Genomic DNA, 72,089 nt, shown 5'->3' with positions numbered 1-72,089 from the left:
CTTGAGGGATGTCCATGTGGAAGCAACATTTGATTGAACCCCCGACCCAAAGGCCACACACCCGAGCCTCGGGTGATTCTACGTGACCCTAGGGAAGGGGGTGTGTGTGAAAGAATGAAGGGCAAGAGACACAGAGACGAAGCACCAGTCTAAACATCTGATCAAGAGCTTAAACTTTATTGTTCAGGCTGCCATTATAAAGACAAGCAGGAAGGAAAGTTATCTAAGAGTCAGTGTCCAGGGCTATCCCACCAACATCTCTAATTTCCTGGTACCTGTAACTGCAATGCTCCAACAAACATTCCTTAGCTCAAGCTGCTTATCTAGTCACTATTTTCTCACAGGCATGAGGGTATTGAGACATTGTTAACTCAGGTTGCGTATCTAGCTAATAATCCTCTCACAGGCAGGAGGGCAACAAAGTCTTTGCTCCTGGCAAGAAACTAAACAGAAATAATGAAACTAACTGAGGTCATGATTCAAATGTACCTAACAGATACCTAAATGTTATACCTGCTTACCCCAAAAGACCACCAAATTTGTAAAAATCTATATAAAATTGATGATTTTCTAGATAGATACCACTTAGCAAAGTTAAGTCAAGACCAGGAAAACTATCTAAATAGTCCTATAACCCCTAAGGAAATAGAAACATTCATTAAAAATCTCCCAACCAAAAAAAGTCCAGGACCAGATGGTTTTAGTGTAGAATTCTACCAGACTTTCAAAGAAGAGCTAATATTTCTCATACTATTCCACCAAATAGAAAGAGAATGAACATTGCCAAACTCTTTCTAAAAGGCCACAATCTCCCTGATACTTAAATCACACAAAGAGTCAACAAAGAAAGAGAATTTCAGACCAATCTTCCCTATGAACATTAATACTCAATAAAATACTTGCAAAGCAAATCCAAGAACACATCAAAAACATCATCCACCATGATCAAATAGGCATAATCTCATGGATGCAAGGATAGTTCAATATAGGAAAGACCATCAATGTAATCCACCATATAAACAAACTGAAAGGAAAAAAAATCACATAATCATCTCATTAGATGCTGAAAAAGCCTTTGACAAAATCCAACACTCCTTCATGTTAAAAGTCTTAGAGAGATCAGGGAAACAAGGCACATAACTAAAAATAATAAAAATAATATACAACAAGTCAATAGCCAACATCAAATTAAATGCAGAGAAAGTTAAAGCAATTCCACTAAAATTAAGACAAGGTTGACTACTTTGTATCTATTCAACACAGTACTAGAAGTTCTAGCTAGAGTAATAAGACAACTAAAGGATATAATAGTATACATAAGTGACCCCAAAAATTTTACCAGAGAACTCCTACAGCTGATAAACACCTTCAGCAAAGTAGCTGGATACAAAATTAACTTAAAAAAAATTAGTAACCTTTTTTTATACAAATGATAAACAGGCTGGGAAAGAAATTATGGAAACAACACTGTAGCATGTAGCTTTTGCTACCCTGCTCTAAGCTGTGGAACAAGCCACACTACCAGCCCCTGCCCCTAGAATATTGGATCCATGGATGAAAAACACTGACACACACACATTCTTTGGTTTCAACTTGCCTTATTGGCTCAATTTCTGGGCACCTCCAATCTACCACAGCTAGCATGCCCTTTTTGGTACTCTTAGCTCATCACCTCTCAGCCTGCCCTAGCTTCAGTTGCTCAGTTACCTATGGTCCCAGCTTGACATCCCAACCTCCCACCTGGAGAACTGGTCTATAGCTGCTGTGCCTGAGATCTCACATAGCTGGTTGGCTTTTCTCTTTCTGAAGCATGATGAAAAACTCCTTTCTCTCCTGTGTCTGCTAGCTTGCCTGTGGGGACCCAGATGTCTTGCCTATTCTGCCCAGCTCATTGACTGCTATCATCTTTATTGATAGATCAAGAAACAATTGGGAAACAGGACCTTAGTATCAGACCCATCCCCTATACAACACCCTTCACAATAGCCATAAATAATATAAAACATCTTGGTGTAGTTCTAACTAAGCAAGTAAAAGGCCTTTATGGCAAGAACTTCAAGTCTCTGAAGAAAGAAATTGAAGAAGACATCAGAACATGGAAAGACCTTTCAAGATCATGAATTATCAGGATTAACATAGTGAAAAGGGTCATCTTATCAAAAGCAATCTACAAATTCAATGAAATTCCCATCAAAATTCCAACACAATTCTTTATAGACCTTGAAAGAGCAATTGTCAACTTCATATGGAAAAACAAAAAGCATAGTATAGTTAAAATAGTCCTGTACAATAAAAAAAAATTCTGGAGGTATCACCACCTCTGATTTCTTTTCTTTTTCTTTGTTTGTTTGTTTGTTTGTTTGTTTTCTGAGACAGGGTTTCTCTGTGTAGTTCTGGCTGTCCTGGAACTCACTCTGTAGACCAGACTGGCCTTGAACTCAGAAATCCGCCTGCCTCTGCCTCCCAAGTGCTGGGATTACAGGCATGTGCCACCACTGCCCAGCCACCACCTCTGATTTCAAACTGTTCTACAGAGCAATAGTAACAAAAACTGCATGATATTGGCATAAAAAGAAAATTGAAGACCCCAAAATAAATCCACACACCTATGGACGCTTGATTTTTGACAAAGAAGTAAAAAATATACAATAAAAAAAAGCATCTTCAATAAATAGTGCTAGTCTAACTGAATGTCTGCATGTAGAAAAATGCAAATAGACACGTATCTATCACCCTGTACAAAACTCAAGCCCAAGTGGATTAAAGATCTCAACATAAAACTGGACACACTAAATCTACTAGAAGAGAAAGTAGGGAACTGTCTTGAACACATTGGTACAGGAGACAACTTCCTGAACAGAACACCAATAGCTCAGGCACTAAGATCAACAATTGATAAATGGGACCTCATGAAACTGAAAAGCCTTTGCAAGACTAAGGACACCATCAATAGGACAAAACAGCAGCCTACAGAACGGGAAAAGATCTTCACCAACCCTACATCCAACAGAGGACTAATATCCAAAATATGTAAAGAACTCAAGAAATTAGACACCAATAAACCAGATTACCCAATTAAAAAATGGGGTACAGAGGTAAACAGAGAATTCCCAACATATTTAGTCATCAGGGAAATGCAAATCAAAATGACCCTAAGATTCCACCTTCCACCAGTCAGAATGGCTAAGATCAGAAATAAGTGACCACACATGCTGGTGAGGAGGTGGAGCAGGAACACTCCTCCACTGCTGGTAGGAGTGCAAATTTGTACAACCATTCTGGAAATCAATTTGGCAGTTTCTCAGAAAATTGAAATAGTTCTACCCCAAGACCCAGCTATATCAGTCCTGGGAATATACTTAAAAGATTGCCCCACTATACTACAAGGACACTTGCTAAATTATGTCCATAGCAGCTTTATTTGTAATAGCCAGAAACTGAAAGCAACCTAGATGCCCCAAAACTGAAGAATGGATAAAGAAAATGTGGTACATTTATACAATGGAATACTATCCAGCTATTAAAAACAAAGATATCATAAAAATCTCAGGCAAATGGATAGAACTAGAAAATAACATCCCAAGTGAAGGAACCCAAACCCAGAAAGACACAGACAGTATGTACTCACTTATAAGTAGACATTAGCCATAAAGTACAGGCTAACCATGCTGCAATCCATAGACCCAAAGACACTGCATAATGAGGAGGGCCAAAGGGAGGATGTGTGAATTTCACTTAGAAGGGAAAACAAAATAGTCATTGGAGGTGGATGGAAAGAGGGAGCTGCGGAGGTGTGGGGAGAGGGGATGTGGAAGAGGGATGGAAAGGAACCAGCAATTGATGGGGGACGTCTCTGGGAATAGCTTAAGACCTGGGATGGGGGAGGCTACAGGGAGTCTATGGAGTGACCCTAGCTGAGACTCCTACCAGTGGGGGAAATGGAGACTGAACTGGCCACCTTCTGTAACCAGGCAGGACTTCCAGTGGAGGAAATGGGACATCAACCCACTCACAAAACCTTCAACCCAAAATTTTTCTGCCTACAAGATACATGGGGATAAAGATGGAACAGAGATTGAGGGAATGGCCAACAGTGATTGGCCCAACTTGAGATCCATCCCATGGGAAAGAGCCAACCGCTGCCACTATTGATACTCGGCTTTGCTTGCAGATAATGTGTCTCCTTAACAACAGCGTGGCTCCTTATGGTTTTATGAAACCAGTTAGCAATCTTCTGTTAAGGTCTCTGCTTCAGTTCCTGCCTCCAGGAACTGCCCTGCTTGTGTTTCTGCTCTGACTTCCCTCAGTGATGGAATGTTACCCTGACATGTAAGATAAAATAAATCCTTCCCACGTCAAGTTGCTTTTGGGCGTGGTGTTTTATCACAGCAGCAGAAACCTAAGTCTCCTTGAAGAGGCTCTAGCTAGCCTGAGCTAATTATCATGCCCAATTAAAATCAAACAGCTCATTCCAACTTAAGGTTTCCCCTTTTACCCTTATAAACTACCATTTGCCTGTGGGCCGTGTCTGTCTCCTCTATCCAGAGGCAGTTCCTTATTCCCTTGGGACAAATATCCCTCCTCTCTCCTTTGTTCCCTTCTCCTTCTCCCTCATCCTCCGCCTTCTGACTCTGTCTCTTATTCCTGCCCTCTGTCCCTCTGGGTTGTGCTGAGAATTTGGTCTTGGGGCATTTTGTGTCTATACCAGTCCTTTCACGTAATGTCCAGCCTCAGCACCCCTCCACAATAGTTACTGTTAGTATTCTGTCTAAACTCCACCTCCCCAGTTACCTGGCAACCGCCAAGTAGGCCTGATCCTGCCTCCTCCTCACTCTCTTACTCTCTTACTCCCTTACTCTCTCTCTTACCCTCTTGCCTCTCTGTCCCCTCCCCCACCTTCCTCTCTCTCCACGTGGTCATGGCCGGCCTCTACTTCTCTTCTCTCTTATCCTTCCACCTTCTTCTCCCCACCTTTGCCCTATCCCCTGAATAAACCTCCTCCCCCTTGGAACCGTGTAGTCTGGAGTGGTCTGTTCTGAACTGCGGTTGGACTTCTTAAAACAACTAACATTGGTGCTGAGACTCGGATACGAATACTTCAGGGACCGCTGTGCTTCCGGCTGCAGCAGCTGCTAGCTCCTGTGGCCAGGCGGGACTGACGCTGAGTGGCTTGCCTCTACCTCCACCACCATCCCCTCTATGCCACGTGGACTCCATCACTGCTACCTGCCATCACCAACTGCGTGAATTTCCACCACTGCTGCAGACTAATTATGCCTGTGACCCACCACGTGGTACTCTGCCACGTGGGTTAGGCAGCCACACAGGTCCACACAGACCTTGCGGTTCCACTTTCCTGATACCAGACTGCATAAGCCTGCAAACACACACCGGCATATTGATTGGTAAGGAGATTCCAATTGGCGGGAGGGACCCTAGACGCCCAGATAAGGCCTGGCATTCATCTACTTTCGCTCTAATCTCTCCATGTGTTCTGCCTGTTCCCCACCTCAGTTTTTTTAGCCATCCGCCACTGATCAGAGTAACCATCCACATGGTCCCAGGAAAGATTTCTTGAGCTCAGAGCTAACCCTTTCCTTCCCTGACCCTTGTTCTAGAACTGCCCTTGAGTGAGACACTTCCCTTCTCCTCTTGAGACAGTTTCTTTCTCACAGCTGAGTACCCCAGGCCGGGCCTGGATAGACTGTTCTCTCTCTCAGGAGCACTGGCTCCAAGCTCTAGTCCCTAGCGTGTCTCCCCCAGGGGTCAATCCTCCGCCTGCTGATGCAGACCTCTTCCCCACTTTGCCTTCTTCATTTGCAGCTGGCTGTGACCATTTGGCTCAGCCGGTTTGCCTGAAATGCAGGGGGTCCAGGACCCTGCTTGCTCCCTTCCCCTCTGTTCCTTAGCTCTGCTCTGGGTCTACTCCTTACATTCTGCCAGGGACCCTCTCTGGGACTTGTTTCCCCCGTGCACAGCCACCCGAGCAAAGGGCTTGGTTGCCAGCGCATTCGAGGGAGGCTCTCTCTCTCCCTCTCTGCCCGGGACCTGTAAAGTGAGTGCAGACTCTAGCCGCCAAAGGCACTGGGCAGTGACTTCTGCTGCTAATAGGAAGTCCCACCCTACCACCACAGCGGACCTGACCTGCAACAACTATGCCCTCAGCTGTGGGCCCATAGCCCCAACCTGCCAGCCATTTGATCGTATGCCACTATTGCCAGCTTTCTTATCCTGTTCCTAGCCAAATGTTTTCTTGCTAATACTAAAATGTGCTTTTCTCTACCTACAGAACCTGCCAAAGTTACTTAAGACTCTTTCCTATCCTGTCTTAATACATTTTTACTTCTGCTATTAAATTCTATTCAGTTACAATTAATCCTTATGGCTCTCAATCTTGTCAGAAGTCTGCTAATAATATATTTAAGTTTGTAGCCGATAGAATTCCCAAAGCCTGTCACAGTTGACCCAAGATGGTTTCAGAAGACTTGGACACCTAGTAGATACAGCCTGGATTGTATGCGATGATATTGTCACTAATGTAGTGGAGAAAACTGGATGCCCTGAGTCAAATGACTTGGCTAAACCAAGGTAAGTCATTTCTCATGTCACGCGTATCCATTCCACAGAGAAAAAGCCCTGCGTCTTCTGTGCTTGGAAGCCAAACTGACTTCACCCAAGAGACTATGGAGACCACGGGAACTGTTGGCTAGTGGACTCTGTCATTTTTTTAAAATAATATATAATTGGTAGATTATTGTTTACTCTTTCAGACTTCTGACTACATTGACAGCTAAGCTTTCACAGATATTATCTGTTACCTCATTAACTAAACTCAGTTGCCATCAATTAAATGCTTCTTATTTCCTCTTCTTGCTACGCCACTGTCCTAATATCTGAGTTCCTATAAACTTGCCTACCTCTAATAAAACATGCGACTATACGATCCAGCAAAGGTTCATCTTGAAGACTGCTTGTGTTGTTAACTCATGCTGTTATCTCTTTTGTAAACTTGCAAGCTACAGGAAACCCACTCAGATCTACCTCTCACGGACCAAATAGATGCCATCCAGATAAATATATCTGCCTAAAGTTCCCACTTACCTATTCCAAAGGGTGGGATCCCTCTGGGCTTCAAATGTACATCTTAGAAAAATTTTCTTTCCCCCAAATGTACTTAATCTTATTCCCTACATCTTGTCAAGTCCAGGCACATCCAGAACAACTCCAGGGAAGCAACCTCTAGATGCTCCATCTCCTGGCACATACACAGCTGCTTTTACTGGACCTGCTCCTTCTGACCTGTCCTGAGATGGCTCCATAGACCCTGGACAGCAGGAAACAGCCAACTCTCCTACGACCGGACAAACACCCCCATACCCATTCTTCTATGTTCCCTCTAGAGACACGTCGCCCCCAATGCCAGCAGGAAGTAGCCAGATATCACAATGTCCCTATTCCTGCTTCACCGTCACCTCTTTCTAATTTTTCTTTTTTTTTCTTTTTTTCTTTTTTTTTTTTGAGACAGGGTTTCTCTGTGTAGTCCTGGCTGTCCTGGAACTCACTCTGTAGACCAGGCTGGCCTCAAACTCAGAAATCCGCCTGCCTCTGCCTCCCAAGTGCTGGGATTAAAGGCGTGTGCCACCACCGCTCGGCTAATTTTTCTTTTTAATTAAACCAAAACGGGGGAATGTTAGTATTCTGTCTAAACTCCACCTCCACAGTTACCTGGCAACAGCCAGGTATGCTCCTCCCCACAATTACCTGGCAACTGTCAGGTAGGCTGATCCACTATAAAAGGGGCTGCTTGCCCCCTCCTCACTCTCTTATTCTCTTCCTCTTACTCTCTTACTCTCTCTCTTACCCTCTTGCCTCTCTGTCCCCTCCTCCACCTTCCTCTCTCTCCACGTGGTCATGGCCGGCCTCTACTTCTCTTCTCTCTTACCTTTCCACCTTCCTCTCCCCACCTTTGCCCTATCCCCTGAATAAACCTCCCCCCCCCACCCCCTTGGAACCGTGTGGTCTGGAGTGGTCTGTTCTGAACTGCGGTCGGACTTCTTAAAAGAACTAACAGTTACCACTGGCCAGAGGGTGACACTGTTGACTTCTAGATTCCAGAGGACCTTACATTAACACAGTGGAATGCAACCTGAGGCTCTTGCATTCAATCCTTTCTGTTTCCACTTCTATACTCTTCCGTTAGGTCACTTTGCATTTCAGGTTCCTGTTCTCCGTAAAACTCCTCCCCAAATTGTTCCCTACATCTGATCCCACTCCTGATTTGCTGTGGTCCTGTTCTTTCTCTCAACACACACACACACACACAAATGCTGTTTTCTTTCATAATTGTATACGCCCTTTTCACAACTAAAGATCAACTTCCGGGGGAGGGATATGGGAGGGGATCTCTTTCTGCCTGCACCAGGCTTTTCTTCTCAGCCAAACCTGCTAAGCAAACCCTATGCTCTTGTAGATCATGAGAGTCAGCTTTGCTTTCCACAGCGCAGCCTTTCTCCCACTCTGACATGCGCATAGCTTCAGGCTGCTGCTTTCCTTCCCTCCGAGCCCTTCCCTACCTCGTCCTGCCGCTCTTTCCTACTTCCCACTCTTTTTCTCATGGTGGGTGCTGTCAAGAAGCCATTCCCCTTCTCCTGGGCACCTGGTCCAGACCTGGCTCCGAGGATCTCTCAGGGAGAAACCACTGTACCTGCAGTTTCTCCCAGCTTGACTTGTAGATCGAAGCAAGTACTAAATTCTCAGCCCTTTGAAAACAGAAAGACTACTTCCACTCTGGCTGTCTTTACTGTTCTTAGTGCTGAGCTCAACACCATTACTTTATTCTTTTTTTTTTGGTGGGGGGTGGTGCGGTGAGATAGAATTTATCAGTACATTAAAGGCTATGCTCACAACCAAAAAATATAAGAAACAAACGTTCTCTGAGTAACCCTGGCTATCTAGAACTCGTTCTACAGACCAGGCCTTGGACTCAGAAATCCTCCTGCCTCTGCCTCCGAGTGCTGAGATTAAAGGTGTGCACCAGCACCACTTGGCCATATATATAATATATGTTACTTTTAAACCCTGAGTTCCAAACCGGGAAGACGTGCTCCCACAAAAACACTCACAGACAGGGGGTTTGATGCAAAAGCAACAGGTTTATTGATCCAGTGCACTGGGGTCCCCCACAGGAAGGCTAGAGGAACTCTGAGCTACAGCTAAGAGCAGTTTTTATACAGCTTTCACAGGGCTTATGAGGGCCGTCTTACAATCACCTCTTAGACAATACTAACCACGAAGGCTGACCTCAAACATCGGCTCCCACGCCCCGGTTTCTTGGCAACATTATCTTATGACAATGAGTGTAAGATAGCTAAGTCTATCTTACCTTAGCTCCTGTTTACCCAGGTTTATTGTGCTAAGGGCCCAGCTTCCTGATAACCTTTTAATTCTCTTATCTTGGACCCTTCGCCTAGAAGGTATATGTAAGTCTTTGGAATGTGCTTCTCCCGGAACGTGTCTCTGGAGAAGTTAAGTTTAGGTTGAGACCTGAGATTCCTTCATTACAGAGCTCTTCTATATTCAGTCCACAGAACCCCAAACGGCCGCTCTAGCTCACTGAGATGTCGTCTGTCACACTGCTTCTGCCCCACTCTTGCTTCCCCATGCCCTCCTGCAACACAGTTTTAGTTGCCATAAAAAGGTGTTCCAGAGAAAACTAAGCTAAACGGACCAAATTCACACACACACACACACACACACACACACACACACACACACACACCTCGACAGAGGAAGTTATGTCCAAATCCCACACTGTCTGCCCAGATACAAAGTTTCATACTTGGGGCGGTACTTAAACATAATGGTAATATTCCCCTGTTTTCGTTTAATTAAAAAAGAAAGAATTAGAAGGAGATGATGGTGAAACATGAATAGGGTCGTCGTGTTATCTGACTACTTTTTGCTGGCTTTGGGGCATCTCTAGGAAACCCAGAAGAATGGGTATGGGGGATGATGGTTCAGTCTTAGGAGTTGGCTGTTTCCTTGCTGTCCAGGCTCCGTGGAACCATCTCTGGATAGATCAGAAGGCACAAGTCCAGTAGAGGCGTCTGGTCTGTGAGAGAAGGTTGGAGCATCTGTACTCACTTCTCTGGAGCTGTCCTGGATATAGTACGTGCCTGGACTTGACAAGCTGCTGAAACACACACACGTATATTAAAGGTAGAGAATAAAATTAAATGTGTTTGGGAGAAAGAAGTTTTTTTTTTCTTAAAATGTACATTTGAAACCCAGAGGAATCCCACCCTCTGGAATAGGTAGTACAGTGGGAACGTTAGGCAGATGTACTTATCTGGGTGGAGTCTGTTTGGTCCATGAGAGGTAGATCTGAGTGGGTTTCCTGTAGCTTATAAGTTTACAAAGAGATAACAATATGAGTTAACAACATGTATAATCTTTAGGAACTCAGATAATGTTAGGACAGAGACATAGGAAGAAGAGGAAATATGAAGCATTTAATCAATGGAACCCGAGTTTAGATAAGGAATTAACTGATTGTATCTGTGAAAGTTTTTTCTAGATGTCAAGCTACAGTTAGCTTAGCTGTCAATGTAGTCAGAAATCTGAGAAAGAATACACTATAATCTAGCAGTTATATATCAATTAAAAAATGACAGAGTCCACTAGCCAACAGTTCCCTGTGGTCTCTGTGGTCTCCATGGCAACTTGGACAGAGTCAGTCTGGCTTTCAAGCCCAGAAGATGCAGGGCTTTTTCTCTGTGGAATAGATACATGTGACATGATAAATTACTTACCTTGATTTAAACAGTATAAGTCATTTGACTCAGAGTATCCAGTTTTGTTCACTGTTTCTCAGTGGTTATAACACAATCCAAGCAGCCTCTTGAAGCTGTGCGTTTCTCAGTGATTATCATAGGCAGTATCTTGAAGCTGTGTCCAGATCTTCTGAGACCTTGTGGAGTAAACTGTTAAAGGCTCTGGGAGATTCTGTCTGTCATAAACTTAAACATATAATAGTTAGCAGACTTCTGACAAGATTGGTTATATCTGACTAGAGTACACCATAATTCAATGGCAGTAGCAAAAATCATTTATCAAAACAAAATAGGAATGAAAATTGTGCCCTGCCCCCAGCCTTGAGCAGGCCTGAAAGACCTTGTTTACCACAATAGACCAAAAATATTAGATCCTAGGTGGAGTTACCCACCTTGGCTGCATGTACAGCCTGCTACAGGAACTTAGAAGAATAACTGCCCACTGAGCTTGCCTTGAGACACCACCGGCTGTGACTAAGGATGGGTTCCTTCACCCATCTCTGGCAGTGGCACATTGGAGAGAGGGGGAGAGGGGAAGGGATGGGGAGAGAGGATGGGAAGGCAAGAGAGGAGCAAGAGATCGAGAAGGGGGCAAGTAGCCCCTTTTATAGGCATACCTGGCTGTTGCCTAGTAACTGTGGGGCGGAGCTTAGACAGAATGAGAAAGTGGTTTACGTTAAAGTATCTCTATAAAAATTCATAAAGAATGGTTATAATATAGTTCTTAGTTATATAAACCCTAAGGTCAAGATTCCATTACATCCAGAGAAAGCTGAGTCCCGACTCTATTTACAACAAGATTTTGTAAGTATTGATTTCTGAGTGTTTACAAAATTTTAGTTGTGTATATAAAACTGGCTTGCAAAAACAGAGATTTTGTTTTGCTCTTTTACTAGAGATATTTAAAGCTTGTGATTTGATTTCTCCAAGTACTATTTCTGTTTTCTCATGGGTAAGAAAAAAGTCTGGATTTTACACCAGTTCTTGGACTGGTGGTTGATAGTCACTTTGTTTAACTTGAGCGCTCATCTCCCCAGCAGCAGCTCTTCCAGAACATTCCAGAACAAGCCCCTGTACCATGAAGCTATACCAGAAGACCCTGTCAGTACTTTCTCTTTTTTAACAAAGACATCCCAGATAGGTTACTTTTCTATCCCTGTGATTAAACTCCATAGCCAAAGCAACTTATAAAAGGAAAGGTTTGTTTAGCCTATGGTCCCAGACCAGTAAGTCCATCACCACATGACCAGGTGTACAGCAGGCAGGCATGGCAGCTGAAGCAGCTGAGGGCTGAGGGCTTACATCTCCAATCACAAATAGGAAGCTGACAGAGAAAACTGGGGTGACAAGAGGTCTTGAAACCTCAAAGCCTGTCCCAAGTAGTGATGTCTTTTCTATAGCAAGGCCACACCTCCTAAGCTTACCCAAACAGGATTGCCAGCCAAGGACCAGGCAGTCAATTGTCTATGAATATAGCGGTGGTGGGGGCAGAGAGGGGAAGACATCTCATTCAAACCCCTATACATCCTATACGTCATAAAGATAAATAGATTGGCAAGCCCTTTCTATGTCTTTCACTATGCTGTCCAGAATCAATTTATTAGCCTCTCTCGAGTCCTTATCTGTAGTTCTTAGGTCATGATGTCCATCACCTTCTTCCAGTGGACTTAATCTCCATTCATGGTCTGTAGTTTTTGGGCCTTGGAACACATTTTGTCCTCATAAGATCAATAACATGGAAGTTAATCAGTCCAGCTTTAACTGGAACATGCTCATTAATTAGCCTGACTTATTTCTTGTTTTCTCCTCTTCCTCCTCCTCTTCTTCTTTCTCCTCCTCTTCCTTTTCCTCCTCTTTCTCTTCCTCCTCCTTCTTCTTTTAGCTTTTTCAAAACAGGGTTTCTCTGTGTAGCCCTGGCTGTCCTGGAATTCTCTGTAGACCAGGCTGGCCTCAAACCCATAGAGATCCCCTGCCCTCTGCCTCCACCTCCCAAGTGCTGGGAGTAAAGGTGTGCACCATCACCCAGCACAACCAATCTTTCTTAGCAAATAGATCAACCAATTTCCTCTTGGCTACCTTTCATCAGCTATTTATTTTTGGTGACAACAATGGTGCAAATCACCCATAAACTAAATGCAATACTTCCATGTGACATTCATTAATACGTCATCCAATGAATTTCAACAGCAGGTGTGGAGAGTTAAAATGTTACAGGTCCAAAGCTAAAATTATCTAGGGCTATCTTAGCCTATTAATACCCAACCTACTATTTTCCTCTGTATATTAGTTAATATTTTTATGACCTTAACTGAGAAGCCATTCAATGGGATGAAAGTTAATAAAATCTTTATTAACTTTATTAACAACTCTATTAAAGGCTGCCTTTACTCTCCAATACTCTTTTTATAGGCACTTCTAGAAAGAAAGACTTGAAACCTCCTGGGGTGACTGTTCTCCCATGAACACTTTCTTTTTACCACCATCCCCACTTGGTCTGGTGCTAAGTTTTGTGATGCTAAGTGCGGCATGGCTTAGAAGTGAGACATATAAAAGACAGAGACAGACGGTAGAGAATAAGACTCTTTAGAAATACTCTTTTTTTTTTTATGTATTTATTTTTTATGTATGTGAGTAACTATCACTGTCTTCAGACACCAGAAGAGGGCATCCATTACAGATGGCTGTGAGCCACCATGTGGTTTCTGGGAATTGAACTCAGGACCTTTGGAAGAGCAGTCAGTGCTCTTAACCGCTGAGCCATCTCTCCAGCCCTAGAAATACTCTTTAGGAAGACTCTTTAGAGAGTACAGCTAGACTTGGGACTTGGACTAGGAAGAGAGACTGAAGAATAAACGGGATTGAACCACACTTTGTCTGGTCTCCATTCATCTAGTCCTCTCTCTCTCTCTCTCTCTCTCTGAACCCCGACCCGCAGACTTGAGCAGCAGCTTGGGCCAGGAAACAGTGGCCACCAAGCGCGGAGTGGAGAGGGCCTCAACATTTTTGGCGCCCGAACAGGGACTAGTGTGGGTCCCAACATTTTTTGGTGCCAAACGTGGGGCAGCCCGGGCCTCAACATTTTGCTCGGGCCTTGACACTTGCTGGATGGATTACATTCCTCAAGCCTCAGGCAGTAGGCCACCTATGGGTGGGAGAGGCCCAAGGTAGGAAGACACATTCCTGACCACAGATAAAGATGCAAGCCACCTAGGTGAGGCTATAGCTGGAAGAAGTGAAGATAGTTAATCTGAAATAGTTGGTAAATGTGACATGGTAAAACCACATTTTTGAGAAGAATGAGTGTACTGAGTAATTTCCATGGTTATTAACCATTCAGGGTGGGTTTCTCTGGAATGTTTCACTATTCTTATGTTATGTATCCTTGGCAACCCCTCACCCCCTCCCCACTCCCCTGGTTTTCCTCTTTAAAAGACCCTTAGCCTGCCACTCAAGGTCAAACTCTGCTCTTGAGAGAGCTCATGGTTTGACCTTGGCCGGCCAACTTCCCTAATAAAGCCTCTGCTGATTGCATCCAGGTATGGTTTCTTGTGATCTTTGGGTGGTCGTGATTTCCTGAGACTTGAGGAAGGGTCTCCCGAGTATGGGGGTCTTCAGCAGAACGTTCCGGGCTGACATGTGTCTCAATGTAGGAGACAGGGGCATTGACAACGAGGCTCCGGGATTTAGGGTTAATATAAGCTCGGGGTGGGGAAAAGGAGAAACTTTCGCATGGGTGCACACGATTGGTTGTTTTCCAATTTTTGAACATAAGCAGGCTGAACCAGTCTATGGGGGTGGGGTGCAGTTCCTGCAGGCGGATGTTTATCTCTCTTATCTTCATTCCTGGGATGACTCAGCAGCCTTTGTCCTGTAACTCTGCATTCTTTGTTAACTGATTAGCTGGGCCTCTGGTTGGCAGTTTAATCTTGAGTTTGAGATTTTTTTGATTTGCCCATGTTTATAGAAAAAAAGATACAGCATGTAGAATTAAATTAAAGGTTTTTTTAAAAAAAAAAAAAAAAAAAAAAAAAAAAAACCTTGCAGCACAGTACAGGCCTGGTCAGGCCTCAGAAAACAGGCCAAGATTAAGAACATTTACATTTAAATTAAGACAATGCAGACTGAGCTCAGCAGAAGCTTAGGTACCTAACATTCCTTTTGTCCTGGGTCTCCATGACCAGCTCCTAGAAAGGTGTTTTCTGGAATTTGTTTTTTGCCTTGCTTGTTTCTTGCAGGAGAGGAGGGGTCAATCTAAGACCCAAAGACATTCACAACAAAGAGTTTATGGGCCAGGAGTTATAACGGTGCCTGCTGACAAAAATATTGTTCAATTGTTTTTGTTCCTTTGCATCTGCTTCCTTCCAAATTTGTTAAGAATGAGATGGCTTTGCTTTCTCTAATGGATATTGGATTCAATCTATTACTAGCAAGAGACCTAATCTTAAGTTATATAACAATTATTAGAGGATGAAGTTGCCTTCAGCTTGGCTTTTATCTGATACTCTCACTCAGCTAAAAAGATTGGTTATTGACTTAATCCAAAACAAAGTTCAAATTTAAGATTTATGAAACTAATGGGACATTACAGCCTGACTTGCTTACTCCAGCTGCCATTCCAGTAAATGCTTATAAAATTATTATAGATCTAGAAGATTGTTTTTATACCATTTCTTTACAATTCTGGTAAAGATGGGAGGTTTGCATTCAGTAAATTTGCTTGTATTTTTGAGAACCCATGGAGCAATATTGTTAGAAAATTTTGCCTAACAAATGGTTAATTGCTTTACATTATATATGTATAAAATAATATTGTTGTTGCTTTAATACAAGAAATTAAGAGTTTGAATCTTTTAGTATATATTATTCATTGTGTGTTACTGTATTAGCTGATCTCTCTAAGGGAATTTTTCTGCAAGCCTTTGCTCCAATATAACAAGCTTTAAAATTTTTGGAGCACTTGTTGCTCCAAAAAAGATTCAAAGACAGTATCTTTTCAATATTTGAGACCTCAATTATTTCCTAAACAGATTGTGGCACAGAAAATTCCAATAAAAATAGATAGTTGGGGCTAGAGAGATGGCTCAGCCATTAAAGGCTAGACTCATATAAAAATATAAGAGTTGAATTCTCAGCAACCACATGGTGGCTCACAACCATTTATGGTGGGATCTAGTGCCCTCTTCTGGCTTGCAAGTACACATGCAAAAAAAATGGTTTGCTTTTAATTTGATTTGCATTTAATGATTTTCAAAAGTTGTCAAGAGATATTAATTGGCTAAAAAATTATCTTAAGCTTACCATAGAAAAATTTGAACCTCTGTTTGATATTCTCAAGGGGATGCAAGTCCTAATTCCCCTTGACAATTAACTAACAAAGGAGAGATAGTTTTGCTAAAAGTAGAATAAGCTGTTAGTTATCAACAGATAAATTATATAGACTATGATAAATTGTTGGCTGTTTGTGTTATTACTACTCATATGCCCCCAGCAGCCTTTTTGCAAAAGAAACCATTAATGTAGATTTATCTTTCTTCATCTACAAATAAAGTTTGAACATCCTATTATAAAATTATTATTGTGTTAATACAAGATTATAAGATAGAATCCTGAAAGCATTTTGGATAAAAGGTTTATTCTTTATTCCAAATAGCAATTAAATTGGTTTTTAAAAAATAATGATATCTGGCCTATTACATGGCAAACTTTTTAGACAAATTTGATGATCATTATCCCAAAGACAAGTTGTTACAGTTTTTCTCTATGCATGCTTTTATATTTCCTAAAATTTACTATGCATGCATCCCATAGAAAAGATGTTTGCTATACTTACTATATTTACAGATGCTTCATCTATTGAGAAGACAATATATGTAATTAGATCACATGTTTATTTTCTTGAGTTTCCCCTGCTTCAACACAAATAATTAAATTATGTGTTGTAGCCACTGTTTGAAATGCTAAAAAATCAAGCTTTCAATTTATATACTCATAGCCAGTATATGGCTCATGATTTATTTTATTTATTTATTTATTTATTTATTTATTGGTTTTTTGAGACAGGGTTTCTCTGTGTAGTCCTGGAACTCACTCTGTAGACCAGGCTGAAATCCACCTGCCTCTGCCTTCCAAGTGCTGGGATTAAAGGCGTGCACCACCACTGCCTAGCAGGCTCATGATTTATAATTGCTTAAAATTGTTCCTTTTTAAGTTGTAGCTAATTCTCAAATTTTATTTATAAAAATACAGCTTAATTTAAGAAACATGTACTGTTTCTTAACTTTATAAGACATTTAAAAGCTCATTGGATTGTCTGAACCCCAGGACAATGCCAGAGCAGATTTATATACTAGACATATTATAGGCCTTTCAGAAATAATTGGCCATATAGTCTTATTCTTTGCAGCATCAAAAGAGTAGTAACTTAAGACAACAATTTGGCATTTCTAAAAAGTGTGCAAGTTAAATTGCAAAAACTTGTTCTCAATATCTTCCATTTTTTTATAATGGTGTTAAGCCTTGAGGACTTATATGTAATCAAATTTGGCAAATAGATGTTACTCAGTTTTGATTTAAAAAATTAAAATACATACATGTGACTTGACACCCTTTAGACTTTCTAGTTGTAACTACTTTAACAAGAGAAGCAACTAAAAATATAATTAGTTATTTTCTATGTTATTTTCCTGTGCTTGGTGTTCCATATCAGACTAAGATAGGTAATGGAATTGGCAATTACGGTTATTTGACTACAGTCAAACATTTGAGATGTTTTGTTGACAATTTAATATTACTGATTTTCCTTATTATCCTCAAGGACGAGAAAGTGTGAAAGAGAGATTATGAAACTTTAAAATAATATCTTCATAACTCTCTAAATATGGGAAAAGCAGCTAATGGTGCTTCTTCCCTGGTTTTACAAGTAATTCTAAAAAATGTTTTTTAAACTAGAAAGGGGGAATTATACCCCCCCCAAGGTCACCAAAAGCACACCTTGCTTTTATCTTATTTGTTTTAAATCTTCTGCAAACTGAAGCTAAAGGTTAGTCTGCAGCAGATCGCCACTGGCATCCAGTTACTTCCAGCTCATTTGCCAGGGTCTTGCTGAGAGACCCCTTAACTAATACTTGGTGTGGCCCCGATCCTGTTTTAATTTGGGGTTGTGGGTCAGTTTACATTTTTTCAGGAAAAGAAAATGAAGCCTGATGGCTGCCTAAAAGACTGGTCCTCAAGTGGACACAGATCTTGAGAGCCTAATAATTATGATTCTAATGATAAAGATGGCTCAAAATCTTTATCAACCAGCTGATTGAACTTGGCATATAATCTCCACTCTTACTGGAGAGTGTTTTTTATCATTACTTAAAGCCACCCACTATATACCTGGTGGCTAGACTTGTGTCTGATCTCTGCTAATTAGCAGTTGGATTAGATACTGAAACATTTTCGCTCTCAACCTTATTTTCTACATTGCTTGGATAATCATGTTGCTTTTAACCTTTGAACCTTGTATTTTAAGCAGATTGGTTACCCTCACACAGGATCGCTCTCAGCAAGCTCAGCTATTCATCCTGGCAGTTACACATTGCTGTGAAAAATTGCATCTAGTGCATGCCCACAGGTCCTTTGGTTTGAATGTGGTCTTGGTCTAAAGAGTGTGCCAATGATGGCTGGTTAGTCAATGACAGGTAAGAGTGTTTTGAGCTCCTATAAACCTAAGACAGAGGCATACATCAATATGCTATGTATATTTTCTTCAAAGACGGGTAATATAGGAATAATATAAACACCAACCTAAGCCAGTCACGGTTGCCCAGCCACTCGAGACCCTAGATGGGATGAAATTTTGTGCCCTGTCCAAATATTGGCACTGCCATCTTAAAAAAATAAGGGAGGAACTTTGCCCTTCCCCCACAGCCTTGAGCAGGCCTGTGAGCCGTTTACAGTAGACCAAACCAATAGGACCTGGCAAGCATTGCACTGCCGGCCTTGGAGCCCTGCAGTCTGCTACTGGAGCTAGAAGAATGGACCGCCTGCTGAGCTTGCCTTGACACCTTCGGGCTGCTATCCCCTCACCCAGCTGCTGGAGAAGAGACTCTGGGGGTGTGTGGCTTCCCCTTTATATGTGAAAGCAAAATATTAAACTTGATCAGAATATGTTGTCTTGGCCCCATGCTTCTCTTGCCCTCCATTCTCCTTTCATTCCCAGCCTTCCTCTCAGGTGAACCCAATTACCAGTAGCTGCTGGTGGCTACAGATTTTAATAGCATAGAGGATAGATTTCTATCCAGCCTTAGTGCTAATAATGGCTTATTATAAATATAAAGGTCATTTGTATCTTGTTTCTGGGCACCGAATGGTGAAAGGTGGGGTAGAAGCTCTGGATTGAGATTAAATATTTCTACAACACCCCAGAGCTGTTCAGGTCATGCCCACCTACAGCTGTGTCTCTCCCTACCCCCACAGTCCCTTTTTCTCTCAGCAACCTTACAGTTCATTAGGGTTCTGGTGGGCTTTATAGGTTTCACCTTGTCGCTTTGGTTCTGATGTCCCTTTCTCTTTACTCAGCTCTCTGTCTCTGGACTCCTGTCCTTAGCACAACTTTTCTTGACCAGTGCCCTAACAAGTCACTGAGTTCTCCTAATCCTGTGCTCACTATTCACTGTGTTGATCTGTGAATCCACCCATTGCCCAAACTGTGTAAACTGAGGCTTACAAATATACTTGCCTACTCTCCCTTCCCAACTGGGCCTCCATTTTACACCTGGATTTTCCCTGCTGCCTTCCTAGACAAGCAACACTTTTTTCTCATAACATCTACTGCTCCGTTTTTCTTTTTACTAATCAAAGATTATTCCTGAAACTTACTGCAGTGATTTAAACGAGAGTATCTCCCATAGGCCCAGATGTTTGAATACTTGGTTCCCAGGTGGTACACTGTTTGAAAAAGTTTAGGAGGTTGGCCTTGCTGGAGGAAGTGTGTCACCAAGGGAAGGCTTTGCGGTTGAAAACACCTTACATCACTCTGTATGTTCCCTCTGTTTGATGTTCATGTTCACAATACGAGAGCCCCCAGCTTCCTGCTCTTGCCACTCTGCCTTTGCTTCACCATGATAGAGTCTACCCTCTGGAACAGTAAACTCAAATGAACTCTTTTTCTATGATTTGCCTTGGTCATGGTATACAGACCACATGCCACAGAGCACCCACAGAGCAGTAACTGACACATTTACCAAACTATGCCTTCAACCTTTTGATAATACAGGAATTTCACACTTAGTAGATGCAACCATTGAACACTGCTTTTAAATAATACTTATTTTATTTTTATTTGTATGGGTATTTTGTGTTCACATTGTAAGGGTCCAAGATTCACTGAAGAATGATACCCCAGACTCAAATATATGCAAATGCAAAGAATGTTTTATTCTGCATAAGTCCAGCATGCTGAAGTCTCCCATTACCAAGATAAAGAGACAACCAAGTGAGATCACCCGCCTGATTTAAAGCACATTAGGGGATTCCGGGGTAGGTGTCATCTATGTTAATCTGTTGGGTCCATCTTTATGGACATTCCATTTCTGGGGTGTGGGGGTCTAGAAACTTGCTGGGAAGGTCTGGAGACTGTTACTGAAAAAGTAGCTTAGGAAATAGCTCTGGAAACTGCTCCTGACCCAGTGTCCTTGCCTCAGGCCAGATGACAGGGCAGCTTCTGAGGCCTGTACTTACCTGGAATTTCCCAGTTCTTGGAAACAGAGATTTATGCCTAGTTTTCTTAACTACCAATTTGAAGCTTGTCATGGAATCAGCCTAGCTTTTTCAACATATGTCTGTATGCATGTATGTCTGTGCACTGTATGTGTGTGCAATGCCCATGAAGGCCAGAGGAGGGCTTAGGATGAGAGTTACATCTGCAACTAGAGTTACAGATGGTTGTGTGATTACTACAGTAAGCAGGCCCTCCCATACCAATCATCAATCAAGAAAATGTACTGTTGGACTTAAAGATCCAAAACCAGGGGACACACTCCCCCAGAGACACTCACGGACGGGACTCGCTGCAATAACATGAGGTTTATTGATAAATTGATAAATGTGCACTGGGGTTCTTAAGTACGCCAGCAAGAACAACCCCGAATTATAGCTGAGGGCAGCTTACATACTATTTTTACAGAATTTATGAGGGCAGTTATACAATTATCTCTTAAACATTAACCATAAAGGCCAAACTCCAACAGCTGTTCTCAGGCTCAGTTTCTATTCCCAGGCCTGGTTGCTTAGTAACTCAAATTTGCACCTTATCTTTTTACAACAAAGAAGGTCTGATTAAGAAGCTTCTGTTTACCCAGGTTTACTGTGTTAAGGGCTCATAAACTCCTATCTTGGGTATTTCTTCCTGGAATGTTTGTTTGAGCCTTTGAAATGTACTTCTTCCGGGATGTGTCCCTGGGGGAAGTTAATGTTTGAATCTAAAACTGGAGCTTTTTATTAATTTTAAGTTTCTACATTCCCCCCTTTTTCTTGTGGGTGATTCCAATCTTGAAATCACAAGCTGTCATCTTGGTGTACAGCGTGATATTGTTGTTTAAGTATCAAAGTATATCTTTGTCACTGAATCTTTAACTTTTTTTTTTACCCCCTGGATGGTCTCTAGTATATACTTATATCTTTAGGTAAAGTAGCTGTCTCTTTACACACACGCATTGATGGGCCTGTTGCTGGCTTTTCTCATATTGGGAGCGCACATGTATGGGGTTTCTCATAGGATACTTCTCAACTTTGGGTGTACTCACCCTGAGCCTCACTCTCTAAGGTGGTGTCTGAGACACAGTTTAGATTCAAAAGTCTCTTATCTCTGACATTTGTGTAATCTCCACCCCTGTGTCTCTTGGGTGGGGATATTTCAGGAGTCAAGGCCTGCTGCTCTTTGGCCTTGTAGAACAGCAGGTGATCTTGAGCTTGAGGGGGTTGCTCAGATGTCTGGCTGCTCTCCAGTTGGCATCAGGTGCAGGTGCTGGTCTGAGTTATATGAAGTCAAGCAGTTACTCCATCTACTTCAATGGAGGTTGGGATGGTTGACAGCATCAGGAACAGCCTCTTACTAGCCTGAAAAATCATTTCTGGGGTGGGGGGAGCAAGAAAAGAAGGAACAGAAGAGAGGAAGAGACAGAGAAAAGGGGAAGGAGAAAGGGAGAGAGGAAGAGTAGCAGGATAGAAGGAGAATGAGTATCCAGGGGGAGGGAAGCCTCTGAATTGAAGGGAGTTTAGAGTAGAGGTGAGATGCCAAGAGAAGGATACTAGCTAGCCTGGACTTTGAAATGCATAACAGGAACTTGGAATCCTGAGGGTGTCAGGAGGCCATTGTTAGCATTTTTTTGTCTAAGCTCCGCCCCACAGTCACCTGGCAACACTCACTATAAAAGGGGCTGCTTGCTCCCTCCTCTCTCTCTCTCTCTTGCTCTCTCTTGCTCTTGCCTTCCTCCTCCTGCTCTGTCCTCTCGTCCCTCCCCGGCAACCCTGCCCACATGCTCATGGCCGGCCTCTATTCCTCTACTTCTCTCCCTCTCCCCCCCATACCACATCCTCTTTCTATCTCTTTTGGCCTTTATCTGCCTTTACTACCTTCTTAACTCCCCTCCCCATGCCCTGAATAAACTCCCCCTCAAGGGGAAGGGATACCTCAGCTTGGGCCCCCGGGGGCTTGCCCTTTCCCATACCTCACCACACATGTGCTTTGATATACTGATAGGTGCCACATTGTCCCTTCTGCCAGAGGTAGGGGACATATCTTTTGGTAGGTGAAACTGGTTTCACAAGTTTCAGAGGAATACTGGCTTTTATCTAACCACCAGAAATCCTCCTACATCCAGGTTGATCTCATTTTTAGAGTTTTGGACTGCCTTTTTGGGTTTGGGGGATTGGAGTTTCATTTGTCCAGATATCTCTCAGTCTGGCAGCGCTTGCTACTGCTGTTTATATTTTTGTTCTTCCTGACACGTGACTTTGTGATCTTTTGTTTACCTGCTGACTCTGTGATCCAGCCCTTCCCTGCTGGAAGAAATGGTCTAGTTTAGATGAAAAAAGCCAAGAGCAAACCCCTGGTTCTGGGATCGGCATCATTCGCTCAAGGGATGCTACCTACCTTCAAAGTTTTTTCTTTTTTAATTGTTTTTTTTTGCTTAGCTTATAAAGAAGTGGATTTTCATGTAGGTTCTTTGTATAGCTTTTCTTTGGCTAACCTTAGTTCTGCAGTACATCTTTGTCCCACACCCATGTTTAAACCTAGTCATGTCCAGCATTCCCTCCATTTTTACATGTTTCTATCATTTATCTCCCATTTAAGGTCTCTGATCCCCCCATACCCCCTAGGGCCCCTTTTTTGCTTACGGGTCTCTATAGTTATTTGAATTTAAAATAAGCAGATGAATACATCTCTAAATATCGGAAGTTATGATTTCCCAAGAGAGAGAGAACATACATTAGATATTCTGGGTCCATGTTACTTCACTCAATAGACATTTTTCCAGATCCATCCATTTTACTATAAGTTTAATAATTTCATCTTCATGTGTGGCTGAATAAAATTCCATTGTATATATGTGTCATACTTTCCCAATCCATTCATTTATTAATGAGCATCCAGGTTGATTCTGTTTCCTAGCTATTGAGAATAGAGCATCAGTGAACAAGGATGTGTACATATCCCTGTGGTAGGATAGAGAGTCCTTTGGGAATATGCCCAGGGATGGTACCCCTGTGTCAATCGGTGGTTCTACTTCTAATTTTTGAGAGCCCTGTATACTGATTTCCAAAGTGGTTGTACCAATTTAAATTCCCACTAACTGTATATAAGGATTCCCCTCCCCCACATTCACACCAGAATGTAATATCATTTGTACTTCTGATGATGGACTGGGTGAAGTTGTGGGGGTGTTCAAATCAAAACCAAAGACCAAGACCAAAGACTTAGACTCAATTCAATTGTAGATTAAATGCATTTATTCTTGCTAGTAGCAGAACTTTGGCAGCCTTACAGCATGCCTGGAAAGGCACTAAAGGATGGTTTATAAAGGTGAATAAAGGTGACCTTTAAAGGTGTACATTACAAAATTGGGTGGAATCAACACCTTTGAAAGATAACTGTTTTACTCCTCTCAGTTTTCTCTCTTTCCCATTATATAGAAATAAAAAGACCTCTTCACTCCAATCCCACCAGAGATAGGTTTACAAAAGTGGAAGCTAATTGGTTAACTACCTCACAGCAGGAATACCATTATCCAGTTCTTACTGACCTCAGGCCTCTAGACCCTCACAAACATTCCCTGGCCAAGGTCAACAGCCCTTAAGGGATGCCTGGTTCCACATGACCATTTCCTTAGCCATTACAGGGGAGTTAAGTGTAAATTACTGCAGAGGTCTGAGCACTCTAGGTGAATTGTCACTGACTGGACAGAGCCGACAGTAACACAGTGCCTTCAGGCTAGGTCTGGCTGCCACGCCCCACAAAGTACAATCTTTAAGGACTTTAATCTCTATTTCTCTGCTGGCTAAGGATGGTAAACACATTTTAAGCATTTAATAGCCATTTTTCATTTCCTCTTTTTAAATTAATTTTTCTCATTTATGTGTGTGTGTGTAGCTTGGTGTATATCCATCACTCACAGAGGCCAGAAGCAGGTATTGGATCGCCTGAAGCTGGAGTTAACAGGCGGTTTTGACTCAGCTGACACAGTTACTGGAAACTGAACCCAGGTGATCTGGAAGTACAAGTGGTCTTCTAGGAAGCCACCTCTCCAGCTCCCTCCCTTTTGTGGTTTTGTTTGTTTGTTTTTTTTTTTTTTCCAAGGCAGGGATTCTCTGTGTAGCCCTGCCTGCCCTGGTACTTGCTCTGTAGATCAGGCTAGCCTTGAACTCACAGAGTTCCTCCTGCCCCTGCCTCCTGAGTGCTGGGATCAAAGGCGTGCATCATCACCACCTGGCTCTAGACCCACAGCCCTCTTTTTTTTTTTTTTTTTAAATGTAAAATACAGTTTTTTTTTTTTTGTTTGTTTTTTGTTTTTTTTTGTTTTTTTTTTTTTTTTTTTTTTTTTTTTTTTCCGAGACAGGGTTTCTCTGTGTAGTCCTGGCTGTCCTGGAACTCACTCTGTAGACCAGGCTGGCCTCGAACTCAAATCCTCCTCCCTCTGCCTCCCAAGTGCTGGGATTAAAGGCGTGCGCCACCACCGCCCGGCTAAAATACAGTTTTTATTGGCTGTTTTCTTTATTTATATTTCAAATGTTATACCCTTTCCTGGTTTCCCCCTCCCTCAAGCCTCCTATCCCATACCTTCTCCCCTTGCTTCTATGAGGGTGACCCCACCCTCCCACCCACTCCCACCTCCCTGCCCTCACGTTCCTCTACTGCCGGGTATCGAGCCTTCACAGGACCAAGGGCCTCTTCTCCCATTGATAAAATACATTTGAATTACAAACACCACACATGTACACACACACACACACACACACACACACACACACACACAGAGCACTGTGCAAAGGTCAGAGGATAGCTTGTGGGTCCTCTCCTTCCTGGAAATTGAACACTCTTACCAAATGTGTTAACTTGACTCAAGCTAGAGTGACCTGGGAAGAAAAAAAAAAACACATTTAGAAATTGTCTCTATCAGATTAACCTGTGGGCAGGTCTGTGGAGGGGGCATTTTCTTAATTTCTAATTAACATAGGAAGCCCAGCCCAATCAATGGAAGTGGTGTCATTCTTAGGCAGGTCATCCTGGGCTGTATTAAAAAAAAGTAGCTGAGCAGCCAAAAATTGCAAATCCCTAAGAAACACACTTCCATGGTTCCTGCTTCAGTTCCTGTCTCTAGGTTCCTGTCTGAATTAATACCTTGGCTTCCCTGAAAGATGGATTGTAACTGTTGGATTCTAGAGATACAAAACCAAGGGACGTGCTCCCTCAGAAATACACACGGACAAGACTGGTTGTAATAGCATGAGGTTTATTGATACTGGTGCAGCAGGGCTCCCTTGTATGTAGGCAAGAGAGCCCCCAAATGAGAGTTGGGGGCAGTTTTTTATTTTATTTTTTTGGTTTTTCGAGGCAGGGTTTCTCTGTGTAGCCCTTGGCTGTCCTGGAACTCACTCTGTAGACCAGGCTGGCCTCGAACTTAGAAATCTGCCTGCCTCTGCCTCCCAAGTGCTGGGATTAAAGGCGTGCGCCACCACCGCCCGGCAAGAAATAGGGAGTGCTGCTTCCGCCCGGTTTCGAACCGGGGGGGACCTCTCGAGTGTGAGGCGAGCGTGATAACCACTACACTACGGAAACATACGGGGGCAGTTTTTATATCATTTTCACAGGGCTCATAAGGGCGGTTTTACCTCTTAATCAATAACTATAAAGGCTGACTTCAACAGCTGTTCTAAGCTTGATTTCCGTTCCCAGGCCTGGTTGCTAAGTAACCCAAATTTGCACCTAACCAAGAAGGTCAGCTTAAGTAGCTTCTATTTACCCAGATTTTACTGTGTTAAGGGCTAGTAAACACTTATCTTGGACCCTTTCCTCTGGAATGTTTGTTGAGCCTTTGAAATAATGTGTTTCTCCCAGGATGTGTCCCTGGGGGAAGTTAATGTTTGAGTTTAAAACCAAAATCAGAGCTTTTTATTAATTTTAAGTTTCTACATAACCTGTGAGCCAAATGAAGTTTTCCTCCTCTCAAACTTAAACACCGTCTGAGCACCTTTCTGTACATTACAGATATCTTTAGAATTCACATATAGGCAAGAGTTGGTTTTACTTCCCACAGTTGTTTCTTTTCCATTGTATAGGAGTAAAAAGACCACTTCATTCCAGCCCTGATTCTCTGGCCCCCCTGTGATGTGTTTATAAAAAGATAAAGAGAGGGGGGTATGTTCTATGGAGGTGTAGTCAGGTATGGGGGAAGGAGGTGCCTTGGCGGGCCCATGCTGAGGCATCCCTTCCCTCTGAGGGACCAGCCACAGGATGGTATAGTATAGAATAGAGTTTATTAAGGGCATGGGGAGGGGAGTTAAGAGGGTAGTAGAGGCAGAGAGAGAGACAGAGAGATATAGAGAGAGACAGAGAGAAACAGACAGAAAGAGACAGAGAAGAAAAGTAGAGGCTGGTCATGAGCACATGGAGAGAGAAGTGGGAAGGAAATGGGGGCGGGGGGGGGGGGAAGGGAAAGCCAGAGCAAGAGAAAGCAAGAGAGTGAGGAGGGGGCAAGCAGCCCCTTTTATAGTGAGTCATGCCTACCTGACTGTTGCCAGGTAACTGGGGCAGAACTTAGACAGAATGCTAATGCCCTGTACTTCTCTTTTTGAGAATTCTCTGTTCACTTCCATAGCCCATTTTGAATTGGTTAGTTTTTTTATTTCTACATGTTGATATTGAGTTTTCCCATTACCTGTTAAAGAGGATGTCTTTTCTTCAATGTATGCTTTTGATACCTTTGTCAAAATTTAGGCGCTTGTAACTGCGTTTTTATTTATGGGTTTTCTCATCTATTCATTGGACTACAGGTCTGTTTTTTTCCGCCAGTAGTATCCTGGTTTTGTTACTATGACTCTACAATTTAATTGTTGTAAGTTGTTATGATAACACCCAGTATTCTTTTTTGTTCAACATTGTTTGGCTTTCCTTTATCTTTTGTGCATTCAAGTGCTTTTTTGCTTGTTTATTTTGTTTTTCAAGACAGGGTTTCTCTGTGTAGCTAGCTGTCTTGGAACGATCTCCATAGACAGGCTGGCCTCCAATTCTTAGAGATTTGCCTGCTTGTGCCTCCTGAATGCTGGATGAAAGGCATGCACCACCACAGCCTGGCTGCATTTGGGTTTTTGTTTGTTTATTTGGTTGGTTGGTTGGTTGGTTTTGTTTTTCCTTAATGCCTGCAAAAACGGTTTTGAGTTTTGATTGGGGTTGTATTGATTTTTAAATTGTTTTTGGTAGGAAGATTATTTTCACAATATTTATTTTTCCAGTCCATGAGCATGGTGCTACCATGTAGCACCCTTTTCTTCAACTTTTTGTTGTATAGGTCTTTTGTTTTCTTGGCTAGATTTATTTCCAGGATATTTATTAGTTTTGGAGTGGCTATGCAAGTGGGATTATTTTACTGATTTCTTTTCTACTAAGGTTGTCATTGGTATACAGGAAGACCGCTGATTTTTGTGTGTTATTTTTGTATCCTGCCATCTGGCTGAAAGTGTGAAAGTGTTTATCAGCTTATATATATATGGAGAGAGAGAGACTTTAAGATTTCCTATGTATCAAATAATATCCCCTTCAACGGGGATACTTTGGCTTCTTTTTCCTATAAACACCCCTTTTATTCATTTATACTGTCTTCTTGCTCTAGCGAAGACTCTAAGCAATGCACTTGTACTTACTGAGTTGGAGTGAAGAGAGTGGACACCCTGCCCTGCTCTGGATCTAGTGGGGACGCTTTGCGTTTTTATCTACTTAGCATCATGCTGACCACAGGTTTGTCATATAAAACCTTTATTTTGTTCATATATGATACCTTCACTTCTAGTCTCTCCATGACTTTTACCATGAAGGAATGTTTGGTTTTGTCAAAGGCCTTCCTGCACCTACTGAGATCATCATATGATTTCTGCTTTTGATTCCATTTATGTGATGCATTACATTTATTGATTTACTTTTTTGAGCCATCCTGTATCTCTGTAATGAAGACAACTTGGTCATTTAGATGTTTTCTTGAATTCAGTTTCCAAATATATGGAGAATTTTTGCATGTATGTTCTTGAGGGATATCAGCTTATAATGTGTGTGTGTGTGTGTGTGTGTGTGTGTGTGTGTGTGATCTGTTTTTGTTATCAGGACAATATTGACATTGTAAAAAACAGTTTGGAGTCATTCTTTACCTTTCTGTTTTATGGAATAATTTAATAACATTAGTGTTAGCTCTTTGATAGCTAGATATAATTCTGCAGAGGATCTATCTGGCCTTAGGCTCCTTTATTTGGGAGATTATTATTATTACTGCTTCGACCTCACTGCTGTATTTGTATGTATTATTTATTTCATCTTGGTTTAATTTTGATAGGTCATATGCATCTAGAAATTCAGCTATTTCTTTTAGGTTTTCCAGCTTAGCAGAATATAGGCTTTTAAATTATACCTGAATTCATTCTCTCTCTCTCTCTCTCTCTCTCTCTCTCTCTCTCTCTCTCTCTCTCTCTCTTTCTCCCTCGCTCTCCCTCGGTTAAGGGTTTGTCAGCAGTTGAGAGTGTTTGCTGTTCTTGCAGAGGACTACTGTTTGGTTCCCAGCACTGAGTGGCTCACAACTGCCTATAAGTCCAACCCTGGGAGACCTAATCCCCTCTGTCCTCCCTGGGGACCAGAACTCACAGCCACATACCTATACACAGAAGCACACGAATACACATCATTAAACATTTTTTTGAAAAATATCCAAGCCATGTATTATTTCACCAGTCTCTTTCTTGATATTATTTCCCCGTTTAGTGTTATTGGGTTTAATTTGTTCTTATTTTCCCAGTGCTTTGAGATGTATCATTCATTAAGCTAATGATAAGATGTATCATTTCCCTGATGATTTGTTTATTTGTTTATTTATTTATTTGCTGTCGGTACTTAGAGCTCTAAAGTTTCTTCTTAGGTCTGTCTTCATTTTAAGAATGCATATTTAGTGTTAGAGTGAAATGTTCTGTAGATTTCTGCTAGGTACATTTGGCTTATGATGTCATTTAACTTCAATGTCTCTCTGTTTAATTTTACTCAGATGACCTGTCCCTTGGTCAGAGAAATGTTGAAGTCACCCACTGTTACTGTATTGGCTTTAATGTATTGTGTTACATAACATACACAGTCTGTGACTTTGCATCAGGCTACATTTGCTTTAGGAAATCACTGAGTTTGGTTTGTATATGTTTACAACTGTGATAACCTCTTGAGGGATTGTTGCTTAGTGAGTATGAAGTGACCTTCTTCATCTCTTCTGACGAGTTTTGGTTTGAAATTAGAATAGCTGTCCCTGTTTCTTTCCTAGTCTCTTTTTCCTTTGGAATTCCAGTTCCCATTCTTTTATCTTAAGATGGTATTTATCTTTGCTGGTGAGGTAAGGAATGTCTTTCTGAAGCAGCAAGAAAAAATGGTCCCTGTTTTCTAATCCTATCCATGCTAGTGTGCATGGTTTTGCTGGAGAAGGCGATACTATCAATATTGAGTTACCATGGAGAAGTGTTAAGTCTTGGTCATTTTGTTGCTTTTGTGGTCTTCTCTGTATGGTGTGTGTCTCTGGGAGCCCTACCCTTGCCCAAGCCCTGTTCCTACCTCCATTGTGCATTATGGTCCCTGCAGACCTGGGTTCCTTCCCTACTCTGGGTGTGCATTTGGGTGCATTTTGTGAGTTCCCATTGGTTTTGGGCACCGTACTCTGGGTCAAGCGTGGCTCACTTCCCACTTGTGCTTCTCCATTGCCTTTTGTGAGCCCTTGAACATGCGGGAGCCCCACACTGGTAACAACACTCCTAATCTATGCTCTTGAGGCCTCCACTGGGTTTTGTTGATCCCTGTGCATCTGAGCACACTACCCTTATTAGGTTCTTCCCTTATCTTGTACATTTTCAATTATTTTAATATTTTACTTCTCCGTTTAGAATTTAAAGGTCTCTTACTTCCTTTTCTTGCTTAATTTCTCTGACTAGAACTTAGAGTATTAAGCTGGATATTATTGTCTTGTTCCTGAGCTTAAGGGAAAAGGTTTTTCTCTTATGTCATGATATATGACATATCTGTGAGTTTTTCATGTATAGTCTTTATCACACTGAAGAATGTCCTATCCCTGGTTTATTGTTTTTTTCCTTCTTTTTTTTTTTTAAAGATTTATTTTGTTTATATGAACACACTGTAGCTGTCTTCAGAGACACCCCAAGAGGGCATTGGATCCCACATTACAGATGGTTGTGAGCTACCATGTGGCTGCTGGAATTGAACTCAGGACCTCTGGAAGAGCAATGCCCTTTTCTCTCCTTTTTAACCTTGAAAACTATGCAGAAAATAAAACATTAAATTTTAGCCATTTCATTTTTAAGTATATGAGCTAGTCCTTTAACTACATTATGTTGTACAATCTTTACTGCTAACTATCTTTTCCATTGAAACTCCATATTCATTAAAAAATATTTCCCCTGCTTATCTTTCCCCAGGACAGTAGTTCTCAACCTGTGGATAGAGACCCCTTTGAGGGTCACATGTCAGATATCCTCCATATCAGATATTAACCTTATGATTCATAACAGTTGCAGAAATTACAATTATGAAGTAGCAATAAAATAATTTGGGGGGGTCACCTCCACTTGAGGAACTGTATTAAAGGTTTGCAACATGAGGAAGATTGAGAACCACCGTAGGGTCTGCTAACCATGCCTCTGCTTTCTATTTCCATGAAAAGAAAAAAAAAATTAGAGCTGAGATTGAAGCCAGGATCTTGTGCATGCTAAGTAAGCAAGAAGCCACTGGATACACTCCCAGGTTCTATTAATTTGGTTATGTTAGGTACATCATATAAATTAAATTCATTTAGAAAAATGGCTTTAAGGTTCATATACATTGTATCATATGCTGGAATTTCCTTCTTTTTATCATTCTGATTCCCTTTTCCCCTTGGTTCCACCTGGGACCAAAGTCCACATTCATTAACTCTCTCAAGTTCATCTCATAATTTAAAGTATATTTAATCTCTCTATATAAGTCACCAAAGTCTTAATAGTCTCCAAAGTACAGGCCCTGGGTGGTGGCACATGACTGTAATCTCAGCACTTGAGAGGTAGAAGCAGGATGATCAGGGCCTCATACTTCAGCTACACAGTGAGTTTGGCACCCACCCAGGCTACATAAGATCCTGTGTCTAAGCGGGGCAGTGGTGGCACACTCCTTCAGTCCCAGCACTTGGGAGGCAGAGGCAGGTGGATTTCTGAGTTCGAGGCCAGTCTGGTCTACAGAGTGAGTTCCGGGCAGCCAGAGCTACACAGAGAAACCCTGTTTCAAACAAACAAACAAACAAACAAACAGATCCTGTGTCTAAAACAACAACATGCCCAAAGTCCAAATCTCTACTAATATTCAAGGCACACTCTTAATTGTGAATCTCTGTAAAATAAAAAGTAACCAGAATAAGTTACATAGTTCTAATACACAATGAGATAATATAGAATTACACAGAGTAGATATTCTCATGAATGAAGCACAGCAAAGAAAGATCTGATCAGATCAAAACTAAAATATTCAGACCAAACACTATGCCCTGCAGCTCCACGTGTGACCTCTCAGTTTTGGGATGGACTCACCTGAGATCCTTGGACAGGCCCAGCCTTCCAACTATCCGGACTATAGCACATGTGATGCTTATTCTGGTTCAGTGCCCAGAGCTTTTCTTCTTGGATGTACCATGCTTGTGGCATCTGTAATATCTTGGGGTCTTTGTTGAAACTAAGGATTCACTTTGTCAGCTTCTTAATTTTTTTTTTTTTTTTTTTTTTTTGGTGCCTCCTTGCAGGAGATCTGATCCTGCCCCAAATTGCCTGGTCTCTGCAGTTTTAGCACAAGGCTCAGTGGCCCCTCATACTTACATCTCTCTTATTTGCAAGACCAGTACCCCAAGATCATGCTGTCAGCTCCAGATGTCATCTGGTCCCTTTGATCCAAAGTGGCAGATAGTTTTTGCGGCTCTTCAAGGCTGATCCTGGAGACTTTCTTAGGGGGCCATTTTGGATCAGGGAACCCCTTTTAAAAATGACTTTACATTGAAAATGTGAAACAAGTTTAGATTTTTTTTGGACAGGTAGTGTCTTCCTCCTAGAATACCTTTCCTATGAGGATTCTCTTTAATAATTGCAGATGTTTTGTGCGTTACTCCTCCTTTTCTGCAACTTTATACCCACCTCAGGCTTCTTTCTTCATCAAACTACATTTTAAAAATATCTTCTGCACTCTCATTGTAGATCTGAACAAGAGCAGTAAAAGCTAGGATTTCTAGGACGCAGCATTTTGTTTTATTTTTTCAAATAATTTAGTTTTAATTTTACTCTAGTCAGTATCAGTGGTACTCGGGGATCAAAACAGGGCAACTTCTCAACCCCCTCCAAAAACAAAGCACTCTCGACTGCTTCTTGAAGACAGATACTTCTTATTCGGTGTGTTTAATAGTGGGTTGTAAGCAACTATTTATGGAATAATGAAGTTTGAATCCCTGACGCTGGAAGCCTAGGGGTTTCATCGAATGTCCATTATAATTTCTCTCGGATTAGCATAGCTGACATTTGCAGAGGTTTTCTGTTGCCAGTATCCATTTTCAGGCTCTGATTCTGGGGCGGATAGGGGCGTGCCCTGCACCAAGGCTCGGCCCACCCGTGCGTTTGGTTGGTGGGGTCTCGTCGGAGCCACGCCCCCGAGTGGTCCACCGCCTTAGAGGGCGTGGCGATGGGACTTCCCTGGAAGGGCCGCGGCGCCCCCCCCCCTCCGACCCGCACGCAGCCCCGCGCACGCGCACGCGCGCCTCCACGGCCGGGTCGCGGCTGGAGTGAGGACGCGCTGTGTGGAGCAGCGGAGCTACGGCGCTGCTTCCACAGCTGCTCAGGAGGGGAGCATGTCTGCAACTCGAGCCAAGAAAGTGAAGATGGCCACCAAATCGTGCCCCGAGTGCGACCAACAGGTGGGCCGGGCCGGCGCGAGCGGGCGGGGCGGCAGGGCGGGTGGCCGTTGCTCGGCGGCGGTTGGCGGTGCGCGGCGGCCCGCGGGCGGCGGGGGCCTGGGAGCCGGGACCCGGCGCTGCCCCTTCTGGTCCCGGGCCGGCCCGCGGACCCCTGCCGCCCCAAATGGCTTTGTTCGCGGTTGGGGAGAGAGCGATGCTGCCTCTCAGCTGTCGCTCCCCGCCACCTGGGTGGCAGCATAAAGCAGACAAAAGGACAGTAATGGTGCTAACTTTTTGCAAATTATGTGGACTTCCGGAACGCCGCAAAAAAACACCAGTTTTGATGTGTGATTTCTAGTCCTTCCATTACGTTGTTAACGGAACACGGTTCGAATAAAGTCGGCGTTGGGGCTCCTCTCTGCGTGTGCCCCGTCCCACTCGTGCTATTTACCGTTGTAAATTTGACATGTCTGCTTCCATTTTTTTTTTTTTTTAAATATGCGGGTTCGTGAATTTGAAATCATTCAGATTTAGATTCAACTCATGGAGTAATAGTAATTTTTTTAAAAATAATTTTTCTTTCCTACATTTAAGGACGCCTAATTATAGTGTGGTGAACAAAAACTCGCTCAATTAAGACCATTCTTAGGCCCTTCATGCCGGCTTGCAGATCTCGGTATACTTCTTTTCCTGAATATTCCTAAAATGACTACCTCTCTCTCTTCCCCTCCCCCTCCCTTCTCTCGGGAGTAATTTGAAATGGGTGGAGACTTAAAATCATCCGATTTAAATATATTATTTAGAGCGCGTTCTTGTAGATTTATTAAAATCTTTTTAACAAAAAGTTATGTTTTGTTAAGTATGATTTATAGGCATTGTTAAAAATCCTGATCATGGAAAGTTGTGCAAGTTTAGCCGGTAGAGCTTACCAGTCTGCAGTATAAAAACAGGCACGGTTTCCAGAGTGTGAAGTTACGTTCATTCTTTCCACCAAACTAAATTTTAGCAAACTTGGACTTTGTGTTCTGTGTGCTGGCATATTACTTCGATGTTTAAATAATTTTCAGTATGAATTATGCATTCTGTTTCTGTAGGGCACAAGTCCCTTGTTTTAACTTGGCATAAAATAATCTTTTGGGGGAAAATATCTGTTTTTAACACCCTGTTTATTGGCTAGTGAGATGGCTTTAGCCGGTAAGGGTGCTTTCTGCTCAAGTCTGAGTTAGAGCACCAGAACCCGTGTGTAGGTGGAAGGAGAGAACTGGCTGCATAAAGTTAACCTCTGACCTCCACATCCGTGCTGTGGTGCTCACACCTACACAATCATAAACACACTAATGACTTAAAAAAAAAAAACTGAAAATTGAAAAAAGCAAACAAACCAAAAAAACCCTGATTAAAGGAAGAGCAGAAGACCCTAGCTTGTAGAAGTCCTTGACTGTTCACCAAGTCAGGGTTTTATTTGGAAAGGACATTCTATTTTTTTTCCATTTATTCCTGGGAGTCAGAGGACAGCCTGGGGCAGTCTGCTCTGTGCTTCCATCAAGTAAGGTCGAAAGGGTTGGAATTGAGATCTGTCCACAGACGATCTTTCCTGCTGAGCCTTTCCTGCTGAGCCGTTTCCCAGGCTCCACATGCATTCCTTCCTGTAAAATCAGCCCTGGCTTGGTTTGTTTTAAAGCAATAATAAAATACCACAGACTGGATATAATAATGAGCGTTATCTGTTTTGTCACAGTTCTGATGGAAGTTTAAGGCTAGGTTGGGTTCTAGTGAGAATTCTCTTGGCTTGTAGATGTCAACCTGTCTTCTTGGTGTTCTCCTGTGGCAGAGTGACTGCTCTAGTCTCATTAAGGTCACTAATCCCATTAGGAGCTTCCCACTTCACTTAAACTCAATTATCTTTGGAAAAGCCTTACTTGGAAATACCATCACAGTGGGGTTTAGGGATTCATTATGTAAAATTTGGACAGTGAGCGCATTTAATCTTTTAGAAACCAGTAAATTGGTTTTGGTTTGTTTTGTCTTTTATTCTTAATAATGAAGAGAATATGCATGATGACAAATTAATTTTTGGTGATTTGGGGTTCGAAACCAAGGCCTTGAGCCCTTTGTTGATATATATATATATATATATATATATATATATAATCATTAATATATATTATTATAGTATACATTATTAATATATTGATATTAGTATATATTAATTTAAGTATATATCAATATATAAATAGTATTGATTTGAAGAAAGTAATAGGTTAATTTTAGCTTTTTTGCTTTCTAATTACTTCAAAAGTAGATACTTTTAGTTTTGAACTAGAAAAAAATTATAATTGCAAGTAACTTTTTAAACAAAACACTAGAATATTGCCAAGATTCTAAGTTATTTCATGAATATTGAATTAGATTATAGCTTAGAAACATCAGTGTCAAAGTTTTAAAGTAAGATTTCTCCAGTTGACTAGACAGGCACATCCCCTGAGTTTACAAAACTGGCACAAGGATGCAAGCAGCCAGATTTTTAGCAGCTTTCAACATCTCTTATGTGGGCCCTTAAAACACACACACATGGCTTTATAACTTCTAAACGTTCATGCTTTTCATTTTTATGGAGGTCCCGTTCACTGGCTGGGAAATGACTAAGCTTTTCTGAGTATGTTACTGCTCAAGATATTTGTCAGTTTTCTGTTATTTTTCGTGTACATTTTTGGTTTTCATTTTAAAAAGCAACGCATTGTATGTGATATCTAGCAAGCATGTGTGCTGTGGGTGTCTGATCTGTTTATCATTAGAGTCTTAGTACTCTCCCCTTATTTTGGCAGATACATTCTAAGACCTATAATAGATGTCTGAAATCTCACACAGTGCTAAACCTGTCTGTCTGTACTGTGTGGGTTTTTTTTTTTTTTTTTTGGTTTTTCGAGACAGAGTTTCTCTGTGTAGAACTGGCTGTCCTGGAACTCACTCTGTAGACCAGGCTGGCCTCGAACTCAGAAATCCACCTGCCTCTGCCTCCCAAGTGCTGGGATTAAAGGCGTGCGCCACCACCGCCCGGCCTGTACTGTGTTTTTGCGTATGTATGTACCTATAATGAAATGTATAAATTAGGCATAAGCAATTAGAATAATATTCTAATAAAAGTTTTGTGATGTCTTGTGAATGAGCAATTCATGAAGAGAATCTGTCCACAGAGGCTGATAGATTAAAACTGGGTGTTGTAAGGATGGAGGTTGCAGGCCCAGTCACCACTTGAGCTATCTTTAGTCCCCAGACTGCCATTCCCTGACTCTCTGTGTCAGACCGAAATCTGAAAAGATAAAAAGCTTTTGGGATGAATTGACTTAAAATCCTAATTCTCCACCAATCAAAAGTCTAAAAGATTTATCAGACAGCATCTGAGGCCCGTAGTGAAGGTTTCTGCGCTTGCTGTAGCGTCCCACTTACTGCTCCCACCAGTGTGCTTGGGAAGAGCTTTGATCTGTGACTCTTTGTTCTGTTATATAAAACCTTCATGGAATTGCTTTTATGTTGGAACATAGAATTTGGGGTAACCTAAATCTGTCCCTAGGCCTTGGTTACTCATATATAGCTCCAGAATTAACACTCTTACTCCTTTTGCATCAACAACCTTAATCTCTTTCTAAATTCCCTTTGCCATTTTTCCCCTTCTTACTGACCTTGGGTAACTAAAACCTCAGAAAGCAAGAATAATGAGATCTCTATAAATGAGATTTCTTTACTGGTTTTTGCCCAATCCTTTTTTTTTTTTTTTTGTCTTGGTTGTTTGTTTGTTTGTTTGTTTGTTTTTTGGGTACCATTTAAAAACCTACATTTACTTTTTTATTTTATTTATTTTTTGGTCCTGGATGATTTAAAGTCCAAATTCTTGTTTGCAGATTCTAGCAGTGTTACCGTTTTTATATCTAATAGGATTTTTTTCTTCACCCACGAGTATTTATTGAATGTATGTCTTGTGTTAGACATGGTCTAGTAGTCACCAGTAATACGGCATGGAGCAAATGCGTAGCTGACCCTCTTTTTTTTTCCCTTTAAAATATATGACCTAAATAATATTTTTCAAAGAATGTATCAATAAATAATAAACCATAGTAAACAACACTTTGGATTTTTTTCCATTAAAAACTTAAAAGTTTAGCATTAGAATTTAAATTATTACCTTGAGGTTAAGTGAAATGTAATGGTGTCTTGTGCCATTTTACAAGTCCCCTCATGCTGTACTTTAATGAGACTAACTTACTGAAGTTCAACCTGCCTGAAGTTTCTTTTTATAGGATCTGGTTGCAGTGTTTTTGTTTTAAATATCTGGGGCAGAAGTTGAGAGGAACATTCCGTTTTTAAACAGGACTTTAGAATGAACTAGCTTAGACATAGAAAAGTGTCTTGAGTGGAACTCATTAAAGGAAATCATCAGTTGAATTAGTAAGTTTGCACCTGGGTCTCAAAACCAATTTTACCTGTTAATTATGGAAATAGGTTTCTATGATATTATTTTATTCTTATTTTTCCTTTGGTAGTGTTAAATGTTGAACTCAGGATCTTGTATATACCAGGCAAGTACTCTACGGAGTTACCACCTTCTTCACTTTTTAATTTTTTGAGAGTGTCTAACCTTGAACTGAGTGTCTAACCTTGAACTGCCTTCAAGGCAGGCCTTGAAGTTGTGGTCTCCCTGGTTCAGTCTTCTGTGCTAGGATTATAAGTCACATCATCAGGTCCTGCCCTTCTCCTCTCCCCTTTTAACTAATTAGCTAATTAGTTAATTGTGTGTGTGTACAGCTGCTCCCATATATGTATAGAAAATAAGACTCTTGAGAGTTGGCTCTCTCCTTCCTCTTACCTGGTATTGACCTTAGATGTCAATCCTGCCAGCCATCTTGCATGCCTGATTGTTGTCTTTTAAGTGTAAATTAAAGATTTTGTGTTGTACTGGGCTTGGTGCTTGTAATCCCAGCATGTGGGAGGTAGAGGCAGAACAATCCAGAATTCAAGGGTAGCTTTTGCTAAACAGCAAGGCCAGTTTGGGCCACCGGAGACCCTGTCTCAATAAAGAAAAACCCAGGGCAGCTGAGGTAGTTGGCTCAATGGGTAAAGGGGTTTGAATGCAAGCTTTACAACTTGAGTTTGAAATGCAGTAAAAGCAGGGCAAAGAATGGACACCCCAGTGGTCTACTTATCTCCCACATACACACAGAACAACAACAAGAATAATAAATCTTTAGAAATGAAAAATCCAGTGTTCAGTGCTTTAATGCAAAAATAGAACTGTTTTCTTTCCTGTCTGTTATTAGCCCTCAGTTGTAAGATCAGTGTTGGTTGGCTCTGTTCCTTGTTTCTTCCTTATGTGGCTTCTAGCTGATGTGTGTTCCTTTCAGCTTCCATCTTTATTATTCCAGCAGGAATAATAATAATTTGTTATCCACAGTCTTCTGTGTATATTAACTAACCTCTTTCCCTCAATTTGCTATAAACTGCTATCAGTGTTAACAATTTAAGAAACACTGCCTTTTGTTATAGCTACCTCCCCTGGCCTGGTCTGTTAAGGTTTTCTGTTGGGCACTCCTGTCTACACACACTTACATTGCATTTAGTATTTATGACACTGGCATCACAGATGTTCATTCAGATGTTGCAAACACCAAGAAAATGTGAGTATTTGTGAAACGATAACTATCTCAGGCAGAGGTTTCAGTTTAACCTGTATGACTCTTCAGCTAATTCATTCACCAGGATACTCCATAAGTACTGAGGAATTTTACAATGGAAGAAGAGTGATCTAGCTTTTCTTTTTTCCCTGCAGATTCCTGTTGCGTGTAAATCATGTCCCTGTGGTTACATATTTATTAGCAGAAAACTACTAAATGCAAAACATTCAGAGAAATCACCACCATCTACAGGTAATTGTGAAAATTAAACACAACAGCTTAGCTCTTGAAAGTCAACTTGTGACATTGGTTCATTTCACATAAACGTTTACTCCCTTACAATATTGGTAGTAGGTAATACAGTTTTAATTTTATTTGTTGTCTATTTAAAATTGTATGTAAAATATTAAAATAGCTTTATAAGAATGGTAATTGATGTTGGGTGAGTGAATGTCAGCTTCTGATCTATCATTGATGGGCTCTGACCAGCGGGGCACCAGTCTGTCAGCACCGCCTCCCTCGCTGTCCCATCCCCTACTGCTGCCCCATCTATGTCCAGTCAGTGGAGTCACAGTGTGGGAGAGTCTTTTGTCTGGCCTCTGTTATCGAACAAAGCATTTAACATTTACTGTCTTGTCTCTCTTGCTTAGTGTTCCTTATATGGATATGCCACAGCAGTTATCACGTCACCTTTTGGTGGGCCATTGTCTTATATTTTTGTTCTTTTTCACAATGCTGGTAAAATTTGTAATGACTTTGAAGTTTTTTTGTTTGTTTGTTTTTCAAGATTATAATTACATCATTCTCTCCCTTCCCTTTCCTCCCTGACTCCCTCCCTGTATGGTCCCTTCTTTTTCTCAAATGGCTGACCTCTTTTTCTTTAATTGTTGGTGTGTGTGTGTGTGTGTGTGTGTGAGAGAGAGAGAGTGAGAGAGAGAGAGAGAGAGAGAGAGAGAGAATTCCTAAATCTATAAGCACAAACTGCTAAGTCCATGTAATGTTAATTCTCTGTATGTGGTTAATCGGTGTGCCCCTCCTTGAGGAATACCGTTTCTCTTAGTATCCCTTAGCTCTGTGTTGCGGCCACATGAACTCCCTTTTCCATGTGAGCACATCTATTGGTGTCATTCCTATTCATGTCTTATTTAGGCAAGCTTGTTGGTAAGACTTCATGGGTGTAGTTTCTCTGACATTTCTAAGAGATAGGGACAGACTCCCTCAGACTCTTTCTGTCCCCTCTTCCTCAGATGACCCCTGAGTTTGCGGTGGAGGAGCTGTGTTGCACATGCATCATTTGAGACTGGGTCCCACGATTCTGCATTTTAATTGGTTGTGGTTTTCTGTAGTGTTTTCCATCTGTTGTGAAGAGGGTTTTTTGCTTTATTTTTTGATGAAGGGTAAAGTTTTGGGGTTTTTATGTAAGTAGTATCTGGAAAAATGTAACTTGGTTCAGTATGATCAGAATTTTTATTGTTACTCAGTTTCCTGCTTGAGAATATTTAGAAAATAGTTTTGCTTAGACTTGTTTATTTCCTGTTAATGTAGACAACTTGGATTTATTCAGTAGGTATATTTTTTTTTAAAAGATAAAACTAGAACAGTGAATTCAAAATAAGAGTAAGTTGGCCTGCCTTTAATCCCGGTATTCAGGGAGGTGAAGGCCTGTGAGTTTCAGGTCAGCCAAGGGTAAGACCCTGACAGAGACCCTGTTTCAGAAATGACTAAGCTAGAGTAAGTTGTGTAAGCATTGATCTCCTAATGAAGACATGCTGATTGCTGTCATGGAATTTACATTCTCATGAGTGTGAGGTAGACAGTGAACAGATAAATGGAAAATAGCCACCTTATGATAAGTGCTTTCTAGAAAATTGAAACCGGGTACATCTATCATGTGATTGGAGGCCACCTTTGTTTGTAGTCCCTTCTGAGGAAACGAAGCCTGAGTAGGAGGAAGGGGTAGCTGTGATAACAAGGGGAACATTCTTGGAAGATAAAAAGAGTAAATAATAGAGTTAGGCCAGGGAGATGGTTCAACAGGTAAAGACAATGGATGAATGAGCCTGAAGACAGGAGCTCAATCCCAGAACCATGCAAAGGCAGGAGAGGACTCATCCTGTGGTTGTCCTCCGACCTCCACAGGTAGATCGAAACTTACGGCCAGCTTGGGTTATCTGAGACTCTATTTAAAAAAAGGAGGGATGGGTTTCCTGGGAATGAACCCAGGGATGTCCTCTGGTTTCCTTTTGTGCACATACATGTATTCATACGCATAAACACGTAAGTGCACAAATGTACACATGAGACTTTTAAAACAGCATAAAGTTATCTTGGTAATCCATAGTGTATAGGGAATTTTAAGAGGTACAGTTGAAAAATGTAATTGATGCATAATACTTGTAAATATTTATGGGGGTATAACACACAAATTTGAATCATATATGTAATATATATATATATATATATATATAGAGAGAGAGAGAGAGAGAGAGAGAGAGAGAGTCAGAGAGTCAGGGCTATTAGCATTTGCATTTCCTCAAACACATTATTTCTGGTGTGGGAGCTTTCAGATTATTTTAGTTATTGGAAATCTGTTGTTATTATGGGCTGTAGTTACCAAACCTGCTATCTATATATATATATTCTAATGCTAAAATTAATTCTTTCTGTTAAATTTTATCTTGGTACATGTTACTTAACCTATTTTTATTCCTTTCCTTTGTGTCTTCCCATAACCATTATTCTGGAAACATGAGTGACAACATGGTTCTGTCCTTTGTTTATTTCATTTAATGTGATGTTCTGTGTGATGATTCATCTTCATTGTCAACTTTATTGGACTTAAAATCACCAAGAGAAACATGTCTCTGGGGATGTCTGAGAGGGTTTCCAGAGAGGTTTAGCTGAGAAGAAAAGATCCACCCTGAATGTGGGCAGCACAGTTCTATAGGTCTGGGGTCCTAGACTACAGGCAAGAAAGGGAGCTGACATCCAGTGCGCTCTCTGCTTCCTTACTGCAGGTACGGTGTCAGGCTGCCTGGTACTCGTGCTACTGTACAGCAACAAGAACAGCAGCAGTTTCATCTTCTGTCCTGTCACATTGCTATGGATGCTAGGGTTTTAGTTTTAGTAGCTGTATAATACTCATGCATACTAGGGTGTGTCTGTGTCTATTTCTCAATCTCTGTCTCTGTCTCTCTCTTTCTGTCTGTCTGTCTGTCTGTCTCTCTCTCTCTGTGTATTCTTTTTTTTCTTTTGTGGTTTTTTCGAGTCAGGGTTTCTCTGTATAGCCCTAGCTGTCCTGGAACTCACTCTGTAGACCAGGCTGGCCTGGAAATCAGAAATCTGCCTGCCTCTGCCTCCCAAGTGCTGGGATTAAAGGCGTGCGCCACCACTGCCCGGCCCTGTGTGTATTCTTTTATCTGTTGATGAACAGCTGGGTTGATTTCAAGCTAAGGAGAGTCATGGTTGAGTAGTATTGGAGTAAACACAGGTGCTCAGACAATTGTTTTGTGTTCATTTTATTTGCTTTGTGTGAGTACTTAGTACCGGAGTCATTGCATTGTATATGCTGCTGCTGCTAGCTTGCTAAAAATCTACGTACTGCTTTCAATTGTAGTTAGGCTATGTTTTTATGAACATATCAAAAATATGTATGGTGAAAACAAAGACATAACTCTTATCTAAAAAGCAGAGAGAATTTATTCTGATGCCAAATATGAGATGGCCTAGGAACACAGATTTAGGTTAGATCACATTCCATGTTTTAAAATGATAACAGCTTGATGACATTTAAAAAGTAACAGAACAAAAACAGTTACAAATTAAGGCACTTTGTACATACATTAGTAGAAAGGAACACACATGGTTTGTTAAAGCAGGAACACTCTGCGGTAGATCCCTGATGCTGGCTGGTGACGTGCTGAGACTTCTGTCTAGTAGACACTAGCAGGCCATTAATGAAATCCACGAGAGTCTTGTTATCAGAAGGATAAAAAGATAGCTCAGGATAAATTGAATTAGGCTGTGAACACACAACCTTCCCATCTCTCCACAGTCAGTGAAGTTGTAGTCAGTTATCTGCCTTGCACGGTGTTGACGGGAAAGCAGGAGTCTTCTTAGAATCTTTCTTACTTTATACAGTACTAGGCTGAGCTTTTTTCTAGGACAATCTTACAGCTTACAATCTTACAATCTTAGAAGTTTTAAGTGTACCTAACTCACTGTCTGCAGTTCTTTTTGAATAGGCATGTAATTGTTTATAAGCACAAGGAATTATGTGAATTTTCAAGGCAACATATTGTAATTGCAAATGTTAACAACCATATGTCGTGAGTAGGAGATTGGTTAAATAGGGTACACCACTTAGAGAACAGTATGCACTAGGTAGAATGATAATAATTGTTATGTACCGACCATGGAAAACTTGTCAAAGCACTGTTATATTGCGGCACACACCTTTGATTTCAACCCTCAGAACTGGGGAGTGAGTGAAAATACATATAAATGATCTGTTAGATAAAGCAAGGAATTTTTAGAGGTTTAAATTAATTTTGATGAAAAGAAGAGAGATGTGTTAAAATTAAGGTTTGTTAAATGATTGAGGCCAGGGAGAGGCGCAGTGTGTTAGGTAAAGGCTTTTGTTGTTGCCAAGCCTGCCAAACTGAGTTCCATCCCAGACCCACATGGTGGAAGGAAAGAACCAGCTTGTACAGCGGGTCCTCTGCCCTGCACCGTACCACATGTGTGGTACAGCACAGATAATAAATATAATAATAAAAACAGGAACCTAGAACTTTGGGCAATTATTCTTTGACATATTTCCAAATGATAAATGTTTTGCAGGTTTTCTTAAAAAAGATTTATTTATTTTTATTTATATGAGCACACTGTAGCTGTCTTCAGACACAGCAGAAGAGGATACTGGATTCCATTACAGATGGTTATGAGCCACCATGTGGTTGCTGGGAATTGAACTCAGGGCCTCCTGAAGAGCAATCAGTGTTCTTAACCGCTGAGCTATCTCTCCAGCCCAGTTCATTCGTTCGTTTGTTCTTTCTTTCTTTCCTTTCTTTCTTTCTTTCTTTCTTTCTTTCTTTCTTTCTTCTTCTTCTTCTTCTTCTTCTTCTTCTTCTTCTTTTTTTTTTTTTGTATGAGATAGATAAGTATTTAAAAAAAAAATAAGAGAGATGGATCAGCAGTTAAGATCACTGGCTCCTCTTCTAGAGGACATGGGTTCAATTTCCAGCATCCATAAGAGGCTCACAAGCACCTGTAACTCTGGTTCCAAGGGCTTCAACACCATCTTCTGGTCCCTGGGGGCACTGTATGCATGTGGTGCATAGAAATACATGAAGGCAAAACACTTATACACATAAAATAATAATCTAAAATTGTTATTAATTGAGAATTTCATTTCTAAGTTGAGCAGTTGATCTAGAATTTAAAAGGTATAGTTGCAGGTGTAGGAATTCAGCTTAGTGGGAGAATGCCTGCTTGTGTACCCAAGGCTTTGGGCTTAATGTCTGTCACTGTTGTTTTAAGATTTTATTGCTATTTTGTATGTATTTATGTGTGCTGTCAGCCATACATTGAGCATGGAAGTCAGATGGTAGTTTTCAGGAGTCTGTGCTTTCTTTTCACCATGGGTGCAGGGATGAAACTTAGATTGTCAGGCTTGTGCAGCAAATATCTTTACCCACAGAGCTATCCCCACCCCCCCACCCCCAAAAAAGCTTTGAAATTGAGGATATTGCTATGTACCCTCTGCTGAACTAGAACATGGTGTTAGCACAGGGTGGTTCCAGTCTTTCAAGTGTGAGCATTTATAGTCCTTTAACTGCATCCAGTGCTGAAGATATTTCTTTAAAAGAGAAATTAAAGAAAACTCTGTGTTTCTTAAAATTGTGAATCTGTACAAACCTACATTTACTTACTTGTGTGGGGGGAACACATGTCATGGCGTGCATGTTGGAGGCGGGGTAAGTAAGGCAACATGCCAAATTGGTTCTCCTTTTACCATGTGAGTTCCAGGGATCAAAGGACTCTTCCCTACTGAGCCGCTCACCCTCCCTGGAGGAGATATGAATAAACTATTTAGCCAATTACCACTACTAAGGAAAGTATTAATTACCTCAGTTTGTTCTATATCTTTATTTTCCAGATGTAGATTTTCATCAGAGGTATCATTTTACAGTTAATTACTGCCTGTATCTTTTTTTTTTCTTTTCTAGAATTTTAACTATAAAACTTGTAAAAGAAAATACAAATTCTAAATCAGTTTTAGTCTATAAGACTTCCTTTAAACGTGAGAAAAAATATTCAAGACAATTAAAATGGGAACTCATTACCATTTTATTTGTTTACTTTCAGTGGGTAGATGTTTCAGGTCAGCTTAGTCAGATGGCCACCTTATTTTTTATTGAGAGAAGGATAAAATATGTAAACCACAACTTTTCATATTACTCATGAACAAGCAAAGGCCAACAGGTAAACAAAAAAATGTTAAAATGATAAATTCACTTGGTGGGGGAGGGAGAGAGGGAGAGAGGGAAAGAGGTCCAGCACTCAGGAGGCTGAGGCAGGAAAAGTCGGAGTTGTAGTCCGGCCTGGGCTGGCTACGCAGAGAGAGACTATTTCATTCTCTAAGAGCACTGTCAGGAGTTCCCTTTTTGTGGGTTCTTAGTCTTGTTAGTTAAATAATTTAAAAGCAGATGCAGAAGCAAGTCCCAGGATTGTTTTTACTGGTATTTGAGAGGAAAAGCATGGTAGGCAGGAGGAAGGAGACGGGTTGGTCCAAGAAGGCGAGCAGGTTCAACAGTGCAGGTGACAGGCAGCTGCACAGAGGATCGGGATCCGAGAGAGGTTATTCAGAGAGTGAGTGAGAGTGAGAGTGTTCAGAACAGGGCACAATGGTTAGGACTTTGGTTGTCACGGGAATAAGAGACATAAAAGGTAAGGGAAAGGTTACACTTTTGAGTAGGAACTCAGAAAACTGAGCGGCCTGAGAGGTGCAGGTGTGTGAAGTGACTGCTTGGAGAGAGGGCTTCTGAGAAGTTAAACATGTCATCTCATTAGGAGCATAGTCTTCCTGTTTGCTTAGCATGGTTGTTAGGTGAATCATACTTCCTGAGGGATATGTTCTTTTGGCTAGGTGATTGACAGGCCCGGTTAAAATAACTTTTTGTTTTGTTTTGTTTTGTTTTGCTTTGTTTGTTTGTTTGTTTGTTTGTTTTTGAGACAGGGTTTCTCTGTGTAGCCCTGGCTGTCCTAGAACTCACTCTGTCAACCAGGCTGGCCCTGAACTCAGAAATCCACCTGCCTCTGCCTCCCAAGTTCCTGGATTGTTTCCTCCATTTATGGAAAAAAATTCTGTTATATCAATGTGGGTTAAGGTGAAAATTCCTTATTTTCTGTGTTTTAAGAAGATGTTGTATGGGTGCTCTGTGGTTGGTTTTTATTGTAACCTTTATTATGCCTCAGGCCAGTTTTGCTTCTACCCATTTGACATACTTATTTCAGTTTGTATTGCACGTAAGGGGCAGGAAGCAGTGGACCCACCCCCACTCCTTCCACACTTTTCAGTATGTTAAACTTGGAAACATGGTGGAAAAAGCAGAAAGGTTGTTGTAGAGCAGTTTAAACTGACAGGGGCTGACACTAAAGTTGCCAAGTGAAGACATTTGTTTTCTCTTAAAAGACTTTCCGTAACTTAGGAGGTCTGAATTGTGGTGTTGTGTGAGCATAGGGGAACTGCCAGAGTTTACAGAGTGTGCCAGGAAGAAAAAGGAAGGAGCTGAGAACTTGGCAAGTAGTTGTTGTAAAGCCCTGAAATAAATCACTTTTCTTCATTCACCCTTCCAGAAAACAAGCACGAGGCCAAGAGGAGGCGAACAGAGAGAGTTAGGAGAGAGAAGATAAATTCTACAGTAAATAAAGATTTAGAAAACAGAAAGAGATCTCGAAGTAACAGCCATTCTGATCATATCAGACGAGGAAGAGGAAGACCTAAAAGTACATCTGCCAAAAAACACGAGGAAGAGAGAGGTATGATTAAATCCCCCTTTCAAATATCAAACTGATAAAAGGTAATGATTAGATAAGAATAGTGAATATACTGGAAACCTTGAGCTCTTGAACTTAAAAAAAAAAAATCACAGTTCATATTTGGGTTTAAAAACATTTTCTTTTTTTTTAATTGCAGTACTGAGTTTTGAGCTCAGTACACAGGCCCAGTGCACAGGCCAGTACACAGGTCTACTCCTGACCTCACACTTGCAGCCCATATGTTCTTAGTTTAAAAATGAAAACAAAACAAAACACAAATTCTTATTAGAAACCTAAAGGGTTACCTTAGGTAAAAGTCCGCATTGTTATAAACCAGTGGTAAAAAGTTCAAAGATAATTATATATTTAGACATCTTTCAGATACCAGTAAAAATGATTAATACTTTGTTTTGTTTTTTGATTGTTTAGATCTAAGCAGTTAATTTAAACTGTTTTACTATGGATTTGAAATTTTTTTTTTGTTTTTTGGTTTTTTTTTTGTTTTTTTACAGTGATATTGGCATGTGTTTTTAAATTGCTTTTTGGGAGGTTTGAATCCTTCCTGCCCAGCTAGCTTTTGCATGGTTAGTGTGATCTTGGTCACTTTTGTCTCTCCTTCCAGGTCTCTTTCTTTTGAGAAGCAGAGTTTCCACTCATAACTTATTTCTAGACTTCTCTGGAACTACGGCTCCTCTCTTTCTATGACTGATGTATCTTTTAAAAAGTTTTGTCATGAAAAAATGTCACATGCAAAAGAGTAGGAGGAATGATGTAAGAGCCCTATAATGTATACAGATTGACACTGTGGAGCCAGTAGTTAATGGGGCTTGATCGCTACTCTTTGTCTTTATTAAGGACCCTCAGCCAACACAGTTTCATTTTCAATGAAATATACTTACAACTGTTATTTGTTAGTTACATGTTGCATTTCTTCAAATACTTAATTTTAGGTATACAAATATTTAGTATAAAAATAAAAATGTTATTTGATACAGAGAATTACTCATGATTTTTCGGGCATGTAGCTGTCTTCACCTTTTACCAAAATGAAAAGTGTCTTGATACTGTGATTAAAGATACTTGATTAAAGAAATAAAGTGCGTATCAGAATGAACTGTTGTATAAAGGCTTCACTGAGGTGATTCTCATCTCTTTGAGTAATCTTACTTTTTTCTTTCTGTTACATTCTTCCAGACACTCTGAGTCACTTAAATACACTTATTTAAAAATGAGGTCATCAGAAAATCTTACTTGAAAGACTGTTTTGGAATAGAAACTGGACAAGAAAAGTCCACAGAGAAGAAACAAAGCATTCTACTTAGAAAATGGAACATTGTTTCCAGTTGAAATAAAGACAATATAGCTGAAAAACAACAGGGAAGGGATGCTTTTGAGGAGAGATTAAAGAGTGGATGCTGATGCTGGGGAAGGAAAGACTGTTGTTGGGCATATATGTGTTCCATGTGTGCAGGACTGAAATGCTTTCTTATTTGAAAAAATGAAGCATTTATTTGTCAGTGAATATTTTTCAGATATTTCTGTATAAGAATATTTTTGGCCGACAGTAGTGCCATGTGCCTTTGATCCCAGCACTTGGGAGATCGAGCTAGATAGATAGACCTCTGTCTCCTAAGAAAGCCTCAGAGGTCTTGGTTCAGGAGCTTGAACCTTATGCATGCTAGGCAAGTATTCCACAGAACTGCATCCTCAGAAGCCAAATTATTAATTTTTTCTTTTGATACAAATTTCAGAAAATGTTATGTATGGTATGATGCAATTCACCCCACCCCCCCCTTTTAAAAAGATGGTATTTAACCAAGGTTCTCTAACCAAGTCCTCTCCCTCAAGATCTCCCTGGGTTAGCCTCTCAAGAGCTAGGATTATAGGCATATCCCATCACATCTGGAATAAACTGCTATCTATGTACATTGGACTTCAGTAAACTCTTTCCACAAAGAGCCCAAAAGTAAATGTTTTTGGCTTTGTGGTCCATATAGTCAGTCTTTGTCTCAACTACTCAACTCTGGAAAGCCAATGAAAATTCTGTGTAGTGAGCAGATAATGCATTGTTGTAGTAAGACTTTATAAACAGAAGGGTGAGACTTGTACCCACCTTGATATATATAGTTCATTGTTTTCTAAATGTGACACAGCTAGGAATGTCCATGCATTTTACAAAAGACTTCTTAGGTAATGCTTTGTAATGTTAAGCTGCTATTTAGTTTAATTTATTCTGTCTTATTCTGTTCCTTGCTTTACAGGAACATGAAAACCTTGAAGTAAGATTAATTTTAAATTAAAATTTAATTTTAACACAATGAATTAAGTAAAACTTGATTCTATATAAAAATAATTTGACTTTATTGCTTGCTGTTTTGGAAAAGAAAAAGAATAGGGAGATTAGAAAATGGAAAAGGAAAATCCTCTGCCTACCAAGCTGATGCTTTGAAAAGGCACAGACAAAGCAGTCTTAGCCTGGAGATGAGGATGAGGACAAAGACGGTGTGAGAAAAGCTCAGGGATACCTAGACTGTACGTGTAAGTCCTGAGCTCTCTAACAGGGCTCATATCTTTCAGGTAAGAGAGATCAGAAGCAGTCTTCCTTAGGGAACTGCAAGAGCCCAGGAGACAACGTACACTTACTTAGGAGTTCACAAGAAGTACCTAGTAGACCATCTTATTTCATAACTACAGTCAAGTTTCATATATTTACATATCCTCTCTTTTATACTTTTAAATATGAACAAATCACCAGAAATGACCAAGATCTCTAAAAAATAGCATCTAGTAGAAAAGGTGAAGAATAAATCAAAAGGAGAAAAAGATAATTGGGAAAGAAAAAGGGGTTGTTTGTTTGTTTGTTTTTTCAAGGAAAGGAAACATAATGTTAACATCCTTAGTTAGAAAAAGGTGCTGCCTAGGAAAAGAAGGCGCTGGGCGGTGTGTGGATAAAGACAAAACACACCTAGAAAAATCAAAACACTAACTTTAAAACACTGGAAAACTCCAAAGCAAACAGGAGTCACAACATGAAAAACTTAAAAGATAAAACTGAAGAAAGCATCCAGGAAGTGTAGAAACAGGAGGAGATGGAGAAGATAAGGATCTTAAAGGATGACCAGTTTGAAAGTCCAACATCTGTAAATAGTTTCAGAAACAAAATGTAGAAAATGGAAGACAAGGACTGTTGATGAATTCTAGAAGTCTTTTCTAACCTGAAAGACACTAAAGAGGCCTATGAGATCCCCAATCCGATGGGAGGTTAAAGGTCAGAAAAAGGCGCATCCTCACTCTGTACAGAAAAAAATGCCTTAGGGTTTTAGACAAAAAGATTAATCGGGATATCTGAATGGCTGCAGTGGAGTACTGCCTAGCAAGGGACACGCACTTCTGTATGAACAGCACCAAGAAAAGTTTGAAACACAGAGGAAAGAAAACACATACAATATACGACTGCTGTTTAAGTTCAAGAAAAAACAAAGTCTATTATGTTACAAATCACTGCAGTGTGAGTAGGGAGGGTGACTGGAAAAGAACACAAGGAATCTTGTGTTACCTTGATAAACTCCATGACTAAAACACCACAACTAAGAGGTCCTTTGGACTTCTGCTTCCAGGATGGTGAGAGTCTTGTCATGGTGGGGAAGTGTGTGTGGCAGGCACAGGCTGCAGAAAGCTCACACTCTTACCTGCAGGTGTGAAGCAGAAAGTACAAAGGAAGTAGGCACGACTTTTAAGTCTCAAAGCCCACCCCTCAGGGTCATACTTCCTCTACAAGACCTCCCTACACCTCCCAAACCAATGGGAACCCAGTGCTCAAATGCCCAAGACTAGGGGCTAGTTTTCAGTCAGACCAACACAGGCCTCCCTAACATTTGGGTTTCGTGAAAATATGCATCTGTCAGAGCACATTCAGATCCCAAAAGATTTGCACATTATTTTATGGCATTAAGTTTAGCAGTAATTTAAAAAACAAAAAGAGTTGGATTTTCACAGCAATACCAGTAGTCAGAAGACAGTTTATTTCATTAATAATTCTAAGGGGAAATTACAAATCTTTTTCAACCAACCTGCCACTTACTATGAAAAATAGACTAATGGTACTTTCTGATATTCAGGGTTTCAAAAAGTATGATCCTCATACCCTTTCTCAGGGAGGTACTGACGGTTGCGTGTACCACAATGAAGAAGAGAGCCAAGACAGTACTGGGGTCTAGGACAAAGAGCAGCTAACTGGAGAGACGAAGAGAATCTCCATCTGAGGAAGGGATCACAGGATGATACTTGCCCTGTAAGCCCAGAGAGCAGCCATTTCAGATTAGCAGATTGGGAGACTTGTAGAGATCTTTTCCTGAAGACTAAATTATGTGTGAACATGCTGAAATATTTGTACAATAGAAGACAGTTTGAGTTGAATTAGAAATGACAACTAAGCAAATGAAAGAATCACTTGAGGCTGGTCCAGCTCAGCATGTAAAGGCCCTGCTGCCAAGCTCCTGACCACCCACCTGAGTTTGATCTTTGACACTCACATGGAAGGAGAGAACAGACTCTCACACAGTCGTCCTTAACCTCCACCTGTGTGCAGTATCACCAAGTACACACTTGCACGTGCATACACACATACAGAGTTAAATGGGATTCTTAGAGGAAAGTAAAACCATTCACTCAGTCATAGTGTAGACACTGAAAATTGATGTTCCTAAAATCATGAATTAAGTTTAAAAAAACGAAGGGGTGAACAGTGTTGGAGGTGGAAATATGACAGGCAAAACAGCAAGATGCTAATTTGCTATAGGAGAGTTTTCTTTTGCTTAAATTTTTAATTTTTCTGCTTTGAACATGCTTTGCATTTGTTATTGGGTAGAGAAAAATTAGCAATTAACAAGTTGGTTCTTGTTTCTGTGGTGAGGCTAAGGTGAAGCTTTTAATACATTCAGAAAGTTATCAGTGCTTCAGAGGGAATATCTTCTAGGGTGAAAACTTAATTTCAACCGAGACAGCTTATACTAGTGAAGGAAAAAAGAACATGAGATTTTTGCAGACATTACACAATACAGGAAATGAGTAGAATTGTAGTTTCTACTTAGTCTCCATTTCAAAGGTGTCGTTTTCAAAAGTTTCAGTTTAGTGGAGTTATATTGTAGCATTATATATGTTTGTCGTTTACATGCCTGAAAGCTTCCAAACTGTTTCAAGCTGCTGCACCTGCTGCCTTTGTAGTAACCTTTGCCCGTTTCTTTCCACAGAAAAACAAGAAAAGGAAATTGACATCTATGCTAACCTCTCTGATGAGAAGGCTTTCGTGTTTTCAGTTGCCTTGGCAGAAATAAATAGAAAAATTATCAATCAAAGACTTATTCTCTGATATTTGTCTTCAAAATCTGTTGCCACTTTCTTCAGGATTACATCAGCAAATTCTCAGACGGTCATGGGCTCTCAAGAGCACTCAGACTGTGTGAATGAGGGCCACTGATTGCTTTCTGTTTTCTAGTCTGTTGCCACACTTAGGAGCAAAGCTGTGGGCTTAGACTTGGCTGGATTTCCTTGTTTACCAAGGATAATTATCAGTGTTCTGTGTTGGAATATTACTAAGTGTATTTACAAAAACAAACAAACAAACAAAACTACCAAAAAAAGCCCCGGAAACTGGATGGTATTTACAGATGGAAGGGATAGGAGTGTCAGTGCAAATACACAAGGTAGAGCAGCTGACAGGCTTGGTAGTTTTCAGGTTCCCACCAGAGATGCAGTGTCTTAAGTCCTGTCAGGAGAGTGAATTTTAAATGTATGTACTTCAGGCTCTCACCGTTAACAGATTGCATGTATACAATCCATTGACTTTTAATAAATTGGTAATTGATATTTTATTGAATGGAGAATTACGAATATAGATTATAAATTCTGTCTTCAATTGACCTTTTTGGGCGCTATTTTAATGATTTAAGGTAGGAGTTATATTTTCAGAAACTTTCTAGACAGTTTGGAAATTTGGGTGCTATATGAAGAAAAGCATTTAAGGCTGTATCATATTTCAGATATAAACACCTTGTTTTCTTGAATGTTTATTTATTGGTTTAAAAAAAACTTTTCTGTTATCAAGATGGTGCCTGTTAACCTAAACACAGATATATTTATTATATAAATTGCAAAATATTTCTTAGCTACTTGTGAACAGTGATGTTTTGTCTGAATGAATGTTCATTTATACATAATTCTGGTAATTATTTAAATTGTTACTTCATCCTGGAAAAAATAAACCTTAATATTGAAAGTGAGTAGATTAAATAGTGTGATGTAGCTTTTGTCCTAGTGAAGTTTGTAAAGTATTTCAGCCAGTTTTTGCAGCATTAAATTATCATTCCTTATATGTCTTGCCCTTTGTCATACCAGTGTGGGGATTCAGCCTCTTCACACTTGCCAACAACTCTGCTTTTCATTCTTCCCCAGTCTGACTGGAACTCCTACGTCTTGGGGAAATGAGTCATTGTTTAATGACTTTGTTAACTCCAAAAACAAAGCAAAAACCTACATATATTTATGAGTTATTTGGTAGTTACTTTTCTCTTGCTGTAGTAATATACCACAGACCAAAGCATCCTTTATAGAAGGAAAGTTTATTTGGGACTTCACGGTTTTAGAGGGTTAGAGTCCATCTATGGTGGACTGGGATCAGTAGGGAGCATGTTGGAGCAGTAGCTGACAGCCCGAATCTTAAACCATACACAAGGTTCAGGTCTCCCTGTGACACTTCCTCCAGCAAGGCTGCACCTCCTAATCATCCCCAAGCAGTCACCAACTTGGGACCAAGTACTGAACTGCCCAAGACTTATGGAGGGGACCTCTTACTTGAATGACCACAGTTTCAGTTTCTTCTGTCATTTCCTGATGGGTCTGTATTTTTTCCTCCCTAAATTGCTGTCCAGCAGAGGGAGCTTTAGAGACACTGTAGATAAGGTATAGGGCTTTAAGAATTGCTTGCCCTCCCCTCACCCCACCTTCCCAATTCTTTTTGTCTTCCTTCTTTCCCTTATTTCTCATCAGTGTCTCACCAGTGACAAGTTCTCACTGTGTAGCATCTCCCACTGTATATCAGGCTGGCCTGAAAGTCATGATTTTTTTTCTGCATAACTTGCCTCATCTACTCACAGATAGCAGGTATATGCATTTGAAATGCCTAATAAAAGTTGTGAGATATATATATATATATATATATATATATATATATATATATATATCTGAAACATAAAAACCTTTAGTTTTTTAACTGAAAAATGTTTAAAAGTGATATAAGGACTTGTTTCTGTAAATCACAGCCTGTAGAATAAGCATCTCTATAAAAAATTGTTGACATTAGAATTTATCCATTTAAAACATTTTTAGAGAAAAGTCAAGTTAAAATTTTGTTGGTTGTGATAAAGGGTAACAGTTGAGCTTGCCATGTAGAAATTTTACTTCAGATAATAATAAAGTGTAAAGTTATTTCAACTTTTTTTTTCTTGTAATTGGGTGAGGGGCAGTCAGAGAGCCAATTAAATTATCTTTCCCTGTTTCAGTGTAACTCATTTAGGCAATTTCTCTAAACACTGTTGTCCTGTTGATTTAATTCCGGTTGTCATTAAAAAGTTAATTGATTTAATTTGTCTAGGTGTAGAATCCCAGAATGATACTTTGTCTCTGGTGTTGAAATGTTACTTGTTAGCAGATGTTCTTGGAACAGATTGTTCCTTAATTACTTGATCCCAAACCATTTCTGTGTTGTTAACCATATATGATTATCTCTGTTTTGTTTCTTTGTGTAGCCTTGGCTGTCCTGGAACTAGCTCTGTAGACCAGGCCTGCCTCTGCCTTCTCAATGCTAGATTAAAGGTGTGTACCACCACCACCTGGCTATTCAAGATCTCTTAAAGATGATTCAAAAATTAGGTGTGTTGAAAATATTCAAATATAAGTAATATTAAAGTAAATTGGGAAGCAGGCTAAACAGATTTGTGTGTTTGACCTCTGCTGGTTGATTTTTGTTAACCTGACAGGATCCTAGATATAGTGGGAAGAGAGACTCTCAACTGAGAAAAGCCAAATAAACCCTTTCTTCCCAAGTTGCTTTTGGTCATGACACCTTATCAGGGCTAACTAGGGCAAGTTCCTACTCCATCCACCTTCATGGTGTTGTAAGACATTTGGGGAGCAGTTTAGACATTTGAGGCTTGATTTTGCTCTTTATTAGTTTTAAATATGAACTTTTTTTTTTTTTTTACAGTAAGGATGCCTTGAGCTATGTTATATATAAATTATCACACTGTGTGGCTGGAGGGATTAAAAACCTCCCAGCGCTCCCCTTGCAGCCACATTAGCCCCACGCAGTGACCGCCAACCTCGAGGTTAGATATCACAATACCCAGTACTCAGTAAAATCAAAACTCTTAATGCTATAGTTAACCAATCAGATTTATATATCATCAAATTTGAAAACCCCAAGATGCCACACAGTAATTTCAAGGCCAATTGGTAAGATGCCAACACAGATTAAACAAGTTATCCCAATTATCCTAACCCTTTGATATCATATCTATCTATGGCTAGTTAAAGCCACACTGCTTCACATCCACCTGCATTTTCACCTCTCTCCCTGCCCGGCCCAGGAGCCTCCAAATTGTTTTCCAAATGGCTATTCTGGTGTATATTCTCACTCTCTTGTGCAAGGATTTCCATTTCTGCATACATGTCAGCACTTAATGCTGTGTTTTTGTTTGATAGCTGCAATAACAGGTGTAAGATAAGACCTCATCAGGTTTATTTGCTTTGCCCAGTGATTGATAGTGAGCACCTCTTCAAATACCTATTGTATATCTTAAGAAATGTTTGTTTTGGTCCTTTTTTCTTACTTTTTAACCAGGTTATTTGTCTTTTTATTGAGTTGTTTGAAGTCCTTATGTATTCTGAATCTTAAATCCTTTACATGTTTGTCTGTTAGATATTTTTCCCGTTCTGTGTGTTGCTTTTCGTTTGTTTTCTCCTTTGCATGTATAGGAGACTTTGAGTCTGACAGACAGCCCCTATTTCTGCTTTTGTTGTGAGACCAAAAAACCATTGCTAAAGCCCTAGACTGAGCTATCTTTGGCCCCTTGGAAAATTCTATTTTAACACTGTTGAAAGCATCTTCACCTGTAGTAGATTCTACTTCAGGAAGTCATTTGCTTATCTATAAGAAACAACTCTCAGCCGGCGGTGGTGGCGCACGCCTTTAATCCCAGCACTTGGGAGGCAGAGACAGGTGGATTTCTGAGTTCTAGCCAGCCTGGTCAGAGTGAGTTCCATGACAGCCAGGGCTACACAGAGAAACCCTGTCTCGAAAAACCAAAAAAAAAAAAAAAAAAAAAAAAAACTCTCAAATTTTTATTTTAAAGACTTGTTTTTATTTATGTATATATCTGTGTGAGTGAATGCCACATGTGTGCAGGTTTGTACAGAGAATCTTTTGTGTACTGTATAGAGGCATCACCTGTCAATAAGAAGCTGATTGGCCAATGAGCTGAGGCAGAAAATAGGAGGTGACAGTTCTGGTAGGGAGAGAGGAACTCTGGGATAGTCAGGCAAGGGAAAAACATTCACTCCAAACTCTGAGGAGACAGACACATAAAACTGAGAAGAGGTAACCAGCCAGGTGGCACTAATGAGTAGAATAAATGGGCTATATAAGTTACGAGCTAGTCGGGGCACAAGCCCAAGTGTATGGCCTAGGCATTTATTCATAAATAATTAAATCTCAGGGTTGTCATTTGAGGAACTGGGGCACGGGTAGAAAAGCCCCCAGTTAAATAATGTCCAACGAGAGGCATGCTATCCTAGCATGGGGCCTGAGAAAGCTCAGAAACAAGCACTTCCCATAGATGAATGAAATTTTCCTACCTGGGCAGGGGGATAAATCCCTTTAAGAGTTAGTGGAGGCCTGTGAACAGCAGATAATGAGTTGAATCAGAGCCTCAGGCACGCCTGGCAGGTGAAAAACTAGTGTAGGCCTAATGTTTTGTAAGCTGTGTAAAGTTTACTATGGGGTTACTAAAATGCTAAATTCTCTGCCCTTGTGTCTTGTTTCAATCCAGACTTGGCACTATAATGGTTATACCAAGAATCCAGACTGGCACTATAATGGTTATACCAAGACTTGGCACTATAATGGTTATACCAAGAATCTCCTGTCTCAACTTTGTGTATTTATTCTCTGCCTTGTCAATACATGCTGTTCACCCAGTGGCTGGGCAGAAAATAGGGTGGGATGTCCAAGAGAGGGAGGAGGGAGTGAGATGTGTGGGGAGGACAAAGGAATTGTAGTGATGAAGGATCTGAAGAGCCAGATTAATAAAAATAATATGCAAGTAGTCATGGAATGGGGCCATAAGTAGCCAGATTAGCCTAGAAGTTGAAGGTATATCATTTAACTGCTCAGCTATTGAGGTGCATTCTTAAGTAAATCTTGGTTTCTTTGTGAAGTTATTGGGGATTAGCATAAGGTAAATGAGTTCAGGCACTGGATTAATTGACCCTTTACATTTATATTAAGAATAATTCATTCTTAAATTTCTCAGAGCTGGGGCAGTACCCAGCTCCCAGCCAGTACCTGTGTAGAAACTTAAGATTAAAAAGAAGCTCTGATTTTGGTTTTAAACTCAAACATTAACTTCCCCCAGGGACACACCCCAGGAAGAGCACATTCCAAAGACTTAAACATTCCAGGAAGAAGGGCCCAAGATAAGAGTTTATGAGGGAGATGAGCCCTCAACACAGTACACCTGGGTAAACAGAAGCCACTTAAGCTAACCTTCATGGTTGTAAAGATAAGGTGCAAATTTGAGTTACCTAGAAACTGGGCCTCGGGAGTTTAGCCTCTGTGGTCATTGTTTAAGAGGTAATTGTATAACTGCCCTCGTGAATTCTGTGAGAATGGTATATAAACTGCCCTTAACTTTAGTTCGGGGTTCTTCTTGCCTGCATACAAGAGAACCCCAGTGCACTAGTTATTATCAATTTATCAATAAGCCTCATGTTATTGCAGCGAATCCCATCTGTGGGTGTTTCTACAGGAGCGCATCCCCTGGTTTTGGATATTTAGGTCCAACACCTGCAGGTTTGAGGCTTAGATCTCACAAAAAAAGGAAACAGCTCCAGTGCAGAACTAGCAAGCGCAGTGTTTTAGTTAGGGTTTTACTGCTATGAACAGACACCATGACCAAGGCAAGTATTATACAGACGACATTTAATTGGGGATGGCTTACTGGCTTAGAGGTTTAGTCCACTATCGTCATCAAAGTAGGAGCATGGCAGTGTCCAGGCAGGCATGGTGCAGGGGGAGCTGAGAGTCCCACATCTTCGTGTGAAGGTCGCTAGGAGAAGACTGGCTTCCACATGGTTAGGAGGAGGGTCTTAAAGCCCACACCCACCGTGACACACCCACTCCAACAAGGCCACACCTTCTAATAATGCCACTCCCTGAGCCAAGCATATTCAAATTACCACATGCAGCCTGCTAGACTAAGCCAAGGGGGCAGAGCTAGCCTCCATAGACATATGCTGGCCTAAGGAGCCTACAGACACACAGAAGGGCAAAACCAACATTTTCCTGGAACTTCGGTCAGACTGAATAGCCCCAAACTTCTGAACTGGTAAGGTATTAAGTTTGCAAACAATAAAATAGAAAAAAAAATCTGGATATAAAAAGTCATAGGAAGAAATAGTTACTTTGAAAATAAGAAAGTTAAGTCCTTAAGGAAAGAACGATTAAAAGAAAAATATTTTCTATGTTAAAAATGGGGAGTGGGTAGGGGCAGAGTACCACAACACAATGCATCTGGATCCCAAAGCTTTTGTTTTGCTTAGCAGCATACAAATAATTGTTCTTTCAGCAACTATTACATTCTTGTATATCCTTTTAAAAAGAGATTAGAGTAAAACAGACTTAGAGGGAAAAAAAAAGACTAAAAAATTAAATACTGGTTTTGAGGCTGTAGAACAGAGATTAGAGGAGTATTTAAATTAGAATAAAGAACCTTCAGAAGAATCCAATCTGGAATCTACAGTAACAGCAAAAAGGGTAGTTCCAGATAAGAAAAATCCACAAAGGCTTGAGGAATTAGAATGACAATCATAGAGATTCAATATACTGAATTAAGAGTACAAACTGTGTTTGATGCTACTTTAGAATGTCATACAATATATGTTCATTGTGTAGAGTTTGGAGAATTAAGATATGTATACATGCTGATACGCCATACTTTTGATACATATTCAGAATTTCAATGGGATTCTGCCTTAAGTTCTGAAAAAGATGCTTCTGAGGTTGCACATTTATTAGAGATGGTGGCTGTCTTGGAGTTGCCTTTTCAAATTAAGATGCTCAGATATATGTATCCATTAGAATGCAACCATATTTTAGGCATGACATGAAACGTGTTATAGATATAGCTTATAATTCTGCAGGTCAAGCAGTTACAAAAAGATTTAACAGGAGCCTTTAAAGAAAGGCTCATAGAACAGAGTGGAATCTCCCAGAGATAGATTACATAATGCATTATTAACTTTAAAATTTTAAATGTCAGTGAAACATAACACAGCTGCTGGAATACATTGGATTTTCGGGGGAAAGCCGCTGAACTAAATCATCTTGTTTATATTAAGGATGTCTTAACTTCAAAATGGAAGGAAGGGAGTGTGTTCCACTGGGGGAGAGGCTTTGTGTTTGTTTCCACTGAGGGTAAGGGAGGGAAGCTGTGATTCCTTCCAAATTGATAAAATTTGACTGCTATGTTGGTGGAGGGGAAGCAGACCTCAACATAATCTTACCTGATAGTTTTCATAATTGCTATTATTGTTTATAGTTTATTACTGAAAGAGAAAGGGCTTTTTTTTTGGAACTAAAAGGAAGAATTGTAGAGTCTTTTGTGTACCTTATGGAAGCATCACCTGTCAATAAAAAGCTGATTGACCAATGAGTTTAGGCAGGAAATATGAGGTGGGAGTTCTAGTAGGGAGAGAGGAACTTTGGGGTAGAGTTAGGTGAGAGGAGAGATTTACCCCAGACTCTGAGGAGGCAGACACAAACAGCTGAGAAGAGGTAACAGCCACGTGATGTTCATGGAACAGAATAAACGGGTTAATTAAGTTATGAGCTAGTTGGGGAACAAGCCCAAGCTTATGACCTAGGCATTATTTCGGGAACTGGGGTGTGGGTGGAAAAGCCTGCAGTTATACAGGTGTCCATGGAGGTGAGAAGTTAGAGCCCCTGCAGCTGGGGTTATATGTGGTTATGGGCTACCTGATGTCAGTGCTGGGAACTGAACTCCCTCTGGAAGAGGAGCGAACATTCCTAAGTGCTAAGGCAGCCCTGCAGCCCCTTATCAAAGTCTTATCTGTGCTATAGTCGTTCATTTGCATCTTAGGTTCTACGTCAAGTCAACTATGAAAGATGGAATCAAGTTTTTCCAAATGCTTACTGATATATAACTACCTTCCATGAATCTTAGTGACATCTAGTACAGGATTAGATCCAAGAGTGGGACACACAACCATAGCACCTTACAACATTTCTTGTGACTTGAAAGTCACAATTGCTCCTGGCCCGTGGTCTTCGGAACGGATGTGCAAGGGTAAGTAAACACCTTATTAGTACTCTTGGGGGACCACAAGCATTGTCAAATGAGCAGTAATACTGAGAATTAGATCTCAACAGTGGGCTCAACAGAGTCAGAATATCATGCTATAAAACAAATGTCAGGTAGGCCTTGTTTTACGGTAAATTCATTATGCATGTCTTTTTTTTCAGAATGATGATTAAATGCAGTTCCCAGTTGTATTGGTCTCTGACTTAAAGTTTCATTGCTGTGAAGAGACACCATGACCAAGGCAGCTCTTATAAAGGACAACATTTAATTGGGGGCTGGCTTACAGGTTCAGAAGTTCAGTCTATTATTATCAAGGTGGGAGCATGGCAGCATTCAGGCAGGCATGGCACTGGAGGAGTTGAGAGTTCTATATCTTGTTCCAAAGGCAAATAGAAGACTGGCTTCCAGGCACCTAGGAAAAGGGTCTCAAGGCCTATTCTCACAGTGACACACTTCCTCCAGACAAGGCCACACCTCCTAATATTATGCCACTCCCTGGGCCAAGCATATTCAAACCATCATAGTCCCCAGTGTCAATCATCAGATCCTTTGGAACTTTGAAGACAAACATAGATGTTTGTACAGATGTGAAAGTCATAGACATCATCTTGCAATATAAGGCCGTTTACTGCCATGTTGGAAAATGAGTATATTACAGCCAACTTCATCAGTGATTTTAGCTAGGTCTTCTTGATAGCTTGCTGCATTCACTTTGTGCCTTTTTTGGAAGTGGATATTGAACCTTGAGAACTCACCTCTGCTAGCCTCAGAGTTCTTGTAAGCAACTCTCCTGCCTCTTATTCAGGAACCTTTCCTCTTGCATGGACAGCTTGGTTAATTACTGGTATTCAAGGAGGCCCAACATTTAGCCTGTATGGCTATTTTCAACTGAGCTTAAATCAAATCTAGCTTCTGATTTAATTTGAGAAATGTATGAATCTTCCTTTTGCTTCTTTCCCACAGGCCACTGTGAGCTATTCATCAGTCTTATTACAGTGTTGTCTCAAATTGCTCCAAGGAGACTGAAAAGGATGGCCAGTTAGTGGAGCAGTTAGAGCACACACAACACATTGTTTGACATCCTGTATGGGTGTGGTTTGTGGAGATCACAGATCATCCCAACACTAGAAATATTGCAAGTATTACCAACACTTGACAAAAATGTGCTTATTCATACACATAAGCATGCGTGTATGCGGGTTCACTTGCCTGTATATGTGTGCTGTTTATATGTTCATACATATGTGCTTGTGGGTGTGTGGGTACACTTGGCCATGCATGTGCTTATGTGGAAACCACAGGGAGGCGCTGGGCGTTTTATTACTGACCATCCTTATTTTTTAAGACGGTCTTCTACTACATCTGGAGCTCACCCTTTCTAGAGCCTGACTAGCTAATGTGCCCCATTGGTCTACTTGTCTTTTGGCCCAAGTGCTAGGGTTACAGATATGAGCCACCATTCCTAGCTTATATGTGGGTGCTGGGGATCCAAATGCAGGTCCTCATGCTTGTGTAGCAGGCACTTCACTGGCCCAGTCATCTTCTCAGCCTCAAAATTTCCATTTCTTAAGGAAAAAATTGCGTGGGTGGGTACAGGGAGATGACTCAGCAGGGAAGAGAGCTGGCTACGAAAGCACCCACGTAGACTTAAGGACTGGGCATGGCTGCCAGTGCCTGTAACCCCTACACTGTGGAGCGGGAGGAGAGAATTACTCAGGCACACTGGCTACTAGCCAGCCTAGCTCCAGTTTCTGTGGGAGAGCCTATCTAGAGAAAAATCCAGAAAGAAGGCCCCAGCCTTCTGGAATATGCAGAAGCTGTGGCAAAGGCAGACGCTGGAATAATGACTAATGTATGTAGATCAACAAAGGACAAACAGGGTCACCCCTTGTCAAGAAATGCCCAGCACTGATGGAGAGTGATGGAGCAGGGCTCCTCCCCTTCCTGTTCTTCCTATGCTCACACACAGGTATGTGGATACACTACACATACAAATAAACATTAAAGCATAATGGCTCCTAGCACTCAGAAGGCTGAGACAGCGGGACTGTTGTGAATTCTAACCCATTCTCAGCTACACAATGAGTTCCAAGCCAGCCTGCAGTAGGCTTGTCTACAAAATTAAGGATCTGAAACATTCAGCGAAACAAGTAACAATATGCCAGCATTTGCTCATAGTCCATGGCTTTGTTTCTGTGGTCTGTGCATTTTGTGCCAGCAGCACAAAGGCTACAATGGCTTCGTAATGTAATTTGAAATCAAGAAACATGAATTCTCGGGGTTGGAATGATGGCTCAGTGATTAAGAGAACCTGCAGAGCTTCCAAAGCACCTGAGTTCAATTCCCAGCATCCACATAGCAATTCACATACATCTGTAACTCCAGTTGCAGGGAATCAGATGCCCTCTTTCAGCCTCTAGGAGTGTCAGGTATACAAATGATGTACAGACTTACATGCAGGCAAAACATCCATACACATAAAATAAAATCAAAAGACGTGATACCTTCTGTTTGTCTCAAATTTGTTTTGGCTTTGGGAGGAGTCTTCTCTGCTCCCATGTTAACACTGTTTTCAGTTTCTGTGCAAAATGTCAGTGGAATTTTGATAGGAATTGTGTTTATCATTTTATGTGCTAGATCCATTATATTCAAGTCCATAAGTATGAAATATCTTTCTACTTATTTGTGACTTTTTCAACTCCATCAGTGTTTTCTAGTTTTCGGGATACAGATCTTTCATTTCCTTGAGCAGTGTATCCCTACATATTAAGTTATGTTTATACTGTTTTGGTGTAAGCTTTTCCTCCTATTTCATGTAGATTGTTTCTGATATAAACAATTGCAATTGAGCCACATCTGGAATTCCAACACCTGGAGGATAGAGGCAAAAGGATCAGGATTTTGCAATCAGCCTGTGTCAGAACTTTGACCCTAGAGGCACATGAGGGAGGTTCAGTAGTTATGAGCACTGGCTGTACTCCAGAGGACCCAGATTTGATTCCTAGCACCAATGTGGTAACTCCAGCTTTAGGGGATCTGACTTCTCACTTCCACAGGCACCAGGCACACATAGTACACAGACATAAATGCAGGCAAACACCCAAACATATCAAATAAAAACAAAGAACTTATTATTACTCTACTTCTACTTATGTGTGTGTATATGTGCTTGCATAAATTTATGTGCATCACATGTGTGCAGTGCCCATGGAGGCCAGAAGAGGGCATCAGATTCCCTGGAGCTGGAGTCACAGCACGTTGGGAGGTATTCCTAGTAATCCTGTTTGAAAACAAACAAATAAATAAAAAAACCCAACTGATTTTGTATTTTTCAATTTTCCTAAAATCATTTGTTAATTCTAGCTTTTAATAATGCCATCCACAAATGGGTAATTGTACATTCTGACTTGATTGCCTTTTATTTTTCTTGTCAGATTGTTATTGGTGCAACTGCCCCTTTTGTGTTGAGTAGAGTGGTGGGGTGGCTTTTTTTCCCTTGTAAAGATCTTAGAATGGGGTCTGGAGAGACAGCTCAAGTGGTAAGAGCGTGTACTGCTGCTGTAGGGTCCCAGTACCCATGTCAGCTACCGGAAACAGCTCACAACGTGCTATGACTCCAGGGGTCTGATGCCCTTTTCTGGACTCCATGGGCATCTGCACACGTGATGCACTTAAATTCATGCAAGCACATATACAAACACATACATATAAATAAAAGTGTAATAATAATGAAAACAGCTTAAAGTAAAAGCAGTAGCTTCCTTGAGCAGGATGTTGGGTGACAGTGACAGAAGAGAGCTTTCAAAGGTATTCTCTGAACAAAGAAACTTATTTGACTTTTATATCCTTTCAGAGGGTGGCAGGAAGTTCTAGACAATGAGATTTGGTCTGGGATAGTCTATGTGACAAGTGTGAAGAGCCAGGTAGTGGGTAGGATCATAAATTGGGTGCAGTGAATCCACAGTATAGATGGCTTCTTAACTCCCTGTAAGGGGGGGGAGAGAGAGAGAGAGAGAGAGAGAGAGAGAGAGAGAGAGAGACAGCGAGAGAGGCGAAGAGAGACAGAGAGGCAGAGAGAGACAGAGAAACAGAGACACACATACACACACACAGAGACAGAGACATTATTAGTGCAGCAGGAGGCCTGTGATTGGATAGGGAAAAGGGAGGTGGAGCTAGTTGCGGAGACAGGGAGCAACAAAGGAGAAGGAAGCAAGATGGATATAATATCATATAGGGATAGAATGATTGGGGTAACTTGTCTTATCTAGGTGGGCAGCTTGTATCATTATCAATTGGCTCTGAAATTATTGTGTGGGCATCTTGTGAATTGAGAATTTTTTGATATATAAATCTAACTGGTTAATTTTAAGCTTCAAGAGTTTTGATTTTACCAGGTTACTGGGTATTATGATATCTAACCACAAGATGTGTGGTCATTGCATGGGGCTGGCGTGGCAGCAACCCACCAAGGGAAATTAGAGAGTCAGGTGGAGATGTCTTGGGAGCCCCGTGCCAGAGAGTCTGCTGAGATGAGAACACCTGGCTGAAGCCATGTGGCCCGCTGGTGCCCTGAGTAGTGCGGGAACTTGCTGTTCTTTTTATTATTTCCTACAAAACACACACACACACACACACACACACACACACACACACAGAGACAGACAGAGAGAGAGAGAGAGAGAGAGAGAGAGAGAGAGAGAGAGAGAGAGACTGAGACTGATTTTCTCAGGTTGTAGCATCTGAGCTTGGAGTGGCTGGAATCTTAAAGGGACAGGCCCATGATCTAACAACATGATATAAAACAAGCCTGTCCTCTTTGCTCTCTGGATTTCTTAGAGAGGACTCTCTCCCTTCGAGGCTCCATCCTGCTGTCCATGATCTGACGCTCTCTCAATGTCCTCCCACTCTAACGCCTGAGCACCCACTGTGACTGCGAGGTTCCATCCTAATAGTTCATTCTGAGCGTGATTCCATATCAGCTCCCTTCACCCACTTTAGGTTATAACAGATGCCCAAGCTGGTGCCTCTGAACTCACGGTGATAGGGCCAATGTCCAGGAGATAAGTCTCTTTTGTCCTGGACAAAGGGGCTCCCTTTTTTCTGCTAGGAGATACATTCTACTCTGGAATTTTGCAATCATGGGACTGTGTAGAGTCCCCATTTCTCCTGTTAATTTGGGTCCTTGTCTCTAACATATATTCATATCTGTGGAAAATTATCCCCTACTCTTCCTATGATGAGAACTCCTCACCAAATTTAAAGCCTCTATTCACCCACCTCACTTGGAAATGGCCTCCATCTTTCTTTTAACATGAAACCAGACTCAGGTGGCAGACTTGTCTCCTAAACGGCCCTCTCATCAGACCCTCACCCTAGGGTACGGGACACTGCTAATCCTTCCATAGCCCACGATCACTGTCTTGTTCTTGTATCTTTGAAAGACCCCTTTTTACACAGAACAATACCCCTTATCCCCAAATAACTGGAGAGGCCTAAAACCCCTCATTCACTGCCTCTTCCAGGCAGGACTCCTGGTTCTCACACAACACTTTTATCTTGGGAGTTAAAAAACCTAATGTGTTTTCCTGCCTGGTCCAAAACCTTAGAAAAATTAAGGAGGCCTAACACCCATTTTCCCACAGTCCCCAGCTGCTGTACCCCCTTCATCCATCTCCACCAGCACTGCCTGCTTTTCAGTTTTCAACTTAAAAGACTTTCTTTACTCATGCGCCTGCCTCCACTCCTCCGTGTGTGTTCACCTGAGAAGACCCCAGTACTTAAAACTCCCGACAACTCACTTGGACACTCCTACCTGGGCTTCCAGGACAACCCCTGCTTCTGTGGTCAATTCCTACAAAAGAATCTATGTTCCCTAGACCTTTCTCTGACTTTCTTTCTACACTATGTGGACAATCTTCTCTTCTGTAGGACATTCAACTTGCCAGGACACTCTCTCCGCATTCTCAACACTCTTCAGTGCTCTGGGTTCCTGAGCAACTGGGTGTTCCAGTAGAAGGCCCAGGTCTGCACCCCCCAATGTTCATTATCTAGGTCTCACCCCACTAGGAACTTCTCTATCCTCTTCTTGGGTTCAGGAGCTGCTCACATACCCCTTACTCAAGACAAAGGGAGACCTTATAGTTTTACTGGGCCTTTCATCTTTTCCATATCTGGATCCTGACTTCTCATGTATAGCGCACCCCCTCTACGAGGCCACTAGGGGGCTCACTCAGGAACCTCTCCTCTCTGCAGTCCTACCAGAGCTCCATAGATCAGCTTAAACACCCTGTCTCAGGCGTACCCTGTCGCTTATAGTCCCCTTGGACTCTTGTTTCCTTCACTCCACTCAGAGGCAAGTGCTAGCAGTTGTCAAGCAGTAGGAGATTCCTATTCTCCCATAGCTTATTTGTTGAAACAACTGGATACGCTTACAAAAGGCTCGGCCCTGTGCTTACAAAAGGCTTGACCCTGTGTTTACAAACCTTGACTACCCCTTCATTTCAAACTCCAGGTGTTAACAACGTTTCACGACACAGTCTGCTTTATGAACTCACTTTACAGTTACTCAAGGATCTCCAAAGCCATCGAGCGACCTGGGGTGCAGATCCTCCATGCCTTTCTTGTGGACCCCGACCTTAACCTTGAACTTTCCCTTAGATCTACCACTTCTTCAGCCACTGCCTCCCTTCACCTCTGCTCTGAGATCCCAGGTCTCCCCATAAATCCATTCTCATCTTTACCTCTCCCCATAGACCATGAACTGGTTCATATGGCAGTTCCAACAACATCTGCACACTTGTGCAGCTGGATATGCCATATCCAAGGACACCGGCTTCCCCAACACAAGCCCCCCCATCTTTCCACAGGCACAGCTGACAGCTCTCACAAGGGCCCTCATCCTGGCTAATGATAAACAGGTTAATTAATATCTATACTGACTCTGAGTATGCCTACAACATTATCTATTCCAGCATCCCCAATCTGGAGACCCGTATTCCTAACACAAAGAGGAACAACCATTACCAATGCCACTCATACACAGAAACTCCTACAGGTATTGCTACCCACCACCACAGTCTCTGTAGGGGACACCAAAAGGATAAACAGTGTATCTCCCTGGCTGATAAAATGGTTGATAAACTGGCCAGGGAAGCTGCTCTCACTCACCAGGACCTCAAGGAACAGAAACTCAACCCCCACACCCTATAATGGTAACACATACATTAACCTTCAAGCCTCCCCTCCCCCATCCCTGAGGTTCTTATTCACTTAGACTTCCTATTCCACCCTGCTAATCTCCCATTTTTCACAATACCCAGTCGGGCTGAGGCAGGAAGATAAGGGTTTTCTTCTGCAGCTCTTCCAGACTGAGACATCTGCTTGCATTACTAACGTCAGGCCACCAGCTTCCCCATTCACCAATGAGAGGGCTTTTGCTGGCCGCAGACTGAAGATACCTATGCTACAGATAAAGATACAAATATCTCTTGGTTCTAACCAACACTTTTTCAGGATGGGTGGAGAAGTTTCCTACCATCAACAAAAGAGCCTCTACCATCACCAAGTTCCTTCTCTCTGCAATTATTCCCCAGCCTCTATTCTGTCCAGTGGGTTCACTTCAGTTATCTCCTAACACCTCACTTCTTAACATACACTGAAGTTCCACATCCCTTATCACCCACAGTTCCTGCAAAGGGAACAAACCGAACCATTAAGGAAACTGACCTGCCTCTGGGCCCCACTTGTATAAACCGTGGATACAGCTGTCTGTGTGGGCCCCTATCAAGATGGCACCAGGCTGATATCCCTAATGGCACCTATTTTGCATGTCTCAATAGTCTCTTCTCTTGTTACCCTGTCAATTACTGCCAAGTTGTATACTTCGATCCAGATCTTTTTGTTTTGTTTTGTTGTTTTTTCAAGATAGATTGCTTTGTGTATCCCTGTATCTCCTGGAACTCACTCTGTAGATCAGGCTGGCCCCGAACACACAGAAATCCGCCTGCTTCTGCCTCCTGAGTGCTGGGATTAAAGGCGTGCACCACCATGCACAGCTTAGTTCCAGACCTTATAATCATTCCTGGAAATAAAAAGAAATTACCACTCTACTTTTATCCAAAACAAAAGGGGCAGTATATTATTTCCTATTAGGAATAATCATGGCAGGGGCTGAGGGCCTGGGAAGAACAGCCATTGAACTCCAACAAGTGAAACACAGAGAACTCACCCACCAACCAAGGCTGTTCTGACGTGGGTATAGGGCAGCACTAGAAAGCTCCAAACTCAGTTGGACTCCTTGGCAGCAACAACAGCACAAAATGGACAGGGACTCGCTCTCATGTGGCAGAGAAGGAGGAAACTGATGCGTTAGGGGAGGAGTGTTGCTTTTACATGGATCTATTGGGGGTCTAAGGGAGAGTACTAGACAGTTAAAAGAAAGAACAAGCCGGGCAGTGGTGGCACATGCCTTTAATCCCAGCACTTGGGAGGCAGAGGCAGGCAGATTTCTGAGTTCCAGGCCAGCCTGGTCTACAGAGTGAGTTCCAGGACAGCCAGGACTACACAGAGAAACCCTGTCTCGGAAAAAAAAAAAAAAAGAAGAAGAAGAAGAAGAAGAAGAAGAAGAAGAAGAAGAAGAAGAAGAAGAAGAAGAAGAAGAAGAAGAAGAAGAAGAAGAAGAAGAAGAAGAAGAAGAAGAAGAAGAAGAAGAAGAAGAGAAAAGAAAAGAAAAGAAAAGAAAAGAAAAGAAAAGAAAAGAAAAGAAAAGAAAAAGAAAGAAAGAAAGAAAGACAGAAAGAAAGAAAGGACAAAATTGTAGCTGGGCTTTTGGTTGCTTTATGGTTCCCTTTTCCACTACTCTTCACCCCACTCCACCCTTCCAACCCCTCAACACTAGGTAGGAGAGAGAGAAGACTACTTCCTGCTGATTAGGGGCATTGAGTTCCTTAGGGCGAGTTTGAGCTTTGAAAAGGTTAAAAAATTTTCAAAATCTCCTAGCAGGCTGGGCAGAACCAAGAGTGCAGGTCAGCTTGGTCGTGAGCTCTGTGTTTCAGGAACTTGGCTAACCACAAGATAGATGGTTGATTATGAATAGGCTCTTAGAGAATAGCCTATACAAAATGTTCCCCATGACTGTTCCTTGGACCCTGTCACAAACTAAATAACGGACTGGGACTTTCCACAGGTACTCTCCAATAGTCCTCCTTTACTCCCCCTGGGTTGTGGTTTCCCCCCTGAGTTGTGTTTTTTGGCTTTAAATTCTCTTCGTCTCCAAAGCCCCGGGGTCAGACCCCACTGCCTCTGCGTGGGTCATGGGTCTTGACCTCAGTATACTTATTGAAATATACCTCTTGCTGATTGCATCAAGTTCGGTGTCTTGTGAGTTAATGGGTGCCTTCGAATTCCCGAGGCTTGGATGAGGTCCTCCCTTCGTGGGGGCCTTACATTTTCACCACCAGGATATCGACTTTCTTCTTTGCCCTGTCTACTTAACAAACAGCGACCAGCAGCAAACAACCAACATCTCTTTTTGCTGCCTCTTCTGGGGTACATGGACTGGAAAGAAACAAAAGTCCAAACATTCATTTTCTTGTTTTACCAAGTATGGGTAAGAAGCTGATGCTGTCTGAAGTGGGAAGATAGAAAAATGTCCATTGAAGAAAATGACTCTGTTAGCTGCTGAAACCCCCATATTTCCTCTCCATCTGACGAGAACCTGCTACAGACGGTGGATACCCCAAGATGTGTCTTTGCCTCATAGGTTGTCATGATTGTTGCAGGACTGAGGTTTCCAGCCTGTTCTCTAATAAGCCAGGCTCAGTCACTGCCCTCTGATAAACCAACTAAAAAAGGGTAATTAATAGGAAAAAAATAAAATTCTTCAATATGCTGCTTTGGGAAGAGGGACAAAGAGATCCAATGGATACTACTCCGTCCCTGCCCCCCAATTCCATATTCAGGGTTCTAATATGAGAATAAGACTTAAGACAAGTTATAGACACACCTAGAGCAGTCCTCCAGGGTGTGGTCCCCGTCCAACTGTCTCAGTTCTAGAGTCCCGCCAAGTCCTTAGACAAATGGTAACTTTTGGTCAGAAAATTCCTCCTCTGGTTGCCCCAGAGCTTCACCCTTTTCATCTTCCAATATAAGATTCCAGTGAGAAAGGCTAGGTCCCTTGGTTTTAAGAGTCCAGACCCAGAGTGAAGGACAGTGGTGTTTCTTTGGATACTTTTATTTCCTTCCTTGTATGCCAGACACAGGGATGCATGAATCTCTTGAACTGCATGCCAAATATGCTTTGGTGCTAGAGCTACAGATACTGGTAACTTCTGCCCCTCCTTGGGGCTAGTGCTACAGATGATACAGGTAACTTCTGCCCCTCCTTGGGGCTAGTGCTACAGATACAGGTAACTTCTGCCCCTCCTTGGGGCTAGTGCTACAGATGATACAGGTAACTTCTGCCCCTCCTTGGGGATCTTAGATGAGAATTTTAAATGTAATTTCTGGGCTGTAGAAATATAAAACAATAAAGTGAAACCTTTATGGTATGGTTTAGGTATAAAACATCTGCCCATAGGCTCATGTATTTGAACACTTGAGCCTCAGCCCGTGTGCTGTTTTGGAAGGTGGGACCTGGCTGAGGGAGTGGTGTTGCCAAGAGCTGGGCTTTGAGACCTAGAGCTCAACTCCACTTTCTGCCCTTCTGATTCTGTGTATGGCCACATGAACAAGCTGCTGCTGTATTCTCCCACCACCATCCTCTGCCATGTCTATTCCCAAGTGAACCAAAATAACCCTCCCAGAAGTTGCTTCCTATCAGGTATTTGGTCACAGCAATGAGAAAAGTATGAATGCAGAAAATTGGTACCAAGAGGGTAGTTTCTGTGATAAACCTGAGAGGGTGGTTGTTTACCACTCTAAAGGAGGTGGAACCTGGGAGAGCCAGGCCTGAAAAGGAAGCCAAATAAAGTGTCATGCAATAGCTTTATTTGAAGCATCAGCTAATTTATACTGATATTTAAGAATAGTCACCTGAGTAAAACATGCAATCACAAGGACAAGCAATACGCGGTGGACAGGCTACACATAGCAAAAACGTGCTTTTGTGTAGAGACATATAAACAAATAACAATAGCCAGTTGTTATGAACCTGAAGTAAGCTCACTCTATCCACTACATCTGGGAGGGGCATGAAGGCAT

General features: G+C 41.3%; 1 protein-coding gene and 1 non-coding gene across 2 annotated transcripts; one reads left to right on the top strand and one right to left on the bottom strand.

Annotated features, from left to right (window-relative positions):
- Positions 1-26,078: 26,078 nt before the first annotated feature.
- On the bottom strand, positions 26,079-26,154 carry Trnav-cac (transfer RNA valine (anticodon CAC)). The gene has a single exon. It is a non-coding gene; the product is annotated as a tRNA-Val (tRNA).
- A 7,199-nt stretch (positions 26,155-33,353) lies between these two features.
- C18H16orf87 (chromosome 18 C16orf87 homolog) lies at positions 33,354-53,510 on the top strand. Its single transcript, XM_034522129.2, has 4 exons — positions 33,354-33,544; positions 39,345-39,441; positions 47,050-47,232; positions 52,482-53,510. Exons 1-4 carry the CDS (start codon positions 33,479-33,481, stop codon positions 52,598-52,600), a joined length of 465 nt encoding a protein of 154 aa, XP_034378020.1. The 5' UTR covers positions 33,354-33,478; the 3' UTR covers positions 52,601-53,510.
- The last annotated feature ends 18,579 nt before the right edge of the window (positions 53,511-72,089 follow it).

Source organism: Arvicanthis niloticus, chromosome 18 (genome assembly GCF_011762505.2).
Source record: "Arvicanthis niloticus isolate mArvNil1 chromosome 18, mArvNil1.pat.X, whole genome shotgun sequence".
In the NCBI taxonomy this organism is placed as follows: domain Eukaryota; kingdom Metazoa; phylum Chordata; class Mammalia; order Rodentia; family Muridae; genus Arvicanthis; species Arvicanthis niloticus.
Note: the sequence above shows the minus strand (reverse complement) of the source record. Positions and strands in the feature narration are given on the sequence as shown.

Coding starts and splice junctions, on each gene's coding strand:
- C18H16orf87 (XM_034522129.2), top strand. CDS start 33,479: ATGTCTGCAACTCGAGCCAAGAAAGTGAAGATGGCCACCAAATCGTGC. Junction 39,442..47,049: donor GAAATCACCACCATCTACAG/GTAATTGTGAAA, acceptor TCACCCTTCCAG/AAAACAAGCACGAGGCCAAG. Junction 47,233..52,481: donor AAAACACGAGGAAGAGAGAG/GTATGATTAAAT, acceptor TTCTTTCCACAG/AAAAACAAGAAAAGGAAATT.